Source organism: Mya arenaria, chromosome 14 (assembly GCF_026914265.1).
Source record: "Mya arenaria isolate MELC-2E11 chromosome 14, ASM2691426v1".
In the NCBI taxonomy this organism is placed as follows: domain Eukaryota; kingdom Metazoa; phylum Mollusca; class Bivalvia; order Myida; family Myidae; genus Mya; species Mya arenaria.
The window spans coordinates 17,933,301-18,005,389 of NC_069135.1; the positions used below are offsets into that span (position 1 = coordinate 17,933,301).

The following is a 72,089-nucleotide window of genomic DNA, read 5'->3' on the forward strand; positions in this document are numbered from 1 at the left end:
TATGGCCAGTAAGTATTATGACTATGTCGTGCTATCCCACATCCTGCAGCTCTATGACCTCTCTATGGCCAGTAAGTATTATGACTTGGTCGTGCTCATCCAAATCCTAGAGCGCTATGACCTCTCTATGGCCAGTAAGTATTATGACTATGTCGTGCTATCCCACATCCAGGTGCTCTATGACCTCTCTATGGCCAATATGTATTATGCCTACATAATATGATACATCATAAAGCTCATAAGCATTATTAAAACTTATTAGGTTTGCGATTTACATTGTTTTAAACACAATCACAAGATGTGTGATCGATATACGTAATGACTTAAGGGCCTTAAACATTTATTGACCTGTGTGAAACCTCTCACAACCACAAGTACCTGGACCTGGATACGAAAAGTTAACGTCTGAAAGGTTATTTCGTGTAAAGAAAAAGGCGTTCTCTTTAAGTTTCGCTTGCTTGAAAGATTAATAAAAACATCAAATATTGGAAAATAAAGATGCTGCGAAATCAAAACGATGCACGTTGGCAGAGTTGAAATGTTTTCAGAATTTTTTACAATGCAATAATTTCCGAGCCATATTTGAAAACCTTCTATCTGATAATTTAACAATAATATTAACATCTTTGGCATATAATATGCAAAAGATGATGACATAGAACAAGTTTGGAGCAGTTTAAACAAAACCGTAAAACATGTATCAGTTACAGCATTAAATAGAACACAGTGAAAATGATGTGTGTATCAGTTCAGATCAAATTGAAAATAATACTCAACAAATACAATATCATCAGGCCGTGTTAATTTATTTACTGATTTGAGAATTAAAAATGAAATAGTATTGTTATACTGAAACTAATAAAGTCGGCCTAAGAGCCATTTATGAAAATGGAGAATGAATTAACAAGATCAATGATAGTAATGAAAGTAAATCATAATTATCTAACAAAATAAGGCAAGTTAAACTAGTTGGTCTTTATCTTTACAGGTCTCGAGTTATTAAAGTTCTAACAAATTTAGATTTTTAAAATTATACTGTCGTATGAAGTTGTTATATCATGAAGATGATTACATTTTAAGTTCAAAGGTTTTGTATAATATTTAAATGTGTCCCCTTCCATATGGGTTAAAGATTATTTATAGTCCTAAACTTACATAGTAAATTACAAAGAATATACGGAACTACATCTAGATATTTTAAAACAGAGTTGTCAAAAGAACCTTGCCATTGTTCCAAAATCTAACCATTCAATCTAGTGTACACAATGTTCGGAAACTAAACAATATTACTAAGTCTTTGATTTAAGAAATATTGATATAAGTCAAGTCCATATGAGTGACTGTGAGTAACTTAACCTATGCATGAAAACGGTTGGTAAACCACAATAAGGCTACTGTAGATTACAAATAAATGATTGTTCGTCAACAATGATGGTTTATTTCCGCTTTCCATTGCACAACTCCATAAGGATTTTCTTATCTTTGCCTTTTGATATTGGACACATTTGTCTATTTAAATGTATTATTTTGTGTAAACCATATCCTAACCATTTCTTATAATATTTTCAATTTTTAACAACAGCATCACCGGACAGGTCAGGGAAAGACATGTCATGTCGTCTGTAGAATCATTGAGTAGGAGAAGTTTTAATCGGTACTTAGACCAATTCCTGGCCATTCTCAAGTGCCTGTTCTCCATAGGAGATATATAGTCACTCACCGCCTGTGTCCTTTAGAACTTGTTTTTTTTCAACTTCGTTTATTACGTGAACACATACACATACTGAGCTTTCATTTACCAACAAGTTAGTTATATCAATGGCAATGTTATATTTAAGTGAAAGGAGATTTCTTTACAATTGAATACAATAGTTTTACAATTAGTTAGGACATTTCCGATCCACGTTGGCAAGCGAAATATATAGTTTCCACTTAGCAATTAGCACTTTGCACTGGATTTCGCGTGATTCAGTTGTCATTTGATGTACATGATTTGTTCTTTTTAAAAAAATGTACCATTCACTCAGTTATTTGAATTTTCACAAATGAGGAACATTATGATTTTGTATTTGTTTTTATATAAGAAAAGGTTCCTTCTCTGAATTCATTGATTGTTCTAATGGAAATTGGCAAATGATGTAACTATATGGTTGTGTTATTTTCAAAATTCGGAAAATAATACTACAAACCAGTACTGGTTTTAGCCAATTATGTTTGTATAATTAATCAAAAAAGCAGGACTGTATACAGAAAAATATCTTTATATTAAATTTAGGTCCAAATGTTCCAGAAGGACGTTTCAGACTTAACGCAAAATCGAAAAGAAAACGTCCTTCAGAATGTTAAAACCAAGCATTAAAGCTGCACTCTCAAAGATTGACAGTTTTTCTCGGTCATTTCTCAAATGGCAGTAGTAAGCGAGGCGATTCTTTCACTAATATACATTTTTAAAGAAAATCTCAAAATCGGCTGATTTTGGCACAAATGCGTTCAATTCAGTCATAAGAGATAACTCGTTATGGGACAGATTTCAATCGTTTCGAAAACTGCCGAAAAAATATCATTTTTTTCTTAAAGCGTAAGTATCGCTTTTAGCTATAAAAGATCAATTTTCGAACTTGAATGTGAAAGACTGTGGTCTGATCTTTTGTCAGCAGTCTTATTTCACTGGTTTTTAGACCTTTGCACAAGAATTGGCTCATTTAAAGACAAAAGAAACAGTTCATCACAGTAAATGAAATAATCGATGTGAAAGTTCATTGCCATTTTTCTGTTGTATTTCGTATTTACTATTTCAAGCACTGGCATGCACTCAAAAATGCCATTTTATCTAAGATTGACCTGCAATACATGTAATACAAGTAACACAACTACAATACCAACCTGACAGGAAAACTAAGCGGAAGATGACATTGGCAGATGGAATAAAGAAGAAATTATTTTGTTCATTTCAATTTTAAAGCCTACAGTAAATGCTTGAATATGGCAATCCTTGGAAATACCATATTGTGAGTTTGGCTCTTTGAAATACAAAAAGGTGAAAAGTGGCCTAAGATTGTGGGTTCTAGCCCCTCCAGGGTCCTTTTTAATGGCCTCAGAAAAAGACACAGTACTGGTTTCTACCCAGAAAACGGCCTCGAGAGTGGTTCTATAAGCATATAGCCTCGCGTCGCAATCTAGCTAAGATGAGTTGGCATTAGCTAGAATGTTTGCTGACTTGCATACCATTTTACCACTTTTGTTGACATGTTTTGCTGTCAGAATGTTTATTAGAAGTGATGAAAATTGCGTACTAAAAACAATGTCTATTTTCTTTATAATGTTACTACAATACAAAACACGTAATATCAAATGAAATCCTATTAAGAGATTGCACCTGTAAGTGTTAGTAAATTTAAATTTATCTTTTTTCAGTTCAGAATAATCCTCTAATTAAGCTGAAGTTAAATCTAACATAACTTGACATGAAATTTTACAGATACATTTGTTACTATTAGTTAATGTTTTGTGTTTGTTTATAAAGAAAGACAATTTACTAAAATACATTTCAACTAACTGATTAAGAAAAATATATTGCGTCCGATAACTAATTTTAAACGGAGGTTATGTTTAAACTTTTGGCTACTGAGCTCGTTTCTTTAGTTTTTCATATAAATATTTATACTTACATTTCGTAGGGTAATCTTACGCGGATTGAGAAAAAAATAGTCGATACATGCATTAAATCCGATATATTATTTTATGCATGCCAACGACTATATTGAATTCAATAACTGAAATGTACATTTTTTGTGAACACTCCTTCTTAACGTGGATTGAAAACGGATTTAATCGCAGGCGGTCTCTTTACATTTTCATGTATCCTCACTATTATTTTCGAGGTCTATCTCGAAGCCCCCTAAGTGTTAACGATTGTCTTATTGGCTGCTTACTCTTTGAGAAGTTACTGTTTGTATTGTTTCTCAAATAACCCCCAGTTGATTGAGAGGGTCAATTTGATCGGAACAACGGAATGAATTGTGAATTATACTTCGAAAACACAATGTCTGCATACGACTGAAACTACCATGGACTTTGTAGTAGAAACACAAATAGAATTATTGAAATACGGTAAGAATCAAATGTGTATCTATGTATCTTAAGAAAACAAAATCAAATAAAAGAAAGACAGACTTAAAGCTATCAAATGCAACATCTCATGATATTTAACACCAAGTACAGTTATTTAATAACATGATATTTATCAATAACATAGCTGGCAAACAGGAACATGCAATTTTGAAATACATCATACGAAGTGAACTGCATGTTAAAATATCATGAGGCATTATGAGCGAACTGATAATCCCTTCCACATCACAGCACTTACGCGATGGATGATGTGTTACAAATTCCCTCTAAAATGATGCACACTTTATATATACTTATATGTAATAAACGTAATACCTAAGGTAACTAACGTAAACCACTTGCTATAATATTCAATTCAACGTGTTTCTGGATACTTTTATCAAACAAGCTAAAACAACTTTGATAAATATCTCTGTGTTCGTTCTTTTTTCATAGAGTTTCGCAACCCTAGAAGAACTGACACTCTTTATCAGGAAACAGTCAGGATCAAGAATCGTACCATTGGAAAATATCAAATCAACTGGAGCTAGTAGTGTATTCGAGGTGCATGGTGTGAGAACGGATATTTTACTTAGGAAATATGGCAGAACAGGAAGTGGAAAGTAAAGATCATCAACGGAAGGTTGCCATTGGCATTGACGAGAGTGAACATTCAGAACGAGCACTTCAGTGTAAGCTAGCACTGTATCTACATTTGTATATAAAACTTGCATTGTTGCTTTTTTATGATTTTTTTAGGTCGTTCCAGACAGTTGTTACCAATTTTATTGCTAATTATTCAGTACGTAACTTAATTCTCTATTCACAAGCTGTACAACGAGATTGTGTGTGTTCTGTGCCGTTTAGTACAAAATTTATACTTAATGTTTTGACTGGACTGGAGTGTGTATGTTTCATTGTTTTATTGTGAAAATAAAAAATAAAACTCGTCGTTTAGAGAATTACATAAAAATGGTTGTCTCAAACAGAAAACATAAAATTCTTTAAACTTTTTTTCATGTAATGGTTTATTGATTAAGTGCTGTGGTTCTCTTTTGTCGTTGGCAATTGATTACAAGTAAAAAAAGATGACTAGCATTGGCTTTGTGTGACTCTGCTTTATCATACTTAAACCAAAAGATCGTGCTGAAGCTTAGGAATGGAGTAAAATAATACAATTGGAATCTGTTCTTTATCACGATTCCACTTGCTTGCTTGTACATTTGCTTGTCGTTTTGAATCATAGTCGATAATAAAGGTAAGGTAGACAGTGATTTCTCTTCACATGTATATGTGAAGGGGCGATGAATGCAAGCATACACAAGTTGGGTATGTCTTAATTGTATTATCATTCTAAAACTAAGCTTTGTGCTAACAGTTAGTTCATGTAAACGTCTGATAAATTGATGAATGAATATGGGTCTGGCTAGCTTCTAAATTTATTTTACCTGTGTTATTGTGTTGAGAAACTCATCAAACATGAACTCATCTGAAATCATATATGTTTAAACAGGCACAATAAACAAGGTTTGACTTGGTTTTATAAAAAAGTACGTGCTAAGAACTAATACACTTAACACTGCGTTATAAATAACAGCGACATTGCAGGACAAACATCATTAATTATGTTTTGGCATACCCCTCTCGTCGGAGAATCTAATAAGGGATAAAAGATTCTAATATAAATATAGCAGCATAATATTTCCTCTTTAAAAATAATTTTAATGTATAAAGTTTCTCCTTTAAATGTGATCTGTAAATATCCCATTGTGTATACTCGAGGATGAGATGAATAAAACTGTTCACTATAACAGTGTTCATACATCTTTTAAACGATGTTATTTGAGAAATTTGATTGAACGTTGTTAACATATATTTGACACACATCGATACTTATCTCAATATATTCACATGAAGGATGGCTAACTGCAGTCTATCGTGCTATTGAGCCTGGCTGAGTCATTCAAGAGAACTATTGTTCCGGTGATTTGTATTTTCTTTGACACAAGGGCATGACAACATTCTCGATACTAATTTTAGCATATTTTCATCAGGCATAACTGTCTATTTTAAATATTTGATTAAACATCTCACTCAAGTCGAATTTATCACAGGAAGATTTTTTACAAAAAAAATCTTTAAGCAATTTAACATGTTATCAGCATGTACATTTCTCTGTTTATTTGTCAGTTTATGTTTCGGAAGTAGACATTCAGCATTAAGTCTATCTAAGGGTGATTCAAATAATGCAGACTTTCCAAACACTGCCGATATACTTTTTCATGTTTTAGGAAACTAACAATCTAATCCAACTCTACGCATACAACGAAGGCGGTAGAATATATAGATCTGACACTGAAACAAACAAATATCAATGATATTTTTTTGCTAATAATTTCAACAGTCGGACTTAAAATGACATATTTTGTAATGTTTAAAGGCCGAACATATGTTTTGTTATCATTTTAAGCTTTAGCTTTAGCTCAAAACTTTTGTAATATACCAAAAAATTCATCTGAGTCCATCTGGAGTTGAAAATGATACACGAGAGAACCAAATTTCAATACAAATTAGTTTGTGTAATAATGTTTGGTTTACAAATTATTTTTATTTCTATCCAGAAGTTAGAATGTGTAATACTTTTGAAATATTAACAGCATTAACAAACTTTTAAATACGAATATAAAAGGGAAAACTAATGACTGTTCTGACAGTGACCTCATTGGATCTGTATTGCAAAGCAATTATATAAATAACGAAGAACAGCCTATTACAGAGGAGGGAACTCAGATATCCATAACATAATTAATTGAAGGTGTTTACTCCCTTCAGAAATATAAGGTATCTTAATTGACTACATATACCCAGTAGAATTGTTAGTTAGATGGAAGAACATACATCATATAAATTACGGATCAATTTATACCTCAGATTTCGCAAACGTATAATGGTATTGATACTATAACATCTAAGTATTTAAAGTTGGGTTATTTTCCTTTGCATTGTTATGTATGTTTTTGCAAGTTGAAAATTTATCCACCCTTGCGTTTGTACGTCTTATGTTATATGTACATAGATTGATTCTTATTTTCATATAGCATTGCTACGTATTATTGGTCTAAATATGTAATTAATTTGTAATAAGCTTTGTTTGGAATAGAAACAGCATTATGTACACTAAAATGTGTTCATATTCTCTTGAAATTGGAGTTGGTATGCATAATAGAATAACAGATGGTGGTACACATGTATTGTTGAACCTGAATACCACCATCTGTTATTCTGTAAGTTTTTCAGCTCATGGAATACATCGAATCAATTTTTATTGATTAGGTATTGAAACATAAAACAGATGTCTGCCTGAAACCTATACGATGCTTAGTATATAGCAATATTTTGTCACCATTGCTGCAGTTGTTCACAGTCAAATAATTTTTTTTTTCATGTAATGAATTAATATGTGTGTGGCAAACAGTATTCGGTATTGTTAGAATCTTTGTATCTATGTATTGTATATAATAATATGTTTCAGTAATTTGCCAAAGACTTTCCGAATGCCAATATTGCCAATAAGGTTTGAAAGTAATATATAAAATGCAAATCAAATGTGATGTAGATTAAATGATGATAGGGAAGAAGATGGTGGTCTAGATCTTGGTGGTGATGATGATGGTGATGGTTGTCTCCGCCCAAGCCGTTTCACAGTTTTATAGTTCTATTTTACTCTCATCACATAGTACAAATATGTGTTTTGAGGTCATCAACATGAATAATACAAAATGTTGTATATAAACAATAATATATATTAACTAGACTGTAGAGGTACAGATATAAATAGTTTGCGTACATAAACAGTTAACATTTCAGCCATTCAGCACTGTCAGTGCTTTGATCTTTTTCTAAACTCAAAACGCTTTCAAATGATACCAGAAGGAAATGGGTTACCAGGCATCCGAAATCAACCTTTTAATAATACTTATATTGCAACTACCTTACATAAACTTGTTATTTTTGGAAATGTCAATGTCATTTTGCGATTAAACCTCGTACGAATCCCTCAAACAAACAGACTAATTGATCCTCTTTTACTAAGCGTGGAAGATTTAGCTAGTTTTTCGCATAAATATTGCCCTCGGGTTAGAACAGTTCGGCGACTATTTCTAAGCACTGCTGTTCATATGAGAAGTTATTCGTTTGACTTCTTGCATAATATTAATCAATTTATAACGTATAATAAAATCATAAAATGATTTGCATAGTTGCCAAATCAAGGAATTGAGGAAAATCTTTGAATTTAACAACCTAATATATATAAGATTTACAAGCGAATGTTCTCATACATTTAAAACAATCCACATTTACTGTACTGCTAAGGATGTACTTATCTGATCTTAATTACACTCCAGAGGTTTCGGGAATCACAATATTTACGATCTATTTATAGATAGTTTTCGGGAATTTTAAAGAGTCGTTCAATGTCAATTTATAGAATGGGACTAAGACTGTGTTAAAGATATATACATATATAATACTAATAATCAGGAAATATATTATATTAAAGGGAACGAAAGGAGTATACATTTATGTTAATAGTATTGAAAATTTGCTCTGGATTGGTGATAGGTATCTTTTATCGATTAACATGTCTAAACAACTTCTGTTCTGGCCGCCTGACATGGAATTCATTGGCGCCGCACTTAAGTGCGCGCCTATTATGGAATGGGAATTTATTTTAGTTAGTGGTAGGAGCGGTTTTTAAGTTGGTTGACAGTTGGGTTTTACTGTTATTTTATAATGATTAAAACATGCAAATGGGTGGCGATTGCATGAGTGTTAAAAATGCTTTTTGTGGTTGAATAGATAGTCTTCAATTTATTTTCAAAACATTATTTCGGAAGAACGAAAAATAAGTTTAATAACTGTTCCCGATTCGTTTACGTTTTCCGATTGGTTACCTGAAATATCTGAAATATCATGTGCCGGAAATGTAAAATGTGTGGACCGGTAATTATGTGAATGGGAATAATTATGTTTTACGTTGTTTTGTTATGTTTATTGCATTGATAAACCATGACGTAATCTTTTTTTTTAATCTAATCGATATTGGAATTAAATGTTCACCTAACTTTATTTGTTAATGTGTTGAAGGTGACATTGAAAATTGTATTACGATTGTCCCCGAGTTGTAACACATACCGGATGTTGCTATTTTTAGAACCAGAAGGTATTTCCCCGCTATTCATAGGTCAATAATGGAATTTCTACACCGTAGTAGTTGGAAACTCGGGTGATGATTTTATCATGAATATACGTTTAAAATAAGTAAACACTTAAAGTGCACACTGACAGTTGATTACGATACACCTAACAATTTGAGTCATTACAGTAAAACATGGATTATAAGTGAATTATACGCGTAAGAGAAGATTTTCTGTTGAAAAAACGAATGTCAACAATCGGCATGGAACTGGGATATTCGTATCAACGGGCTATGTATGTTAGTATCGTTGAGTAGTTTTGTACGTTGATGTGTTCAAAAATGTTTGTTTTTTAATTTATCTTTGGAATTCTTAAATCATTTTTATTTGCTTAATGTTAAGACAGCATGTTAATATTTTTACATACATGTACTATAATTATATATTATTATAAATATAAATGTAACATAGATCTACTTATGCACCAGTCAATTGTAACCACGCCCCCCCCCCTCAGGTCGGGGGTATACCGGGGGAAAAGGACCGTGTTTTTACCTTCGAGGTGTCCGGTGTGTCGGGTGAATGCGGTGGTGGGGCGTGGATACAATTGACTGGTCAATTGTAACCATACCCCCCCCCCAAGGTCAGGGGAATAGCCGGGACTTTGACTTTCGGTCCAGCCAACCCCAGGTAAAATCCTCGTCCTGCGAGGACGAACTGATGGTCAAACCCTGCCATATGCCTCCCGCACCCCAGGGAGCCTAGGGGCATATTCCCCGCTATATTTTGCTCGAAGACAAAACCACCGCGTTCACCCGGCACTGCAGGGCCACCTGAAAGGTAAAAACACAGCCCGTTTCCTCGGCTATCCCTGGCATAACCCCGGACCTGGGGGGCCATGGTTACAATTGACTGGTGCATTATGTACATGTTTCATATTTTTAAATGTACTTATGCACATTATTTATGTATATGATATGAGTATGTAATCTTTTATTTGATTGTTTTATCTTAGAAAAATATTAGACTTTAAATTTTGTTTAAAAATGATGTGTTTTGGTATGTGACCTATTTTTAACATACCATAATACATGAACATACCCATTATTTGTTTACAAACTGCATATTTTCAAAATAAACCTGTAACAAGAAAGACGTACATGGTTTCGGGCTGGAAGCCACGACAGCTTTGAAACTAGCGACATTCATTTGCTTGGTGTAGGTCTCGTTAAAACCCCGTACTGTTGTGAATCATTATCAACCATATGCACAACAACTACACATTTGTGCTTACCAACTTACTCTTGGCTAAAACGGATATTAGTGCAGAATGTATAATTGATACATGTGCTTTTGTCTTTCACAGTTGTAGTTTATGCCGGTTGATAATCAGAAGTCTAATTTCTTTCAGGTAGAAAAATGACTGAATATTACTAAGTCAACAAATTCGGGTTATGAAGAATTCCAACCTGCATTAAATACTATGTTGGATCATTGAGACAGATTTGACATCCATGTCATCCACAAGGCAGTCACATCTGATAGAGATGATGTGAGTATTTCATATAAAACATATTTGAGTTGGTGTTTGTTGTTTTATAAACTCACTGTATTCAATAATCAAGTGGTTGTGGTGGTTGTTGTTGTGGTGGTGGTGGTGGTGGTGGTGATGATGATGATGATGTTGATGATGAATTTTATATTGATAAATTTAGTAATTGTCTTTATATATATATATATATATATATATATATATATATATATATATATATATATATATATATATATATATATTATCTACATGTATGTATCAGCTAGTTTTTTTTTAAATAATGTCGAGAAATATTAAACTGTTTATATTTTATTTTGTATATGTATGGCAGTATTATTATCTATACTAATAAGTTAGAAAGGCTTTTAAAGTACATTTGTTTTTCCTTTACAGCACTAAACATTCTAGATGGGTAAAGAACCTAAAGAGGCATGAAAACCAAATCAGCATTGACTCAGCATTGAGTAATTATCATCTGTGCACACACTACAAGTACAAACGCATGGGAACAGACCAAACTTCAAATGTTGAAGAGTGAAGACTTATTGGAAAAATTCTAAATGTAAGAATACCATTGACAAAATAAAACATATAGACATTGATTACCTACAGAGACTGTTTACATGTTATAATCATAAAAAGACAAATTAATTGAGAACTTTCACTCTGACATTTTTGGAGGGGCATTACAGCCTACATGTACATAGTGTTCTTGTTTTTTTACATATTTTAATTTGAAAGTACATTCATTGTTTTTAAATCTGAATTCTGAGTTAGTATCATACGAAAATTCATTTATTTGAATGATTACATTTTATGAATAAGTCCAATAAAGCTTTATTAATTTTTACAAGAAAAGGGTTGATTTTTAATCATTTTATTAGCTATAAAAATGTATGGTTACATTACATCATGTATATTTTCTTCAAAATTGAACGGTAAACTGTCATAAATTGTCATTTAAATTGTTCATTAGACATCATAGAAAATATTTAAAATGATTTCAGCAGGTTGTCTTATTATTAATTATATTTTATGAATTTATAAAACTACTTTATATTTTCAAACATCGAAATACTGCTCTGTTCAGAAGACTCACAAGATCAATCAAAATGATTGTTTTGCATGTGTGTCAATAATGCTACATTACAGCCTACATGTACAAAGTGTTCTTGATGTTTTACATATTTTAATTTGAAAGTACATTCAATGTTTTTAAATCTGAATTCTGAGTTAGTATCATACGAAAATTCATTTATTTGAATGATTGCATTTTATGAATAAGTCCAATAAAGCTTTATCAATTTTTACAAGAAAAGGGTTGATTTTTAAGCATTTTATTAGCTATAAAAATGTATGGTTACATTACATCATGTATATTTTCTTCAAAATTGAACGGTAAACTGTCATAAATTGTCATTTAAATTGTTCATTAGACATCATAGAAAATATTTAAAATGATTTCAGCAGGTTGTCTTATTATTAATTATATTTTATGAATTTATAAAACTGCTTTATATTTTCAAACATCGAAATACTGCTCTGTTCAGAAAACTCACAAGATCAATCAAAATGATTGTTTTGCATGTGTGTCAATAATGCTGTTCGATTGAACTTATGTTTTCTGTTAACTGAAGTTTATTTCACCAGAAACTGTTGTGTTTATTTCATATAAAGCTCTGATAATGTGAAACAAAATCTAATATAGACAAAATATTTACTTGTCGCTCTTTGTAGCCCTTGGAGTTTGGGGTTGGGTGTAATGAAACTAAAATAACTTTTTTAATTCACGGTAAAATATCTTCAAAATTTGGATAAAAGTCCCATAGTGTACCTTGATAATAACTATGTTGTCAGTGAAAGCTTTTTTTAAAGTGTGTATTACTTAAATACCTTAATTAAGTTTAAATAATTATGGCCTTTAATGATTTTTGTTTTCATATAGATTTCCTGTTATATTTAGCTTTGTCAATTTTGTTGTTGTTTTGTATTATGTACTACTTCTATTTCCTTACTTAAATTTTTTGTCTTATTTGTCAAATTGAATTGGTACATATTTCATATAAAGTGAAAAAACACACACACTATTTTAAAAGATGCACTCTTACTCCCAAACAAGACTTATCACAATTAATATTATTGTTTTGATTTTTTTTTTCAAAATGGGTTGATAGATGTCAACAACAATGTTTCCAATGAAGGATTTTGAGTTCGATTTGCTAATAAGAATGAACATAAGACATGGTATTTCTGCCTTGTGATACTATAGTAGACCACAGTCAATCTTTTAGCAATCACCAATCATTTAATATTTGTCATGCTTTCTGCTATTATAAACAGGGTCACAAGCTTGTTATAAATCAGTAAACAATATTTCAGTAAATGCATTATTTAGTAAGTAGTTATTGTTTTATCAGTCAATTTGATGTGTGTTATAAATACAATTATATGCAGGGCTTCCATTAAATAAAGTTTGGAAGTATATTTCTCCTTAGAGATGGGTTAAAACTTTCAAAATTGATTTCTAGGAAGTACAAAAACTTCCCTAATTTTGAAGAAAACCACCAAAGTAGAAAGCTTGGAAGTTCAAAATATTCAAACCTTGTGTCAATATTACTTTTATGGTCACAATTTCAATCAGTCTTAAGATACAATGATTTATTATAATATAAGTCTTTGAATTTGGCAAGTTAAAGTTACAAATTACTTGATTTTCAACATTCTAATTGAAAAATAGTGGAAAAAGATATTGTATTCGTGAGATTTTAACTTCCACATTTCAGTGTAAAACTTCCAAAATTGATGGACAGGAAGTTGATACTTCTAGTTTCAAATTGTTAATGGAAGCCCTGTTATATGTATTGATTTCAAATAAGAGTTTCACTTTAAAGATGCTCATTTAAAGATAATGAACAGACACACAAAAACTAGACACATATGATACTAATTGTATGAATGATTATTGTTGAGGTGACCTCTAATTTGTTTTGGAGATATTCATAAATGGGTGTTATTCATTGTTGTCTTCAGTTTCTTATACATTTAATGATTTTTATAATTGCTTTTCTGGTATATAATAATTTAACACACTTTAAAGTAGACACATTTGATACTAATTATATAAATGATTATTGTTTACATGATTTGTTATGAAGATATTCATAAAGGGGTGTTCGTCATGTTATTATACATTTTGGACTTGATTTAGTATTGCTTTTCTGGTATATATTCATTTAATGCACAAAGAAATTATTTTAAGTGTTCAGTATCACTTTCACACATTGTTTACTATTATTTTGTGCATATTTGGCCTATTTATGCTTATATGTGCATTGTTGTATTTCAAAACCTTTGTGAAAAATAGAAACAGTATTATTTCTTTCATGCATAGTCTGATACATATTCAGTTTGTATGCATTACTTTTATCATATTTGAAAAATTTGCCATTGTCCTATAAGACACATGCTATTTTTGTGTTAATATCACTATCAACTAAAAACATCCATTTTCAACTCTTCTTTACCATGTAAATGGAGAAGTTAACATTATAACTCCATTGACCAGTTTTTTATGCAATTTGTCCAATTTCATACATTTTATTATTATTAAACAGCTAAAAACAAGGCATGTTATGTTATAAATGCATTTCATCTAGTAAACAATGTTCTCTTTTTATATAACAGTTCAATAATTGTGTTCTATTTATGTTTGTAACTTTCATACGAAATGATAATGTTTATTAAAGTACTACAAAAATTGTTATTTCATGTCACTTCTTCATGATGAATTCCCCATATAATCAGGAAACTTATTCTTCCCTTTAAGTTGTCATTCCAGCATGGTGACTTTGCCCCCTTCCCCTAAATGATTAGAACTGCAGTGTACAAGAACAATAACTCTATTTCAGCGAATTGCAAGAGTTATTCCCTTTGTTCCTTTGCCTGTCCGTAGCATAACAAGAAAACTACTTTTTGGAATTTCATTAAACATCATTCAATGGTAAAGCACAACAAGAGGAAGTGCAGTGCCCAATGACTATAGCTGTATTTCAGCTAATTACAGAATTATTGCCCTTTGCCTCTTTTTCTTGACCAGGGCATTACTTTCAAAATACTCATGGTATTGAAATAAAACTTGGTATATGGATAGGTGGCAATGACAAAAGGTACAGTGCACAAGCACCCTAATTCTGTCGTGTTCATTAATGTACCACACCCCTAATGAAATGTTCAACTTGAAACTCTTCAATTTCAATGCCTTAGCCTATGTTGTTAAGAAGACTACTACAAATATTTTGAGAATTTCATGGATGCGGTTCGATGCATTGTAATATGCTTGTTGGCCTTGACATTCCTTGTTTTTCAACATATAACAAATGCATAAACTATTAAACGGCGCCCTTTGATGCTTTGCATCAATGGTCTTTCTTGTTTGGATCTGTATTGTCATTCCAGCAAATTCTGTCTAAGCCTGGTTCCACAGCGACCAGCATTTATCGATAACCCTATCATAATGTATATGTAATATGTCAATTTCTGTATTTTGTTATTATCTCATTTTCCTAAGGGTTTCATAACCTTTTGATAGGATATTTTAATTTGGTCTTGATACACAGCAAATTGCCAGAATTAGTTGCTCAGCAAAACATCAAAGAATCTTTATTTTGTAGTTTATGTTTTCAATTAGCGTTTCTGGAGCAGCATTTGATAATAAACGCATATGAATAACAAGATTAGGATAAAGCTAGTAAATGTTATGTTTATTTTGACATCCCTTTTATTTTATAAAACATGTTTTATTTCATGGACAGAACAAGTGAAATCATCATCTAAAATTGTTATAACAGCCTGTAAACATAAGGAAATAATTATTTGGAATTAGTGTAAATAAGCTCCGTCCCAGAAACTTATTGAAATGACGCTGATGCATGATTTATGTACAAACAGAGGTATTGTTGATTTTCTTGAATACTTATATTTATCAATTAGCGCCCAAAAATATGACTTAACTCTTATTTTTATTCAAAGGCATTGTAATAATAATATTATTATCATTTGAAAACAAGAACAACAACTAAAAGACAATATGCAGTGTCCATTTCTATAATAATACATCTCTATAACGTCACACTTGGACACTCAGATTGGAGATCTGATAAGCAGCACAAGGCGATTAATATGAAGATCAATACACAGAAGTTGTGTACAATAAATGGATTTTTGGAAGGAGGGTCACTTATAGAACGGTTAAACTAGGCCTTCAACAAATGTTCTAGACAACGTAAAGACAAGAAGATTGACAATGTTTTATAACGCTTGGATAAAGAAACGAATTTATGACACGGGGAAAATATTTTGACCTAGTAACCTAGGTTTTGACCTGAAGTGATCCATATTTACAAATGTTCAAGACAACGTGTAGTCAAGTATTAACAATTTGATAAAAAAAATGAATTGATGACATGAGGAAAGTGACCTAGTTTTTGACCTGAGGTAACACATATTCACAAATCTTAAAGACAACACAAAGGCAAGTATTCGGACAAAGTATCATATCAATTGGATTAAAACTTGATGACATGAGCTAAACACATTAACGCCCGCCCGCTCTCCCGGTTTTTGCCATTCTATAACCCTTAAGAATTCGATTTACAATCTATTTAAAAACGAGACGACCAGTCGTTTCTAAAACAAGATGTTTGAATTCTTATCCTTATATTGTTAATATCGGATGTAACTGTACCAACACATAATGTAAGACGTGGTTTTGACAGTTGTGTCAGTTTTATATTGCCGTTAACGGAAAGCACGTACACCTATCTCAAATGTCACAAAATGGCTCCCATAAATCAACGAATGAGATGCCTGTCCGTCCGCCTTTCTTTGAAACATCTAGTAGATTTACTAGTTACTAGTCTATGGGTTTTTATCAATGGCACAAAAACAACAACAACTTAGAAACATATGATCGGTTAACTAACTACCAAAACAGAAACGTGAAAACCTTTTATTGCTTTTGAATGTTATTGTTAAATCCTAAAAACAACTGTGACACACACAGTAGCCTAAAATTTAACTAAGAACCTGTTTAAATGCACAAGGATGAAGGCCGATCATGAGACACACAACGTCACAATACAGCAAATATTACACAAATATCAAAACCTAGATCATTTGGGAGATTGTGAAACAATTTTATGGCATATCCGTCATTCAAACATATACTTGTTCATATTTCCATGCTGGTAATTTCTCATGTATAATTACATATATCTGTCTTGAACATTTACACAAATATTTGGCTAGTTCCTGCTTTTTGCTTTCATAAGAACAGTTTGTAAAAGTTTTGGTAACCGACTTGCAACGTTCATTAAAAATTAAGCAACACTTCGAGTAAAAGGTTATTGAGTATAACGGGGATATAAATTATACATGTCACAATGGTTTTATGATTATAACAGTTAACAATTTTGATCATGTCAATCAATAACAACAATACTATCTACTTATATAAAAGCAATCATTACTTTCTAACTAAGTTATTGCATCTTGAAATTGGCTTTCTGAAAACAGAAGCCTGTCCGAGTCATCGGTGCAGTTGCATCATCTATTGCTGTTAGATGTGTTTTCGTCATCTTAGCACATCGATTTGCCTGAGGAAGAAAGCCATTTAGAGAGAAGTTTGATTAGACCGAAATCGAACATTGTAATAGATACATTTGCTGGAAAGAGAAACATCCTATAGTGTGAAGTATCGTATTTACACATCACATAGTGAAGCAGTGGTCAATGTCATATGTATAACATATGAACTTGTTACAAAACCGAAAATAATTTATTAGCAAGGTTTAAATTGCACAGATCATAAAAAACCCCAGATATTTATGTTGCGTGTTGTCAATAACTTTTCCTGGTGAAATATTTCAACTATTAAAATATACTTAAGTAGCATGATTATACAGCGGATGAACACAATCTGAGTTATTACTTTACCTTTGAAAATACCGATATAATCGCAGTTTTGTGACCATCACTTCTTAGAAAAATTGGAAATTTTCGAATAGTTTTAAAGGCTTTCTCTTATTTAATATCTGCCCAACATAATACAAAACACATGGCAGCAAACTATCTGGAATTCATCAATGAATAATGCATGCATCTGTTGTAGTAAACTCTTGATCCCACCATTATTGACAAATGATATTGAATCATTATGTTTAGACTGACTGGTATTAATATGCCAATGTTTGATAATACTATGTTGAAACTATGATTCCCATGATTGTTTCAGGGTACTTTGACAACGTGATGCGAGCAGACGACTATCTCGTGTTGATACACACTCCAGAAATTTATGATCTCTCTATGGCCAGTAAGTGTTTTTAATATAGTGTAAGAGTGTTGTTATGGTAAATAAAGACAATTAAACCTCAAAAGAATAACCTTGTAAATTGGTATATATCAAATTCCACCACAATCTGATCTTCGAGATGTTCTTTGTGTGGCTTTATTCATTGAAGTTAAAAACAGTATAAATAGTAGTTTCTGGTTTATGATTTTATTCATGGCTTTAACGAAGAGGTCATAGTTCAATTCATGTTATATTTTATGGTTTCTAATACTTTAGGTGTTCTTTTGTTTTCTCAGGCCCGGCTGTTGTTGATCAGCTGCTAAAAGATCTAACAAAGAAAGTGACAGCTCTAGAGAACAAGTACAAAGAAATTGTACAGAAAAAGAAGGTAAGAAGTGACAAAGAATGTTTTAGATCGATTATTTAGAGATTTGGCCAAAATGCAAACACAATTTCATTTAAATGAAAATAAGAAATATTGTAACTTAAATGCAAAGACCTTTTTTCAAAATATTAAACCAAGTCTTTAAATGATACAGTTTGTATTTCATTTTAAACAGCTGACGGGCAAATTCCGGACAGGTCAGGGGAAGCCAGGAGAGGTCGTCTGCAAAATCGCAGAGGAAGAAAAGTGCAAGCTCGTGGTTACAGGCACGCGCGGACTCGGCAAAGTCCGGAGAACATTCCTCGGCTCCGTTAGCGACTACATTATCCACCATTCACACGTGCCCGTTCTCGTAGTCAGAAATGCAGCTCTTTAACACTTGTGCCCTTTTTTTCTTTGATTCCTTGTACATTTACTTGTTGACTGTACATTGGACTCAGTCATTATCTGAAATATAATAACAAACAGTCACATGAAATATCATTTTAACATCCATCATGTGTAATATCATTGAAACATAAATACAAATGAGTCAATTGTTGTATCATAAAACAAGACTTTGTTGAGCGAAACCTTATATTCATAGAAGGACTGTAGTGAGTATGTAACGGCGTGGAGATTCATTGTCTAAACAATGAGCTCTTGACCTTGCGTTTGTTATAGGAACACTCGATGATTGCAAAGTGGGTTTTAATTTCCCTTTTTTGTTATTTTTCATGTAGTAAAATTAAAACCATGTCGCGATGAAGCACAATTCATGTCTTCTAAATATACGCCCACATTTGTATAATAAGTGCAAACCGGATTGATGTACGCCCAAAACCGAGGTATATACGCTTTAAATGTAGCTGAATGGTTAGGGTAATCAGCCCATAATACCGTTTTGGCTCATTGAAGTCTGAATTGTTGCATTTTCATGTGGTATAATAATATATTTCCTCCAATATTGACTGCATATTTTTCACAAGGATAACTTCTGTGTGGATGAGCGCACACTGGTAGATAATACTTTAATCTTCCCAATTATAAAGTTTCACTTGTTTATTTGTAAATGATTCTTTAAATCATATTTGAAAGTAATAGTAAGGTAGACGGCCTATTCGGGAATGTTTATGAACTATGTGTTTATTTCATTACTTATGTGAACACTACAGAAACAAGCTCAGTAGCCAATTTCATGTCTATTTTGATTGCAATCTAGTTTTCCAGTTTTGTTTGTTTCGTGTTGTAAGTCCGTTACATTCGTCATGATCGTTTGATCTCTTATACTGTGTATACATTGACATCATTGTTATAATTCTTCATCATGAGTGTTTCACATGTATTAAGCGTAGTGGTATGCAATCTCAATAAAAAACACATGTATATTTATGAAAATAAACTTTCATGTTGTTCTCTAGAACGGTATATTAATGCAGTCGATTATTCAATATTTTAGTACTATGTTCTTTTAACAAGTACTAGAAAGTTATGTCTTTCTAGCTGTTTTCCATCGTTAATGAGATTTATATTTGATTTCTCTTCCAGCATTGCAGCACATGCTTGTTATGTCCAGATGTTATTATCATTTTAACAAATCATGGTGTTAGCAGCTATCATATTGGTACATTACGAATGCATGAATGCTACTGGTCTGTCTGGCCTCTAACGTTATAAAATGAACAATGGTTCAAATACACGTATGTGTTTTATTGCGAAATTCATCAGACTTGAAATATTCTAGAAGAATGGTCAACTAGATTAGAAACTTTGATACGGTTTGATATGTACGTGCTAAGAGCTAATTTAATGAATACTCCAATATAAATTACAGCTATATTGCAGGACAAACATCGTTAATGATCACTTTTTGTTATACCGTTTCCATAGGAGAATCTTATAAGTGAGAAAACTTAAAAATGGATAGACATGTATGAAGTGGATCGTGTTTTTCCTATTTAACTTTCAGAAAACAGCAGTTTTAAATTTCCTCAATTTATAACGTTCTCATTTTCATAATAGGCATTCTTGTTTCCCTGTGAGTGATTACGAGCATCAATTATTGTAAATAAATCCTACCCATTACAACATTTCCATACATCAACGTTTAAATGAGCCTTTTGAAAAACCGATCGAACATCGTTTAAATAATATACAACTCATATTATTGAGTGAACGTTCAGTTCTACTGATGATTAACCACTTTATGACAACTGACCACGTTTAGGGTTTCAGCTTAGTTTGATAATTAAAAAATATGATATGTAACACATAATATGAAAATAAGAAAACACGGTGCGAAATCAAAACATGGAAATCACTAACTAGAGTATATTGTGTCGTTGTTCTGGATCAGACCATTTATGATGTTTATTATTCCAAGGTTTCATCAGTAATTAGCATTACACCGAGGTTTTTCATTTGTCTTTGATGCGATAACATTATCGATGACAATCACATCATACTCATATCAGATAAAATCGGCTATTCCAATGCTTCGTTAAGCATCTCAAAATTACTAGTTTTCAAGTAGGAAGTTAAACAGATTGATGACATAACTTAAATGAAACCTTATTGTATCTTAACGTATCCGCCTTAACCTAAGTTAGCAAGATAAGCAAAAATATAACCATCTTCACTCAGTTTCATTTGCCATTCTATTTCATTAAGCATTTTGTCATTATAAATTGAACTCATTTTTCTCAACTTGTTGACAGTATTGTTTTAAAAAGTGACGTTAAGTCCTGCTTTTTGAACATGTAATTGTCAACATTGTCCTACAGATAAATTGATACTTATTTTTTTTTAAACGTGGAGGGCATAGAGGTTTTTTACCCTCGCGAATGGACTATCCCCATTCAATTTTAAGTGTATTTTAAAAAATAATATTTTTATTATGTGATGAAGTTGTTTGACTCTATTAATAATTATCAAATAAAATGAAGTAGGCAGTGCTTAAACATTGAATTTATTGAAGTGTTTTGTACTTTAATATAATTAGTTACATTCATAATCTATAGGTTCCGCGAAATAAAACAGTATTTAAAATATATTCATGGAATTTATTCTCCTTTAGAATATTAATTTCTCTAAGATTGAATGAGACTCATATATTTGAAACACAATAAGATAACATAAGAACATGAAATTAACAAAATCGAATCAAATATGATTCAAGTTGAGTTGGAGGTATAATCATTCCAACGTTAACATAGTAAACTCTTCTTTGTTTAGAATATATAAATATGCTGTACGATGAAAGATTTTCCAAATGTTATATGAGGTGGACTAATCGTTTAACTTCAAATATTCATTTCTTGTAATCTTAGCACCATGACAGACGAATAGTTGTTATTGGCAGTGCGATGATCGGTGATGCTCATATTTAAAATAGTGATTGCTCTAGATAATTAATAAGCTTTGTTAGCGAGACCTATTTTTTAAAAACATGACTGTATACACTAGTGTTTTGATTCCTGAGATTATATTGCTGAATATCTGCATAAATGTGCAGACTTTGTGGAAATGGTCAGTTATGCAGTTATTTGGCAATATAACTTTGAAAACGTAGGAAACAGTTATAACACATAACATAATACATTATTTGAATATTTCAAGCTTTTTGTTTGTATTGCTGACTACGGAAATAACGTAAATCTAAGTCAACTGTCACAAACAGGAAACACAAAAATGCTTCAACACCTCAGCGAATGTGGAAACATCAGGAAAAAGACAATGTCTGGGATCCGAAAGATAAGAGTGTTAAGGACTGTCTGGTACTTTAGATAACAATTAAATCCAACATATGTTTCACAAAAGAGAACAAAATGCGATCAAACTTAATTTGTTCACAAATTACGAAGTCGGAATTGTGTGCCGTTTGAATTTTCGGTAATAAATGTGATAAATATGAAATAGAACTCGAGTGGCGCACCAGTAACTTTAGTAAATTTAGAGGCACAAGGACGAAGCCCAAACAATCACTACACAGGAGACACATAACCCTAGAAGACAACAAAACTTTAGAACTTCAAAAATACCACCATTAGTATATGTTTGGGTAAAGGCCTTCGCAGGCATGGAAAACACTAAGTAAGACTCTCGTGGGGGGTTTGAAACAATTAAGAGGCTTTCATCTTACATGTATTTTAACGTCATTCATATCGGTAAGCTTATTGATAATGATCATAAAAGTAAACAACATTTATCATGTCAATCAATACCAGCAATTAGATGTATTTATATCAAAACAATCAATATTTTCTTTTCTAAGCTTTTGTATCTTGTTAATTCTTTTCTTTAACCAGAAACATTGTTCGATAAATTTGTAGCAGTTGGAGCAGCTATTGTTATTAGATTTTCATCGTGATTTAAGCACAACGATATTACTGAGAAGAAAAGCCATTTAGGAAGAAGTGGCCAAAATGACAAAAATACGACGTTGTAACGGATTTATATGCTAATGGATTGGAAAGTGCTTAAGATACACCATACAGTGTGATAAGAGCGAAATCTACACCACTCAGTGGGTTAGATCAGTGTCATTCCTTTCTAGCATAGCAATTTGCCGAAAGCCGAAAATTATTTCTCAACTAATATCAAATGGCTTAGATCTCAACAGCTTTTGTCTTTGTAATGTATGGTCTTTATCAGATTTTAAGAAACATATTTAAACTTTTAAAAAACAGCATCATTAATGTGCGGGGGCAGATAACATACTCTGAAATAGAACTGTACCTTAGGGAACACCTTAATGATCGCATTTTGTGACAACTGCTTGTCAATTAGATAGGAAATGTTATTACTATTATAAAAGCTATTGATTGGCATGAGGGGAGAGTGTGCATAATATTGAAGACAAACTGGAAGCAAAGAATACTCCCAACTCTCTTACATTCCTCAGGGATTTTTATTTATACATCTTCCGTAGTAAACTCCTATTCCCACTATTATTTGACGAACTGTATTGAATCCGTTATGATCACTTTCAGTTTTGCAACCGCAAACACATAAAAATGACATGTGTTGCAAAATAATTAGATATGTATATTTACAATATGTTTCCATGTGTCTCGTGATTGTATGAAGGTACTTTTAATAATGTCATGCTCAAGGTCAAGCATGTGGTGCTGATTTACACTCCAGCACTTAAATATCTCTACATAGAAAGAGGAGGGTTGGATAAATATAAATGCATTTCATATACAAGAAGATTGTGTAGGTTTTATTACGCGATGAGTCCTCTAACTTGAAAGGTCCATGATTTGGAACGTTTAAGAGAGTTTTGTGTTTTCATTTTCCAACGCGTAGTCGAAACTTTTGAACAATTTTGTGTTGAGTCTTTAAACTGGGTATGCAGAATGGTCATGGTCAATGTTTAAGGTCATGGTGACCTATACTAGGATAAAAATTGAAACCCCGACAGGAATCATATCAAATTTACATATGATTCATAAAATAGTAAATTAAATCGTTAATAAAGTCAATGTGAAGATAAGTGCAATGAAATTTTATAAAACAAGACCCTTGAAATATTCGCGAAAGACCCTATACATCGAAAGGCTATTGTGATATTTGATGTCAACCTGTCAAGCAAAATTGAAACGGAAATAATTTATTAAGGAAACAAATTGTTGAGCACTTGAATAAAGACACAGCCATTTAATAGGCATTTCCATAAAGATGAGAATTGTACAGTTACTTATTTCCCATATTGTGCGTAAATGCACTTGGCTAAGGGTATTTTTGGACATTATTAGTGATAACTTATGTCAGAGGAATCTTTAAGTCCGAGTGTTTTATTTGGTTCGCTATCTTGAAGATGATATTGATTATTATTTATATAAATACTTGACATGTCCATGTAAAATGCTCATTTACTTAGAATGACTTTGAACTGATCAACAAACTTGTAATTTGATACATATATTCAAAATGAGTAAAATTACCCATAATAAATTATGTTTGTTAGAATTTCATTTTAAAGGTAACCAGTCAATTTATAAAAAATGAATCCGTACCTGTAGACGCAAAACACTCTTATATGAAATTTCAACGAACCGGAAACAGTTTATCATATTACGTTATGGTAACGCTGGAGACGAGCCATCCCTTAATAGTTGATATGATCTTTTTATGTTGCCTCCTTGCACAATAGAAGACGAAACCGTTGTAAACAATAGCTGTTCGGTGTAATGAAATAACTATCCGATGCCATGGAGTATGATGGCATTCAATGTTAACCCTCGACACGTAAGTGTAAACATCGGCTAACGCCTCGGTTGAAATCGACGTTCTGAGGTTAACGTTGAATGCTTTCACCCGCCATCGCATCTGATATTGACATAAAAATGGAATTGTGTGTAATAGTTATTAATCAGTACTACTAAATATTGTCATATTGCATATATGTACATGTAAAAAATACATTTTCATTTTCCTTATTTTTCCCAGTCTACTGACATGGCGTGACAAGTGATATATCTGTCTTGGTCATGATTTAAATGCTTATCAAGACCTCAGCTAGCCAGGCTGAAAAACATAATGCATAATGAAATCGCTACACTTATGGGCAAAGCTTATAAACAACTATACAGCAAGGGCAATAACTCTGTCTTTAATAAGTATCCAAATTATGTCCATTCCTAACTGAAAACAAGAATAAACAAGCGTTGACGTTCGCTCGCGGATATCTTGTTCAAGTAACTGGCATTCGCCGAAAAACAAAAGCATTCCAATTAGTAAAAGCAAGTAAACATGTATAGGCCTGCTGCGTTTGATAGGTATAGTCATGTACCTGTAAAACCAATTTAAATGAACATCTAAAGACTATGCATGCTCATGATTTTTTTTATATAACATTTATGATGTTTATGTAAATACTCAATTTAATCAAAACAATATCAGTCACTTGAAATATTCATTTAATATATGGAATACCCAATTAGTTATTAAGGTTTTGAGTAATACTCAATTGTATATGAAACCTTATCTTGAAGTTTGGTTTCATGAACAATGGACTGTCACGGATAAAGCGTTTGCGAAAATCTGCTCTACACTTCAATGATGACTGAATCATATTTAATTAACTACCAGAGTATGACTACCAAAGCAAATGCACACAACAAAATGCATTGTAAATGTTAATTAAGTTCATGTTTAAGGTGTCTTTCTACAATGACGGGATCCTCGAGCTAAATTCCTCTGGATCGAATCACAAACATACTATTTATGTTTTGATGTATCTTAATATTGTGCTTAACCTATGCTATGTCACTCTTGGACAAAATGAACAGATTAACTTTGGTGGTTTTCAATTATGCATATGCAACATGCTCAAGGCTGAAATAACAGAGACAAATGCGGAATATTCAAAAAGTTTCCGTTTCGTTCGGGATAACATGACTATACTCACAAATTGAAGCAGGTTGAAAGTCTGCCAACGCTTAAAGCGCTTTTATTTTTATTTTAAACGTGTATAATATGCAAATAGTAATACATACTTACACTCTTCAACTAAAAATGTCAAGTATCAGCAGATTTAAGCTATTTTAAACATAAAAATATACGTATGAATGAGCTTCAATCACCAAAAAAAACGGGATTATAGGTAGAATAACGTATTAAATTCCATTTGAAACGTTTTGGTATAATACGTATCTTCCGCAAAATAGGCCTTTAATTGCATCTCAATACTATCCATGGTATTTTCCGGGTTTCTCCGGTATAATTTTCGGGGAATTAACCTGTCCGAATCCGATGACTCAGATTCTATTATTAACCGAAATTATCTAGTTGATCGGCTACGGCCAAAATGTAAATACAGATATAAACTTGCATTTATTTTAATTCAGTGCGCGTTTATATTGAAACTGTTTGCGTATTCCCCTTTATATATTTATTTAAGTAACTCGTAGATGCTAAAATAATTGCGTTTTCTGTGATTTTAATTGCTTCATTACGCAAAAACGCAGCTTATTTGCATTACATTAACCGCATGACTATTATGAATACAAAAAACAGAGCTACCTCTAGCAAATTACTTGACATACTTAATAGAACAGAATGGTAACTAGGTAATTTAGATGTAAATGTTAATGTAAATGATGGCGTTATCCGTCCCACATATAATATCGCTATGCGAGCATTAATTCGTCAAATGTTAAAAATGATGTGTCGAACTGCCGATGGTAAATTCCGAGATACAGTTATATAAGTATGCAGGCCTAGCGGCCTACAGCCTAATTATACGTTAGCCGCTGATTTCTTAATAACTGCCATGATATTTACACGTCTCCATAATTCAGTTTGATACTTTTTGTGCCCCCCTTTGACGGTTCACGTCACTAGTATCTTTGAAATCCATTGTGTTAGTTTGCTTATCATCATTTACACAAAACATAGAACAGAAATTATCTGGATAGATAAACGATGTGTAAAGGACAATAGATGTGCTAAGACACGTGTGCACGTATCCTAGCACTTGATAGGATATTTTCATCGATGATATGAACTGTTTCTGTGTATGGACTGGTTGATGTGAACAGTGAATATTTTAATTCAACTGACGTGCAAACTTTGCCGTCAATTTTTGACTATTTTGTCAGCTTGAAAAAAGCTAATTATTTCAATTTGTCTTAATACCTTCCTTTTCTTCAAATTAATATAATCAAGCTTTCAATTAAACTATTTCCATAAAATAACAGTAAAACTGTAAAAGTGTAAGTATAATTATTTAGTTAAACAAAATATTTAAATACAATTATATACACTACTCCCAATACAGTTCAACTTGTTTATTCAGACCATTGAATTCTTGCAAATTGGTGAATATACTATCATGTGAATTATTTTAGATATATTAATTGCTCATTTTTTATAATGAATACAATTAAATTTCTAAAACATAATTCATTTTCCACATATATGCTTCTTGTTTTTATTATCATACCCTTGATGAACTGGAATGTATATACCCATAGCTTTTGTCACACTCAACTCATAACTAAAAGCATTGAACCTTAATTTTAATTGTTATTTTTATAGCACCTTTGATTCGTATGCCCAAACAGCTGGTATATGATTATCTGGTCGTCTGTCCGTCCATCCGTCCCATCCCACGGTTTCCGATCAATATCTGAATAACGTTAAGGTCCAGCGGTCTTAAAGCAACCGTGCACCTGATGATCAATTTGCAAGAAAAAAAGAAAATTGTCGAAAACTGATATAAACTTGGTATTAATGTGTACAATGCATTGAAACTTACTAACTGAAATACCACATAGTTTACAATTTATTTCAGTTTAGCAGCTATTTCGTATGTTTCCATTAAAAAGATTACTGGGTATGTATACCTAGTAGAATTCATTCCTTATGAGTGATTGGCTAGTCGATGTTATCACGTGATATTACTCAGTTAGGTCTATTAGCTTAATTATGTCACGGGTTCGAACCCGGTCTCCGACACATATTTTTTTTTGCATTCCGGTACTTTTTTTTACAATTATGATATCAAAGCTTAACCCATTCTATTAATTAATTGTCCTGAGATTCGTTACAGAAAAAAGCGTTTTTGTGCCAATCTGGTGTACAGTCCCTTTAAAATGTGTAGGCAGGTCGGTCATGATAAGCAGATAAACCATTTAAATTTTGATTCAAGTGGGTCAAAAATCAATTCGGCTGTGATCTTAAGCTAAAAATTGTTTTCCTTTCAATATATAAAGAATGTTGTGGTTCAGTATGGTTTTATAGGCTAGATGAGCATGACAACTGAACATGCTATTTCACCGATACCAATTACAGATAAAGACCATACAAGTCTTATTAAACCCCTTCCACTCAAATTGTTATCAATCAAACAATTACGAAATACTTTATTATTATTTCAAGTCGGGTCCTTTTCTTAGGTTTTGTATCTTATATTAAGTATTTTGCGTTAGATGGAAACATGACTATTATGACGGTGAATAATGTGTACATGTTCGTAAACACATTTTGAAAAGACAACCTATACCTGCTTCATATATATATATATATATATATATATATATATATATATATATATATTATGTATGCACTGTGTTGTGTTGTTTGTGAGTTTTGTTTTTGTGTTCTATGTCATTGGCGTTTACCCAGTGCCATTAAACCGGGTTCTTGTTTAAACCTTTTGCTACTGAGCTTGTTTCTGTAGTTTTTCACATAAGAATTGATGTAAACAAAATGCTTTTTGACATAATATATACTCGACATCCTTCTTAGACCGATGGAGTAAAATCAACAAGTCAAATGTTGATGGTGGTTGCAGAGTCAATGGCAAGACTGGAGTTGACAATGACCGGTCGGAAATAAGGCGTAAATTTCCAACAATGACAATTAATTTCCCCAGTTTCATGTTGTATTGTTCTCAATATTAAAATCTTTTTTTCCATTTTCAAGGACATCAGCACCGCTAGACACAAGTTTAAATATCGAACAGTTAAATTCAGTAGTTGGAATAGTTTATGTTTAAAACGTTTTATATAAAATACTGTCGAAGTCGTGTTCATAGGTGATAACTTCATAGAAAATGATGATTTCAAGGACATGACATTAAATAAAAAATAAATAAATATTGGTTCATAAAAACAACATTACGAAACGTGTCAAGCGATGTTGATTTACGTGATATATTTTATTTTTATACCTTTAACTGTTACGAGCAGCACCCTCAATCAAAGTAACGTGGATGAAAATGAGCTGTGTATCAGGGATCAAAATGGATTGTGCATTTCTTGCAAACATGGAAGAGGAAGTCCAGAAAGAAATTGTGAGTGTAGCGTTAATTGTAAAAATGGTAACTGCACGTCTGGAGGGGATTGTCAATTTGGATGCGAAGACGGATTTTATGGAAGGCGGTGTGATAATTTGTGCGTAACCTCGGAGCCTAACAGTGAACAGTGTGCGTCGTTTAGTGCTGATGGCATTCTGAGAGAAACATATGGAAATTGTGAACGATGTAAGACAGGGATGTTTCCCGACCCCGAGAGAGCTTGGTGGTGTGCTGATTGTCCAAACTCGTGCATGGGCGGGGAATGTGACCCTGTAAACGGGTCATGTACACGTGGGTGCTTTAAAGGACATTGGTCAAGCGATTGCAAAGAAACTTGTGAAGAAGGTTGTCATTCGTGTAGACAAACAGACGGAATTTGTGAAATAAAGGACTGTACGAAAATTGGATTTGTAGAAAAAAATTGTTTGACCAACTGTTCTCGGAATTGTAAAACAATAAACGGAACAAGTATGTGTATGGTCAAAGACGGTTCTTGTTTTGACCAATGCGAGAACTCGTTTTATGGACCATATTGTAATATTTCGTGTCAATCTTCTTGTAACGGAAGTGACAGGACTTGTGATCGTCAAACTGGATACTGCCTGCATGGGTGTGACGACGGTTATTTTGGTCTAAATTGTACTCAAATGTGCAAAGAATGCTCGAACAACATTTGTGACCAAAAGACGGGAATGTGTATTGTTGGTAGGATTTTGCATAAACATCCATTCTTATTAAAACTACATCATGTTTTACACAAAATATTGTAAAGCTTTTCTTATTGCAAAAAAATGAATACATCATAAACGGGTACAACTTACGTATCGATGGCTTCAAATCATGTTGTTTTTTTCATTATTTTGAAATAATGGTTTCATAATCATGAGTTAGGTATAAAGTAATATTTTTGATCACATTTTTACAGTAAAAAACATCAGTCAAAGTGGCAATGGGCAATTAGAGGGTGTACAAGAAACTGCTGCTGGTGATGACAGATGGGACGTAAAGACTACTCTACTGTTAGCTGGCGTACCCATATCCTGTGTCGTATTCACAATGGGCATTGTGACGCTGTTGGTTTTCAAATGCATCAGGAAAAAAAGGAAAAAGTAGGAAATTGAACTTTGTGTCCCATTTAAATAATTTCATATATGTATTGATTATAAATGTTTTATTTGTTATTGTCTTTTCATATTATAGCAATACGATTGTCTAATCTCCATGTTCTTCTTTTACAAAATGTAGGGACTATTCTTCACTGTACAGAAGAAGACATTCTCCAGATGTGATTGCTATTGATGGAACAAGTAGTAACGAGTATGCAGAAATCAATGAAGGTTTTTTGTCTTATCTTGTAACTATGATCTTATCATCTTAACTACACAGACAAGCCAAGTAGCCAAAACCTACGTTTGACATAGTTTTAAGTTAGAAACGCATGAGTTTTTTTAAATAAACAATATGTAATACAAATATATATTTTTACTAAAATATAATGGAGAAATAGAAGAATCCAACGTGAGGTGGCAGCTCCAAAGAGGTCCCCAATGTATTGCTTTACATTACAATGGACATTCTATTATAATTATTTGATAACCAAAGAGATTTGGGCAAATAACTTTTATTATGTAATCCTAAAATATCTTAGTAAGGAGCGCTAATAACCATTAGTCGCAAGAAATACTTGGTTTGTCAATTACGTATCAATACTAAAGCGTAAAACTGAGTTTACCGAATAATCAGAGACACAGCTTTCTATGTTATATTAAAAGAATGCAATTCGCATAATATTGAACTCTCTATGGTCCATCATCTATATAGCGCATACACTAAATAAAGGAACTAGTTTACTAGAACCATTTTTACAAATACTAATTTAAATTCATTCTACTCAAAAATAAACAAGACATGCATCAGATAGTTCCATCAACCACAATGCTATTTTTTTGACGTTTGGGGTCCCCATCAGCTGAAATAGTATTGCATATCGTGTCGTTTTCTTTCCCTTTTATTTCGTTAAATGACCTATTGTTCATATTTCAAGTGCTTGTTTGCAATAGTAGTTTCGGTTTAATTCGTGTACTCATTATTTCTCTTCACTAAAACCCCTCTTAATTGATACTTAGTTCAATGGGGACTCCAGACAACCCAAACACGCATAATTGTATAACTTTAGACAAAAACAATGTTGTATGTAATTACCAATTTTAATTTTTCAGATGATATGTTTACATACACGTCTATAGTACGCAGGGAAACAACAAAGCCTGTGGACGTTACCCCGGTTTCAATATACATGACGGTCCCTCTTGATGAAGGCATTTCTCGCGATGTCACTTTTAACGATGGGATGACAACTGATCAAAGCTTGGACGAAGATGTTGTACCAGATGACTTAAATCGTTCCCCGATTCCAACTATAACACCTTGTGTGAATGGCGAATATTTGACCGTTGTGCACGAATTGCCAATGCCAATGAAACATAAAATTTAAAACTATCCTTTAAGTGTATGAGCTTGTCTGAAATCTAGTTGTGAAAGAGAAATGCTAACTTCCATGTTCAAGCCAACAGTTTGGGGTAAAATACAGAACGGTTGCTAGGGTGTACAAGATTTGCGAAACACTAACAAAGTGAACTATTCATTTTACTTATTTCTCTCAATGGTATTAAAATCACATTTACAATAACGAGTTCTCAATTGCTTGACAAGGGCCAGTTTATCTGACAGTGATGGTTATTGGCTAACCAATATTTATTTCAAAATAGCATTTTAAGGAAACACAATTAAAACATAATCCATAAAAGTGGTTTTCCTGAGGTAATAATTCATTGATAAATGAAAAGATGTATGTACAAAACACATTATATCGACATAATTGAGAAGCAATCTTGTGAGGTTATGCCATGCACCGCTTCTGTTATATTTTTAAGCTGCTTGTAATGGTGCAGATGTTGTTAATATTTGTAGAGTATTATAATCGTTATACTTTTTAAAAAGTGAAAGGTTAATGACAAATGGATAAGTAGTAGGTGGTAAAATGCTTTAAAAGTATGGAAGCAGCCAAAAAGAGTAAAACGGAAAAACAAAACAGAAGGACAGGGGAGGGCATGGATAGGTCAGGTCATTTGTAGAATCAAGTTTGTTCTTATTTATTTTAAGGAGATCAAAGGCTTCAAGTTTGGCGAATGTATCATTGAGTTGGTCAGGCATTTTTGTATCCAAACAGTTGAATTTGAAAGGTTTAAAAGCAGAGATTTATGGTCGATTAGGTGATGCACTTGCGCAAGACATCGGGGACAGGTAAAGAAGAAATAGTAAGTTTCCTTAATTTCACAACATTGGCATTTTGGGTGATTGATCATGCTTTAAAAGAATAAATATGTGAATTACGATTACTACAGTGCATCATCCGCAGCCCTGCATAGGTGACACTCAATATGCGTTCATCCTCATGGTAAAAATGAGGAAGTGATTGTTTTTTTATTAAGATTGTACTTGAAGGAGGTCAAGGATGGAGAGGAGCGAAATGTTTTCGAGGTGCATTTCATAGGTTTCGATATTGAAGGAGGCAGAAATGAATTCGATTACAACTGAATTACCAAAAATATTTCGTTAATTACCATTTCCGAAAATGACAAATGTTCTTTGAATGTTGGAAGTAAAACTTCGATTTTACTGGTTTATGTACATTTTATTAAAGTATTGAAATATACCTCCAGCCGTCAACTTTTTACACTTATAATGTAGATGGTAGTTTTATCGTGATATGATCAGAATTACTATTATCGTAACAGTTTTTCCATTCATAAGAATGACGTAGTTTCTGCTGAATATTTCATTCTAGATAAACCATCACAAATCCTGCTTTCACATGTATGTCATCAAAAAAGCAGTAAAATGCACTCGTCAGTGTATATGCTGTGGACCGAAGTTCTTGTAACACAAGTTAAAATACAACTAGTGTGTCATATTTTAACAGTAAACCTCAAAACAAATGAAGCTCTGAATGAGATGAAGTGGTCATTGTCAGCAAAAAAAATACATTCAATGTAAATGAATAAACATGAAATGTTTTAAAGTTGAAATAAACTGGTTGAAAATTAAAAAGGAAGACGAAGTATAAACAGACATTTGAATAAAAAATAACCAAATTGTCCCATTAAATCAGAAATAACATTTTAACGTATATTCCAATCAAAGGTTTTTCCGAGAACCCACAATACTGAACTGTTTCTATTTCGCCATTGGTATCATAAACATTGAAAAGCTATTATGAATACATCGCATCATTTCAATATAACTGATCTACCCACTAGTTCTTTGTAAGAATGCTTGTTTCATATATCTCATAATATATAAATGTATATTTGTTTTTATTATGATGTGTCTTTCCACAACAAGTTGCGATGTTTAATGATAAACTTTCACCAAATGCATTTTCTTTAAACGAGGGATGATCCAAAATGACGTTAACTTTGATTTACCAAACACCTGAATTATACATCTACTTTTTAAAAGTTTTAAATAATATTTATCAGCGGAGGACAGCCTTTCATTATAACCCAATCATCTAAATTTCATTCAAAAATTAATCGCGCTTTATACAGCATTTTTGGATTCAAACTTACTTCTTTGGCATATTCCATCAACCCGTTTGTGTGGTAATATTTATCTTAAAGACACACCGAGGGATGTGACGGAGTCAATCCAAAGTGCGGTGTGTAGGCACGGACATACTTATAAATACATACATACTGTGAATGACATTGGATACAATTAAAGTAAACCTTTATGAAGATATTCATTGTTAAGTTCAAATAAACACTGACTGACAATGGCATTTGAAGCATTAATAGTAAACCATATACCGTTAATCTGGGGAAACATTATAATATTGGTGGAAATGTTGACTATTTTCTTGTTACGGGAAAAATCCGTTTTAAGGCAGTATTTCTCACCTTGTCGTAAAAATCAGTTTTGAACTGCGAAGTTCGTTTATTTTCTCTAAAACTAATGAAGAACAGCATTCATCACGAGAGTTATGATAACACCTTCAAGGCTGCTTTTTTTCTAAATGCCGCTTTGTTGCAGTCAACCTTTAACTGTATGATATTATTCAAAGGGATCTTATCCTATACGATACTATATGCGCCACATTTTTAACAGTTTACAATGCAACCTAGCATGCGGCTTAATTGCAAGTATAACTTAATACCACATAACGCACTACATATTGTACGATTAGCTTGACAATGCGGTATAAAACAGTTACTACATATAATCTTCGTTAGTTGACATTTAGGACAAACGGCGCATTGCATCAAGGTTCAGTAAACCGGATAGTGTAACAGTACTGTTATTGTTGTCATATAGATGTTGATAATGATATATAAACACCATGTTACCATGCTCCGTCAAATATATGATGTTTATCAGTCGTCTGAAAGATGTTTTTATTTTGCTATCTTTAAATACGCACAGCTGTATATATTATCTACGGTGTCATTGTTTATTTACTGACGAAAAATGTTGTGCTATTTTATTTGTGCTTATAATCTTTTACAGTAGTTATTTATGAATCAGGACAAGTACCTACGTTTTTAAATAGTGTACTGGTTGGAGACCCCTTTTCGCCGGAAAACGTAGGTTTTTGCCATCCCACTATTGTAAAAAGAAAGCTATTTAACTGAAACCTAACAAAGTGACAGGTAAGCTCTTTGTGAAAAAACGGTGTTATTCTCATTCACTTCCGATTAAACTTCCGAAAAAAATAAATTACGTGCAAATAACCTCTAAAAAGACGCACAGTGTGAATTTGAATATTTGTCAATGAATGCGTTGCCCTTCGTGTTGATGGAGTCATTACAGAAAAGCAGCCAATTTTTGAAATTTAAAGCACTTACAGATCAGGTGCATCACCTAATTAGTTATTGAATATTGATGAACTTCTTGAATTATGTCTGGTATTTCTTATTGAAGAACGTTTTATCTAAACTTAATATTATGGCATGATAACTATTTTGATTATTTTCAAAATGTATATACTATATATTAACATATTCCCAAAAGTGCCGCTTGTTTTAAAGCGGGCTTGTTTAACTGGCACAATCCGTTGTTTAAATATGAACTATTTATACAAGCAATACTATCCTCAAACGCAATAACAATATCACGATTATCTTTTAAACCACGTATAGTAAATTCTAGGCCTTCGGATGGTATTGAATATAATAGGGTTATCTGGCATACCTCTATGAATTATGCATTTATTGTACCATGCGCATCGCATTTTCCTTTTGATTAATAAGAATGAGTCGTTTATCCGTTTGTGGAGGAATATATCCCGAGATATCTAACTGATAAACAACAATATATACATTCATAATCATAGATACGTTCATAAATACGTATGGGACATCACTAACGGGCAGGGACCCAATCGGGTAGGTTTAGCAAAATGGGCGCTTTTCGCTTTTATCTTTTAATAGCGTTCCCGCAAAGCGATACGTTTTTCTAAATATTCCCCCTTAAACGATGTCAAAATACTGGTGCCGGAAACAGTATGAGCCGTCAATGACGTCGTGGAGAAGAACTTTTTAAGATATATTTATCTTTCGTTCTAATCCTTTTCTAGATTGTAAATGTGTTTTCTGTTTGTCTTTATAATATGTGTGTATACGCTGATGAATAAAATATGTTTAAACTAAACTAATGACGTCAATATCGTGACTAAATAAATTGTTTCCTTGTTATGGATTTTGATATACAATGAATTTATTTATTTTCTGTTATTGATTCTTGTTGTATGTTTAAGGGAATACATATCACATAACAACTCATATAACAGGCCCCAATATCAAAAACATACTTGACCCATTTTTCAATTTCAATCTCAACTGATGAATATGTTGATAAAATGTGTTTGTGGTTTTCTTGAACGGTTGATAGGATGTGGAAAATCCAAACTTTTTCCATGATTTTTCAATCAATTAAGAGACAGAATTTGACAGTCATGTTTGAGTTAAAGACCTTGCTAAATATGTGTAAATTATAACTATCTTAAACTGTTCTAAGCTGTTGCTAAGTTTATAGGTTTTGTATGAGTTTTTAAACATATAGCACAGGAGTAATGATTTCAACTTCAACAAATGCCGCTGTGTTGAAGAGGGAGCCTAAAATTGAAATAAAATCTAAATGGAAACTAATTCCATATGGTACCATATTGACCACATTTTTTTAAGACTTACCAGTTAACAATGCAATATAGCGTGCGATTAAATTGCAACGATAATTTCATACAACATATCACATATTTACAATCCTTCTTAATTAACATTTAGGACAAATGCGCAATGCATTGAGGTTCAGTAACCCGAGTAGTATAACAGTATTATGATTGCTTGTCATATAGATGATGTGAATGTTCTATTTAAAAAAAGTGCCTTTATTGAAACCTGACCTTCTTCTATATACCAATGTGCCGGTTTATTAAATATAAATACACCAATGCATTGAGGCAACAAATATGGCCAGAGCTGAACGTTTTAAATTCTGACAGACGTCAAATATCGCGGACAGTACCTTAAAGTAACGACGGGGCCTTTTAAAGCAATACCGCCCGATAACAACGACCGCATAGGTAATACAAAACGGAATTGGGCACCGGACTTTATTTAGCGTTTGGGGTCCATGAGCTAGTGATAAGATACTTAACTGTCAATCTAGGGATTGCATGTTCGGTCTTCTGCCTAATCACTGATAAAAGTAACCGTATTCACCCAAAAACACATACCGTGCGTGATCAATGAAAGACGTATTTTAATGTACGATGATGGGAAACTTGAGCGCCTAATTGTGCACCACAAAAAAGTACGGGCTTACTAAAGGAACACAGATATAGGTACAATATAAGCGATGACGAGGCACATGACACCGCTAGAGGAGTAAACGACATCACGGCACAAACAACAACTTTTCACTTAGAAATAAGTCATAGTATTTTGATAACATGATTGCTGCCTATGTATTTTTGTCAATATTGAAAGGCATCACAGTTCACTGTTTAACGTTTTATTCTCAAAATGGATATTTTCGCTCAACAATACACGTTATGTTTTGTATATTTGAAATTTCATCAACAACTCGGAAGTCGATATGTATATATGTAAATACAGATACACGGACGCCGTATATCGCATGGACATTTGCCATGTACGTTTTTTGCTCATGTGCTTGTATATATGGTAAAAATCATCTTTTCGTTCAAATTGTTTTCAATAACTTTTTCATTAACTCGCTTTTTCCAAGCTTGCCAGATACTGCCGAGTTGATACGATATGTTTTCTGATCACTGACAGAACATTTATTTATCTGTCTGCAATATGGCGTAGTTATTAAGCAGCTTTTTTCGAAAAAAACATAAATGGCAGTGTGAGAACTTCAAACAAAATTATCGATAATCGCAATGTGCAGCAGATGTTTTAACTGACAAGCGTGATTTAGTGGACAACGATGACGCAGAAACTGATATCGACGAACGTTTCAGAGCATTTAAAGAATTTGGCCATGCATTACTATGATATAGACTTTAAACATGAAATGACCACGCCAGAGAACAAAACGCTTAAAGTCGATTAACAGATTGTTCACGCATGCAGTTTTGATAACACTGTTATAAATGGCCTAATCACCAGGCTTATGTCTCTTATCTAGTTGCTTCGCAACTATTCAAATGTATGAAACGTTGGTACATGGGCCATTTTATTTAATGAAGAGTGTAAATTTATTAGTTTGCAATATAGAAAACAATAAGAAAAGTGTACCTGGACTCGAACCCAAAACTACCGCAACACAAGACCGGTGCTCTACCCAATTGAGGTAACCGGTCGGCTGTTTATTACCGACACATTCTTAACTCCTTACACATGAAGCAGTAAAGTTGGAACAAAAGGCATCGAAACACATTTGATTCTCTACATCTTATTACTCATTTAGATAATCTATCAACAAAATCTATGAAAACGTGTGCACAATTCACAAACGATAAGAAATCATGATCATACATTTTACCACATACGATAATATTTACTTTATAGTATCGTATGTGGCAAATTGAGTTGAAATTGAAATTGACAAATGAGGAGGTATGTTTGTGACATTTGGGACTGCTATGTATACAACAGGGATCGAATACAGAAAGATTTTGTTTTGTACCAAAACAAAATCCCTTACAACGTAACAATTGATGAAGTTGCGATTCTGACGTAATTGACGTTGTAAACCGTTTCATGCACCGGTATTTCGACGTCGTTTTGGATCAAAATCGGCGTATTTAAACAAATCGTTTTAAACGAGGTCCCTGGCCGTTTTATGTACGTCACTTTATTTATGTATATATGGTTGTTTATCAGTAAGTTATCTAGGGATATATTCCTCCAGAAATATCAAACGGATAAACGACTCGTTCGTATAAATCAATAACGACAGGAAAAATGCGGTGCACATTGTACAATGTATGCATAATTCTGAGAAAAATGTTAAATAACCTCATTGCATTCAACATCATCCGATAGCCTGAAAATTCCCATTCCTTGCTTAAAATATAAATGTGTTCATGTAATTGCGTTTGAGGATAATAATGCTTCATGAAATATTTCATATTTAAACTGATGATGCCAGTTACACGCGCCCACTTTTGTTTTTAAAAAGCAGCTCATTTAAGAATATGTTCATATATCCATTTTTAAAGAAATCCAAATAGTTAACATGCACTACGTAATAATTTGTTTAGATTTCTTCAGTACGGAATACTAGACAAAATTCACTGCTGATTACCATGCTTTTACAATATCATGCATGCACTCAATTCTAAAATGATCTAATCAACGCTGACTCAAAGGTATCTAAGCAGAGCATCGATTTAGACAATTCGCTATTCAAATCTCATATCGGTACATCAGACTTATGCGCATGGATGTGGTGTGCCAACTATAAACGTAAATAGACTATGCAGCTGTTCTGTAAGTGCTTCAATTTTCATATACTTTTAAAAAAGCAAGGGCTATTTTTTCTGTTATGACAAGATACGTTGGCATTCGTTGTCTTAATTTCAAATAAACATTGAACGACTTTGAAAGAAAACTACAAATTGAAACTTGTTCTACAATAATAAAAGAATTACCGACATTTTTATAAACGACAATATCACAGCAATGCGAAAAAGCGAAAACGTGTGAGGAAAAAAATAGAAAAAAACAAAGGACAGCGATTGGATGAGAAGAAGTCAGCTAACGATATCCAGATAATGCAAACTATGGCTATAATGTATGAATTGGAGGTTTGTGGAGAAAGAGGAACAGATAATGATGAAAGTGATGGAACATTTTGGTGTGGATGTGGTGCGTGGTTCCATTATAGGTGATTAAGTGAGGAAGAGATGTTATGAATGTCTGATAGCCAAAGAGATGGTTTTCATTGATTATGTCGCAAGTGTAGGTGACTGATTAAATGTTCCATTCCCATTCATTGTCCCATTCATTTCCTCTCTGCTAGTTTGAATATATTAACGTTGGTATTATATTGACATTTTAGAGTTGTTATGGGTAAAACAGACATGCTAATGATTTAAGACAATTTTTGTTTTGTTTTTGTTTTAGTTCTGCGACCTGATTCACCCCCTACTCATTTACACATTTACCTTATTGCATCTTACGTTGATATTCATAAGTTGACTCTAGTTTACAAATTGAACGTTCAGTTAATCATGGGTAACGGCTGTAACGCCCTTGATGATGGTTTTAATTATATGATATGAATTTTCAGAGTTTGTCACAACTTCCTTCACAAATATGTATTATTTATAAATAATTAATCCAAATTAACGCAACAATCTTATGCATGCTTTGAATGAGTTTTAGATAATTTTATCAAAATAAGCCAGTATATGCGAAATATGTACCAATAAAAATGCCGCTAAATACTTTGGTACGGAGTGTTCATCCTTGAGTTCCTTAATGTGTCGTTTTCCTATAAAAGCCACATTATTTCACTATGATTTTGTTTTGTTTTGCACTGAATTTCGCAACCTGAAAGAACTGAGACTCGGTATCAGAAAACAGGCAGGATCAAGAATATTTTCATTGGAAAATATTAAATCAACTGGAGCTAGAAGTGTATTCGCGGTGCTTTGTGTGAGAACGGATATTTTACTTAGGAAATATGGCAGAACAGGAAGTGGGAGGTAAAGATCATCAACGGAAGGTTGCCATTGGCATTGACGAGAGTGAACATTCAGAACGAGCCATTCAGTGTAAGTGACCACTGTTTCTAAATTAATGTCAAAAACGTGCAATCGTTCCTGTCGAAAGTCTGTTGTTGGTCGTCTCAGAACATGTTACAAGTTTCATTGTTTATTTTTCAGCAGTAACTGTTTTCGCTGTGTACAAGCTATATATCGTTCGATGTTGTTTGGGTCCTAAATTTGTGCACATTTACACGGATTATATTTTTTGACTACTTGTTCGTCTCTGTAGGTTTTATTGAATATTTGTTTAAATGTATAAATACAAATATAAAGCCATACCGTTTTTCTGCATTACGCAATAATTGTTTAAACTGACACTCGCTTTTAATATCAGTACATACACACGTATAACAAACATACATTTTAAGTGATAAACATTCCAATTCTTACTAAATAAAGCATCGATGGAAAATATTAATTACTGATAACAAGATTGTTACTGTGTTTTTAATAGGTGAAATCGCAAAAATATTAAGATAAATAATGCAACTTATATTTGTATATTTATTAAAAAACAGTATGTTTATTTGTAAATGACTTTAAGATCATAGTCGAAAGTATAAAGGTATGACAGTGATCCATCTTGAGAGATATATTTAAAGTCATGAACGAAAATGATAACATACACATGTTGGTTATGCTTAAATTGTAAACTCATTCTGTTCTGAAACAAAGCGTTGCGCTAACAGCTATACCATGTGTACGTCTTATGAACTCATTTTAAAAAAAATACGGTTATTTCTGGTTTCTGAAGTGATATTCCCGGTGTTTCCTGTGGGAAAACTCATCAGACTTGAATGCATCTGGAATCTTTCGAGTTCCAACAGGCTCAATAAACCAGATCAAATGATACGTTTTTATATATTCGTGCAATGAACTAATATACGTAACACTCTTAATACTTTTACACGGTCTTATGTCTGAAAATCAACCAATTAAACGTCGTTTACATATATACGATACACATCGATAATAATCTCCGCATATTCACATGGAGAATGGCCTACATCAGCCTATCGTGCTATTGAGCTTGGCTGAGTCATTCATGAGAAGTATTATTCCGGGGAGATGTATGTTCTTTCACATAAGGGCATGATGACATGCTCGGCAAAGGATTTAGCATATTCACATTAGGCATACTAGGGTATTCCCTATCTTCATGAAAACATATCCGTACTGATTTTGGCCGGAAGTGTATATTTTATATACGTGGAAGTATTTCTGCCAAAAACACCCTCTCTATTACAGTTAGCAAGATTGTCAGCATGTACATTCTCTGTTTGTTTGTCAGTTTGTGTCTAAGAAAAAAATCCTGCCGATTGACTTCCATTAAGCTTTAGAATTCGTGCTGCATATCGAAGCAAAATGATTTTATTATATATGATAACATTCACAATTTTATCCCTTCCCATCTAAACTTCATAGATTAGTGAATACATTCATTAATTGAAATACTATATCTTGTTCCTTGAATGTGTTTTTTTTGGGAAAATGTACGTTATTTGCGGATCAGCCCTCGTACGAACAGCTTAATTGATCCTCTTTTTTCTTAGCGTCGGAGTATTAAGCTTATTCACCCAGTCTAAAGTAGATCATTTTGTTTCTCTGAAACTGCCAATTCAAAATATCTTGTAGCGTTCAGTTATGATACTTTAAATAGTTGCCAAATCATGAATTTTATAAAAATATTTTCATTAAACCTTAAAATAGTTTAAACAAGATTTATACTCGATTGTCGTTGTACTTTAAAATTCACATTAACTGTACTGCTACGAAAATACTAATTAGATCTGAATACAACTAATGTACTCCGGAGCTGTTGAGAGTGTCTTGAATGAGATCGTAATACAATCTAATTAGATCCATTCGATATCAAGATGTTCCGGGAAACATGGTATTAACGATCTTTTTTATAGATTGTTTTCGAGAACTTTAATTTATAATTCAGGGACATTGATTGAATGGGGCTAAGTATGCATAAAAAGTCAACGAAACTATAATTAAGGACAAGAAAGGTTTATATTCTAAATTATCAAATACGATATTCAATCTTGTGTAAGGGTGTTCACTATGTAAATGTAAATTATTGCCTAGGTTTCTTTCTTGTTAGCTACATGTAAGCATAATAACAAAATATTGACTGCAATTCCAAATCCAAACTTAACTTGAAACACGGTGATGGTCAGAAAGGTAGTTGTATATAAATAGTATTAACCAATTTGCTCTGGATTGTTAATGTGCATATAACATCGATATACATGATTATACAACTTATGTTCTCGCACAGGGCACCGTTAATGTTTGCTGCCGGGCCACTTGTCTGTCATTGAGAGTCTGCCAGGCATTGAACAGCGTTTCTCTAAGCAGGGTCATCGTAATTGTTTGCTGCCGGGCAATATGCCCTTATTGAGAGTCTATTAGGTATTAAACCATGTGTCTTCTTACATGAACCATCGTCATTGTTGGCTGCCGGACCACTTGTGTCTCACTAAGTGTATGTTTGAACCGTGAAAGATGAATCTCTAAACAGGGTCATCGCTATTGTTGGCAGCCTGGTCACGTGTCTCTCATTAAGAGTGTATAATACCCTTGCACAATGAATTTCGTAACATGGTTTTTGTTATTGTTGGTATCCGGGCCACGTTTCTCTCATTGAGATACTTCAAGGCATTTTACCACGTGTCTATACACAGTTTCATCTTGTGTTTGCTGTTGGGCCACGTGTATATCATTGAGAGTCAGCAAGACCTTGAACAACGTATTTAAACAGGGGTACTGTTATTGTTGGCTGCCAGACCCGTGTCTCTTACTAAGAGTCTGCCAGGCATTAAACCACGTGTCTATAAACACGGTCAACGTTATTGCTGGCAGCCGGGCTCCGTGTCTTTCACTAAAATTGTGCTAGGCCTTTAACCACTTGTCTATAAACACGTACAACGTTCTTGTTGGCTGCAGGGCCGCGTGTCTCTTACTTAAAGTCTGCTATGTCTCTAAACAGTGTCCTCTTTATTGTTGGCTATTGGGCAACGTGTATCACATTGAGCGTCTGCCAGGCCTTGAAAAAACCTTTCTTAAATCAAGGTTACTGTATTTGTTGGCTGCCGGGCTGGTCCGTTTATTATCCATTGAATATTTTTCATATTCACGACTTCCACTTGAAATCAGGGACTCACACCGACAGCTTATTGTATTATTTAAATTGTTTGGTTCGGATTTTCCCAGTCATAATCTATACATATAATCAATGCACTGAAGGTACTGCTGGGAGGTGATTTGTTAAATGAATCTTACATTTTGACTCTCGTTTTTGATGGTATTATATTTATATTACGGGACCGCTCTGATAAACTTCTAAAGTGGATGTATCCGTTTGAACATGATATATCTTCTATAAATAATGTTCTGCATCCCAAATGGGCGACTTGTCATATCCAGTTCATTTGAAAGTATCATTTCAGTAACTTTGTATTGCTATATATCGCCTTATTTTGGCAACAGTTTCCACCATATTCATTCAATCTGTAACTATTTTCCACATACGCAAAAGCTTATAGTATCTAATAATAGTGGAACGCTGTGGGTTAAACTATGGTAGATATGTGCAAGAGCATCTTAATTAATATAAAACTTCATAAATTTCGACATATACTTTGTATATTATATTTCATTTTGTAGCATGTTTAGAGCCAATCAATCTCGTACACCATAGCGAGGATGCTATGCATACCACGCTTACAATCTTAAGGGTAAGATTTATCATAATCAAACCTCTGATTCATAAGACTGTAAAAGGGTCCTTTAAAGTAGTTTTTCCGGAACACGCATTTTTACAATAAGTGATATCTTCACTTATTCAGCTTGACACAAAAACATTACTTATGACAGTTTTGAATTTAAAATATGTACTTTAAGATGTGAAGCTAGTTAGCTTACAGCTTATAAATTTGGTCCAACTCATACGGTCGTGTTTTGGATTATTGATCACTAAGAACGTCTTGTCGTATTCGAATATCACTTTTGTCAACTATACTCTTTATACATTTTAAAGGAACATCAGAGCGAGACTTTGTCAGGCAGTATGTTATAGAGGATATATCCCGGACAAAGCGTTTTACAGCATACAAACATGCTAACTACTCGGAACACGCATTGGTCCACAAATATGTACTACTTAAATACTTGCTACATAAATAACTGTAGTTATTTCATTAAGAAGAAACTCGTATTTCCTTTTAAAAGCAGATGCTTAAATACTTAATGTTATTATCGAAGGTTATTGTTCGAACACACAACGTTTGACGTACTTTTGACAGTTGTTTCCATTTTGATAATATTGTCGTCTACGGCAATTACTCAATGTCTAGAACAGGAAACACAAAATGGCTTCACCAACTCTGCAAATGTTATGCCTGTCCACCTTCCTCTGCATCATCCCGTATATTAAAAACATACCATTTCTGGTATCAAAACATATACTGTTTAATTGGGGTTTTTACTGACCGTGCAAAGGCGGGACCTAAAAAACCTTGATAACATTCCTGATTTTTATATAGTATGTATGCACTGTGTTGTTTGTGGAGTTTTGTGCTGTTGTTCCATGTTTCTGGTTTGTGATTGGTTGTTTTTGGGTTCTATGTATTTGGCGTTTATCTTGTGCCGTTAAACGTGGTTTATGTTTTAACTTTCGACTTTACTGTGCTTGTTTTTGTAGTTTTTCATATAAATATTCATAGCAATCGTGCGAACCATTAATGAAAAGAGAAAAACAAACACAGATAAACACTTTTGGTTAACAAATTGCCATGTCTTTGTTTAAATCTCCCCAGTAGCCTACACTGTATATAAACACTTGATAAGAGGCATACTGAAGGCCAAGCAAAGACTTACGTGAGAAACGCAACACACAAAGCAACAAACAGTAAACAAATATCTAAACATAGACACTTTCGGAGATTGTGAGAAAATAAGCATATCCGTCTGTTGTTTACGTATATATAAATGTTTTATTATCCAACAATTTGTAATGCATCATGCAAACCTTGAGTCACAGACGATTGAATATAACGGTGATATAAGTTATACATGTCACAATGGTTATATGATTATTACAGAGACAAACTTGTTTCATGTCATCAACAATAACAGCAATTCGATCTACTTACATAAAACCAGGCTTTATTTTCTATCTAAACTATATCAATATGTAATTGGCTGTCTGAAAACAGGAATCTCGTCAAAATCATTGGTGCAGTTGCAGCAGCTTTTGCTATTAGATTTATTATCTTTGCACATCGATCTTCTTGAGAAAAAAACTATTTTGGATAAATTGGGAAATAGCCCGAAATCGAACATTGTTATTGATACATATGCTAAGAGACTGGAAATATCTCAATGTGACAACGAATGAACACACTGAACTGTTACTTTATCTTTGGAAACATCGATATGATCGCATTTTGGGGACAAATGCTTATCAAATCGATTTGAATATTTAACCATTTCAAAAGCTTTTAACTGCTTTCAAATTATGTGCATTCTGTACCCGACACAATATACACAAACATGACAGCAAACTAGTTGGAATTCATAAAGGAGCAACGCATCAATCTGTCTTAGTAAACTATCTGAGTTATTCACAGACGCATTGTCGACGGACTGGTATTATTGTGCCAAGTCTTGATAAATATTTTGGCATTTACGCTTGCAACAGACTCGTCACTAAGATGTTAATATGAATGTCATGGTTGTTTCAGGGTTCTTTGACAACGTGATGCGACCAGACGACTTTCTCGTGTTGATACACACTCCTGAAATATATGATCTCACTATGGCAAGTAAGTGTTTGAACATAATGCAAGAGGTTTGTTCTGGAAAATTGCAAAACTTTAACATTAAAAGAAAGATCGATGTTGAAAATGTTTGGAATTGGTACACATTCAATTCCTCAACAACCTTATGACTGAATTTAGATTTCGGTCATCTTTTAATTGTGATGTTTTTTTTGTATTGAAATTGAAAGGTGTATCAAATTTTTTAACTTGTATTTATGCATTTATGCATGTAAAAGAGAAACTTATAGTTTATTTCATACTATTCTACATGGTTTTACCTTAGATTTTTTTTCTTCCAAGGCCCAGCTGTTGTTGATCAGCTGCTTAAGGACGTTACAAAGAAAGTGAAAGCTCTAGAGAAAAAGTACAAAAACATTGTAGAGAAAAAAGGGGTAAGCCAGAACAAACATGACATGAAACTGACTATTTATAGATCTAGTTGCAATACTGCAACACAATTTCATTCAAATGAAAGTAAGAATGTTTGTAACTTTAACGAACAAACCTTGTAAGTAATTGTATTTTGCAACTATTTCATTTTTTGATGATTTTCTTTTAACAATGTCATCAAATTATAACGCTCGTATTTCCGTTAAACAGCTGACGGGCAAATTCCGGACAGGTCAGGGGAAGCCAGGAGAGGTTGTCTGCAAAATCGCAAAGGAGGAAAAGTGCAATCTCGTGGTTACCGGCACGCGTGGACTCGGCAAAGTCCGAAGAACATTCCTTGGCTCCGTTAGCGATTACATCATCCACCACTCGCACGTGCCCGTTCTAGTAGTAAGAAATTCAGCACTTCAACACTAGTGCCTTTAGTGTTTTTATTCCTTGTAATTTCACTTGTGGACTGTTCATTGAAAACAGTCATCATATGAAATATCGTTTAAAACATTTCTTATCTGTTATTTCTTTAAACATCGAGTCAAATGTGATGGAATGAAATTCATGACACAATACCGTTTTGGGCTTGACCGTTTATGTTAAATAGGACTGAAGTGGGTATGAACCATTGTAGTGGTTTATTGACCTGGCTTTTGCTGTGGGAACACTCAAAGTGGATTTAAATTAACCTTTCCATTCTGAAATGTTCGGTTCCTCGTATCTCATACATGTAGTTTTTGTATTTGCACACTTAAGTTGTTTTGTCCTAATATTATACCGTTTGTAGCTTTTCGTTGTTAACATATCAGATTGTACGCATTTTTTCAATTCAATTTTAAGAACAATCTTTTCGTGATTTACAGCACTGTACACTAAATATGATTACATGTATGTTAGTTTAATTTTAGTTAGTTCAGCTTTTTTGTACACAATTTCAAACAAAGTCAATCTTTCGCCCTACATTGTTAAAATTCAATTATATTTGTTGGCTACATTAGATTGTTGATTGTGAAAAATGTTTAAAAATAATTTTGAAAGCATTTAGCATGAACATAAATTCATCGCAAATTTAGGGTAAATTTGATTATGTTAAGGAACTAAAAATTGTACCATGTTTGAACTTGTGTATTCGTTAGAATGGGCGTAACCGTTTTATAACTACCGTGTGTATAAATTACAACGATAAACACTTATACTGCTCGCTACATGTTGAACATTGACATTGTCCACGCTCCCGAGCTCGTGCATAATCTCATTAAATCGCCTTGTGAGTGCCGAAACTGTTGTTATGGTCATTAACGAATACAAGTGCGATGTACCAGTAACTTATAATGTGTATCGATTTGCATGGATCTATATGTGTACATACAGACATCGACATATTATAATAATGGGCTATTAAACATATATGAATAGGTTTTAGTTTTATTATTTATGTCATAAAATATTTACTACAAATGACGTTTATTATTGGACGAGGCTTAATAAAGGAAGCCAGTGACATTGACTATAGATTATGACTGCTACATGAAATATGAGTAGATATTTGCAGACATTTTTTAATTAAAAAGATGTTTTGAAATAAAGCCTAAATGCAACAATGAAAAACTCGTGTCTACTAAATATACACAACATGTAAAGACGCCCATTAGTATGATTGAGAAAACTGCATGATCGCTCACTAGACGTGTTCGTAGATATGTTTTAAAAACAAGTTAAAGGCCAATTTTGGTTATTCATAACGATTAAATTAGTATGTATGTAATACAACGACGGAAGCAGAACATATATCAATTCCTGATCATAAAATATAGTATTAAAACATTCAAGTCTTCCAAGCACTCATAAACAAATGCTTCATAACACTATATTGTATGATCAGGAATTGAACTGAGAGTTGGCGCAGCTTTGACGCGCGCCCCTTCCTCGCAAAACCGAAATATATTTAAGAAAGATGTAGTTTAGTGGTTTAGGTGACCAGCCCACATTAATATTTTGGCTAATTAATATATGAAATAATGCATTTTGTTGCAGTATTTTAATTGATTTTCTCCAATACTGACTTCATTTGTTCTTACTTGGTAAATGTCAGGGTGGATGCACGGCGGATGTACGAACTCCTCCCATAAACCCACTCATCCCATACATTTGCGATATACATGATGAACAAGTAATATAACATTGAAAGAGAACAATGGAAAAGCAGTTCGTTTACATGTGAAATATTTCACAATGTATATGTATGCCGCTAAATACTTTGTTTCGGTGTTGAGTATCATAAAGTCACCAGTGTGCAGGTTTTACATAGGAGTTTAAATAAGTTACCATGTATTTATGTTTGAAATCACCAGAGAGCTTATGAACTTGAAAACATTCTCTTCGATGACAGGAAATCTCAATCTGGCTGGAGCATTTACTGCTGGGATATGCTTTGAATAAAAAAGGATATTTTCACGCAGGAAATATTGCAAAACAGACGAGGAAAAGGAAAATCAATCAGGAAAACGAATATCATTCAGAACGAGCATTTCAGTGTAGGATTGCAAGGTTCTTTAAAATTTTGAAAATGTTCCGTCGAGAGTCTTTTATTTCCCATTTCCAGATAATGCAGCTGGTTTCATTATTAATACTTGCCTGGTTAACTTGATTTGCTATACACACAAGGTAGCAAATGAGTTTAGGAGGGATGTGTTTACATGGATAACAATAAACACGCCGATAAGTGCGTTGTCAAATATCCGTGTTGTAAATGGAACAATGGAGCATCTTCAACACTCCGTGTATTTTTAGGTTGAATGCTTTAATTATATCAATGGCCATTCAAATGGCTTGAATTGACTATGCTTAATCATTCTTATACGTTACATTCGTACTGACTTTTGAAAATTGAGTAAAGTATTGCAACTTTGTTCTATCCATTCATAAAGGTTTATAGTGGTTTACTTGTTTGTGTGTACATGGCTCTTTATATCATATGAATTGTTCTCTCATTTGATATGTGGGTTAATTATTTGTTTAAATAATGTATATTTGGATTTCAAGTGAAATTTTCAGTTCTTTGTTGTTCATTTTTTTGGTTTGTAAAACCGTCGCATTCACCGACATAGTTTGATCTCTAAAACATTGTATACATATTGATATCATTGTCATAATACTTCAATTTCATGATCCCCTGTATTAACTGTATTAAGCATATTGTTACGCATATCGTTCTGTATTAAACGTTCTTGTAAAACATCAGAAAGTGGTGTTAACCATTTTTCATTGTGTGATTTATATCTGCATCGCAGAACTGTGTTTAATTGAATACGAATTAAAAGTCGTGAAAGATGAATGAAAACATGTACTTGCGGGTTATCGATATTACACACAAAACAAATGATGCTTGCTTTTCTAATGAACACATGAATTCTACAGTTTTGCTCTTTGCGCTCTTGTGGCGAAAGTCATTAGACTGCAATGCATCTAAAATTATTTTAGTTCCTTTAGGTAAAACAAATAAGATACAATGATACGGTTTAATATGAACGTGCTAAGATCTAATATAGTTACCACTCCAGCAACACTGGAGGATAATCATCTTTATTAAACATTTTTATAAGAGAAATAATAAAAGCTAATAAGTGATAACCAAGATTTTTGAAGTGCTCCATGCTTGTCATATTTTACCTTAAATGTCATCTTTAAAAAGTCAGATTTCATCCATGTCAATTGGTTAAAGCTGTTCTTTGAAATCATTCAAGTACTCCAAAGAAATTATTATCCGATTAGGTCTTAGGAGTTTATTGTATGAGTTCGTAATGCAATATCGTTACTTCCAATTGCTATCAACGGGATCCGGGCAAAAACAGTATTTACGACATATTCATGGAATTTATTCTCTCAGAGAATTTTCACGATTCCACCAGGATTGAAAGTTACAAGCATGCACAAGAAAGATACATTTAATCATACATATACAGACAAGAAAGGGGTATCACTTTTAAAAATCAAATACTTGTTCGATTAAGAAAGAGTCGGAGATGTAATACTTAAGCCATACGTCATTAGGATGCAAAGGTTTATGCAGGATAAATCGATTAACCCTTTTATTCATTTTGAATGGATTACATTTTTATAACATCACATTGACAATGATTTGCAATTTTATTAATTTGTTTCTTAAATGTCATATATTAAAAAGGTATCAATGATATCATTGACATTATACCAATTTTACATTGTGCAATTTTAAATGAAACTTTACCTGTTGCATGTTTGCATTAATGATGGATGATTGGCCTTACGGAAATTTCCGTTCAACATTCAAACTTTAATTTAAAAACCGCCAATGATGTACGTAATTACATATAAATCTCGCTAACCAACCCGGAATGCAAAGTAAACGTCCGACTTCCTGAGCGTGTGAACGTCTCTTAAAAAGAAAGTAATTTAGTAAGCTTCTTCGAAGATTAAGTTGCGCTGTTTGTTCTCGGAACTATCTATACTGTTCAATACTAATTAAATAATTATTTTTTTTGCAAAATTATTGTTTAGAAAGGCACAGTTCAGTTTCAAAATATATGTTATAATTAAGCAAGAACTTCATAGCATAACAGTAGGTTAATTTAATTGCCAGCGTAATAAAAACAATAGTTACATGGTTAAATAAGCAGTAGTAAGTAAACAACACTGTGTTTGTGTCATTTCAAGTGCATGGTATTTTGAAATTCATTGAGTCAGTTTGCGTGATGAAACTGTTCAATGAAACTTTGCTCCAGTTGCAGAAGCCAGATGCGACAGTCATTTTCTCCTATGATATGTGTTATCATAATCACGAAACGACGATATTCTATCAGACGAAAACTCATTTGTAGCTAAGTTCATAAATAATATGGACAATGAACGAAATGGAAAGGACAAAAGTTGTGCTAAGGGACGTACACACACACACATCTTCGAATTTGATTTGAAATTTCACCGATGATGTTTTTTTGCCGAAGCCTTTTCACACTTTAGATTGGTGTAAGCTGTGGATATTTCAATAATTCTCCTGTTTTAGTCGACGATATGCTATCGCTACCGATATTTGCTGTGAATGGTTCGACTATTTGGTGTAGTAAGGCAAGGTTTTAGGTCAATACGTTTCTGTTGTGGTATTACCATCGGTTCCTCACCTAGATTTATCTAAGATTTTTCGGCTTTCTCTCCAATTCGTAATGTCGTTGCAAACTTATGAACGTATTTGTTCGCACTATTAAAACCACATAACACCATACATTCTATCTTGTAACCACGACATGCCAAGTTTAAAGTAGATCACACGATATTGGATTTCGATTTACAGTACTAAAGTATGTATGCATACGACCTTAAAAGTACCACCCTCATCAAAAGTGGGTCAATGGTAACGCATTGGTGCATGGTACTGAAATGTTTGCAAGAATACATGATGTGTGCTTAAGGGACACCAACTATACAGACAAGACAAGTTCTAGTACCAGGTCCTTTGTTAAAGAGTTTTACCTTTGCAATGAGGCAAAAGAGGATTCTCACGGAACGTTACCATCAAATTCGACGTCGGTGTTCGAGCGACAATCGTGCTTCTCGATGGCGTTTCATGGTATTCATTGATGAATCACGATTTATTATTTCCAACGCTGATGGAAAACTGCGTATATACAGGTGGTATCATGAACGCAACTCAGGAAACTGCGTATTTGCCTGTTTCTGTGGCGGTGGTGTGATGGTATTACATACTAGAATTATCGACATGAGTTTTGATAAAAACATTTAAAGAGGATTTAAATTTTATTGTTTTAGTTAACATATTACAAGTGGATAGATAAATCATTTAAAGTGCAGATAAACTGTGTCTAGATATGTTAAAAGTTATAAACACCGTAGGTGGCCCATTCCATACCCTTCTTCTCCATTGTAATTAAATATATTTAATAGCAACAATTGATATAAGATGTGATGTTAAATCTTGATTCTTGGCAGAATAATTATAAACAAGTTGTAGGAGCCGGATACATTAGAGAGTTAATGCATCAAAGCTAGAAGTAATAGAATCAAAGTACATTGACAACTGCTAGAAGGTGATTTGTAATATACTAAAAACAAAACAAAGAAATCACAGAATATAGATGTAAATAGGTTAAAAGAACAATTTTAGAATTTAGTGAGTCAGATCGGTCCAATGTATGGACGGCGATCGAGTGAGTTTTGTTCAGTAGAATAGCCGACTTTAACACGGCCGGCGTTTTCTTGAGATAGACAGGGAAATAAGTGTTGGCCTGAACATGTTGTATTAATATTGTTCTGATAGCATAGTGCATAAATGCTGAATAACATTGAACTATTTATTAATACTATCTATATTATTTTGTTTGTATAAATTAATGGTCTTTAAAACAAGTATTATATCGTATGTATTGTAAACTAGTGTAGTCATTTTTTTAATTATGCGTTTTGTATTCTATTCAACTGTTTTTATTAAACTTGTTGAAATGTTTATTATCTATTATATACAGTTACGTGTATCTTCTCTTGTAATAGCGGACAACAGTAGGTAGGGCTAGGACTAATGTGCTTTATGATTGCGTGTATGTGTGTGAGAACTTAAGAAAGGCAATTTTTAAAGATAACGAAATATGTCTTAGAAAATGTCACATCTAATGGGGAGGTGTCGCTCTGAATCAGGATTGTGTTAAATTGTTACATAACTTCGTTAAGCAACATGAAATAACTGAATATGTATGTATCTTTAAAACAATTTTTTATATTTTGTTTCTGCTTTTATATATGGAAATGAACATTATGTGCATTTTGTCGCTATGTAGTGGAAATTATGATATTATTTTTGCAACTTTCCTCTTAATTTAGTATAAGTCATACGATATATAACGAAGCTTACCATTCAATTGCTCTGTTGTAAGTCAATACAAGAGGTTGATAGTATAATTAGGTTGATGGATTATTTGTATTTCATTGCAGAAAAAAAACGATGTGTGTTTATTCGGGATAAATGGTGTGCGGTATTATATCGTGAAAGAAATTCGCACCCCTCAGCGTCCATCTTGTTCAAAAGGATAGTTTGTTGAAATTTGTTGTATGCTTACTTTTGAAGCTCAATATTGTTGGCCGTTCCTTGACAAAAAAAAAATGAATTACATATTCCATCAACCCTTTTGGCAACAACATTTATCTTACAGTCTTACCAAGGAATTCGACGGGGACAATCCATAGTGCGATCTGTAGGCACGGCGGACCTTTATTCAAATACTGACGCGCTGACACTGATTTAGACGCCATTATAGTAAAGCTATTCTGTGATGTCCATCGTTGCGGTCGGTTTATATTGGGAAAATAATATATAATATTATATTGGTGAGAAATTGAACTAGTTCTTGTAATGGAAAACATACTTTCAAAAGGCGTATTTCACCAAACAAAATATGCGCTTGTTAAAATGAGTGTTTAAGTCCAAAGTTTGTTCATAATTGTCCTTAAATCCAATGGATACAACATTTATCACAGTCTTGATGATAACACCTGCAATGCCGTTTGTTTCTAAATGCCACTTTGTTGCAGAGTGAGCTAAAATTGTATGAGAACATTCAAAGGGAACTATACAATATTATTTATTTATAATATTGAAATGTTTTTTTTAACACTACAATTAACTGTGAACCGTGCAATATAGCGAAGGATTAAAAAGAACGATAATTGAATAACGCATAATATTGTAGAAATTACACGGTAAGATTGACAATACGCTATAAAACAGTTACTGCGTACAATCCTCGTCATTGGCATTAATGTTAAACCACTCATTGCATATTGCTCGTTATGCATGAGTTCAATAACTTTGATTGTGTAACAGTATTATGATAATATGATACATAGATGATGTGTCCTTGCTCTTAAACTAGTTAGTTTGCTTCAGAAGTTGTACATTATACATGCTTAAAGCTTGATAAAAGTTATTCTTATAACACCTTACTGAACAAAAATAAATAAAGCTAAGGCCACTGTAAGGGAAGCGAATGCCACTTACAAACTACTGTAGAAAAAATCGAAAGCCAACAATGCGCTGCTGTAAGCTATGCGAAGGCCGCTAGCGTACAGAGGATATGGAAGCGAAGGTAACAGCATATCAAGAAAAATAAAAGGACACTAACAAAGCATGTTGATTGATGTTTCAAATCATTGGTTATTTGTGTTTCGATATTTGTTGGTTGTTGATTGTTGAAAAATGAATTGCATGCACTACTAGCTTAATATGAGCAAAATGGGAAAAGGTTTGATGATACCAGCTCATCCAAAATAAATTGTTAAATCCGTCATCCTGACATTTCAAGGAAGTAGGTGCCATTTGTTCTTCTACACGCAACCGTAATTGACTTTTATCCCATAATAAATACTAGAGCCAGTATCTTGCAAAAAAACCCTGACTTATGATTAAATTCGTTGCTGTTAGACTGGTGTAGTTGTTTATGTGTCAGCAACCAAACCAAGAGGTTGAAATAATGGTTTGAAGCATTCTTACAAGACCAAACTATTTACTTTTTAAATGAATGTGCAACTGTTTTCATTTCCGTTAACAAACCATAAATTTGTATTCGATTCATAAGATCGAAAAATAGCCTTGATAGGCAAAGCACGGGCATATGGTTGAATAAAAGATGTTTTCAAATTAGAAAGTTTGCTGTTGTGTTGGTATTTGCATTTATGTATTATCCAAGGTCAAAGTTACATATGAACAAGGAAATCGAACTAGTATGGATTGAAAGAAAACAAATACCGGTTGAATGAAAAACGGGCATTTGTTAAAATGCCATAAATGTCGATAAGTTACTACGAAGATATTTTAGAAAAGTTTTCCGAAAAATACATATCTGGATGGACAAAACCCAAAAATGGTATATTTTATGGTACGGATACTTTAAGTGAAAGAAACAGAGAAAGGAAATAAGGTTGACCTTGGGAGTTACAAAAGCGCTAATTATGAACAGTGGAGGAGGTGTAGAGGTGGTGGTAAAATAAATACCAGAGACTGGCGTGCGCTTTGCATACGCCAGAAAGAAAAAAAAAAGAATGGCTGACGCCTTCTGATTGGCCTGTAGAGTCACATGATACGGAAAGAGGGAGTTAATTGGCTCCTGGGATAAATAGAGCATATAGCTAATTCCCGAGATATTGTCTAAATACCGTGTCACGGACGTACAGAAATAAGTTAGCGTTGTTTCGTCTCATTTGCATTGTTTAACTTCGTTGATGAATAAGTGATATAATTAAAAAACAAACAGTGTTTCTATATACAAACGTTCCGCAAAATCTCCGATCTAGATATTTTATTTTATTTCTGTTAGAAATTATATTCCAGAAACAAAACGTCTTATTGTTATGTAGTTAGAAGTTGAAATCTGAACTTATAGCTAATAAAGCTGTTTTTGTTTCGTTATTTCACGCACAAAGTTAAAAATCACGCCTTGATGTGCGAACAGATTTCTTTAAAAATCAAAATTTTATATATCGATCTGAAAATATTGTTTTACCGAAGTAAAAAGTAAACATCTACTACTTACATTTATCTGCCTATTCAATGTACACCCCGTCCACGTCCTATGTCGGCATACGATAGTTTAGCCATGTAATTTGCCCGCATTCCGGCATGCAAACCCGCACGAATGCAGAATCAAACAAACAGAATGCCAATGGTTGCTTGGTTTGTTTTAACAGTGTTCAGGGTACCTTTCTATTCTAGTTCTTATGACTTGGTGGAATCTGACTTGTGATAATATGAGAGCTTTTCTCCTGGGAAAACCTTTTAACAGGATAAAATAGAAAGCGTCAGGCTATGTTTTACTCTTTGCGTGAGACAGGCGTATCACGTCAGCATTTGTCATCGGACGTTAAACTCAATCTCAATTCATGTACCAAACACGTATCCAATACAAATGTTTTTTTCGGCGCCAGAAAGAGGGCAATTCCCATGTTGAAAGACCATCCATTATCGGATCCAACTTCAAATTCAGGATACGCCGCTGCGCACGTGGACTCTAGTTTTGTTTAACTGAATTCATGGATAACGTTGAGGTCATTCGCTCCATGTCATTATGTACAGCGATAACGATGCTTTCATTCGCTCCATGTCGATATGTACCATGATAACGTTGATGTCTTACTATCAATGCCAGTATGTACATTGGCACTTTGATGTTATTCGATCTATAAAACACACAACCGTTTCCTGTACGTGTTAATATCCAGTCTGAATGAATATATACTGTTTACATTCGTCAAGTATACATGTATTGCATAGAGAACAATTAACTACTATTAGTTTATGGAAACGGTTGTTGTCGGTTACCATCTTCTTTACGATACATATTCAGATAAACGTAATGAATTCATATTTAAGATGTAAAAATTAGAATTAATTGCTTCGTTTCATGTGTTAATACTGTATGAACGCACGAGGGCACGCTTGCAAATTTCCACTAATGAAATTTGTTCGCGTGCACTCCTGCGATAAATCCTTAATTAAAATTCAGTCAATTCATTGAATTCTGCCTCTGTGTAAATGTGACACTAAACAAATACTGGTATATATATGCAACACAGGATCACACGCAACGTAGAATTGACGGGTTGTGTTTTGTTTTGACATCTTACATTCTTATACAAGTTTAAGTCATATTAAGTTTGGGATTCATATCTGTGATTCATATCTCCGATTCAATTACACATGCATGGCCCGAAATTTCCTTATAACAGGATCCATAGAATTTTGGTAAAATAGAATACATTTTTCAATTTAAAGCGTTCCGAGACCTTAAAGGGGTATTCGTTTTGCCTATTATTCTGACTACGATTTATGATAAAAATTGTTGTTTATTTTCATAATTTTGTTACATTTACTATGACGTAAACTGCTTAACTTGGACATATATCACAGAAGTGATACAAAATTAGTTTCGTATAGTATAGTATTGATTTAAGTGTATTTGTATGATGTACATGTACCAGCAAATACCGCTTAGGGCAGCACAATTCGCACAAATTTTTGAGTCATCGAAATGTTGAGGTCCTTAATTTTTAAGGGCATATAATTGGAATGCTATATGGAATATTGTCATACAATTTAAGTTTGTGGACTTGTAAATAAAGACAGATACCCTTAGTTTTTAATCAGTTCACAATCAAGCATTCACTCTACGCAGTGTTTTTAGACAAAGAAAGGTGTATTCGTAATCACATTAGCACTTACTTGAATAGCTTGAGCTTCATTGTCACGAAATCATATGACATTTCAACCAAACGGAGAAATGTTGCCAATTTCTACCGATGTCCTTCACCAATGCCCATATATCTTCTGTAAATATATATATGAACATATAGGTATTGCATCAAGAATATAGTCTGTCAGAAAATATATAATTAGCTCACATGTGTGTTTTATTTTTTTTTTAAATCAAAATGAATCTTTTCTTATATAAATTTATCTTATGAAAACTGAATTCCAAATCAATCTAGGTGTACTACCAGCTGTGCACTTACATCATCTACACGTCTGACCACGGAAAATACCTGGGCCAGTTTGGTGTCGCCAAGGGGATGGCTCTCCCGTATGACTTTGATATCCCTTTACCGCTGCATATCAGAGACCCGGGCATTCTCAGGGACACATGTAGTAGTTAATTTTATAGAATACTTTTGGATGTATTAACAGTTGAACAGCAATTTGAATTAAATGTTGTCAAAAATTAAATTGTGTTTTGTTATCTCTCAAATGAGACAATTGTCAATCTTATATTCATTGAAAAAATGTTCTCATTATGATAATTATTTTTTTGATATTATAGCGGATATATTTGTATATATTATCTTAGACATGATTACTTCTGGTAATCGCAATATCATTTCTGAGATTGAATATGAACTCATTTCAATATGCTGCCACGTCTTCTTGGATTCTTTATATATTAAAACAAAATCACACGTCCGAAAATAATTTAGAAAATATGCATGTTGATGCATTCGCGAAATGTCAAATCATGTCATCTACAATCAAAAGTTTCCTCATTTATACCTATTTATTCTGTTAATGATGGTTTAACATTTATTCGTTTAAAATCAAGTATATTTTAGTTTTTGTTTCATTAATGATAGACTCATTTCTGTCATCACGATTCACAATTATTAATTACAACGCACTTAAAATATAATCCAATAAAGTACCAGCAAACGTAGGACTCAAATACAGTTTGTTAAATAGCAAGTTTTGCATCTTCTCGATTTGTTTTCTCGTATATTGAAAGGTATAAACTATTAATTAAGACGTCTTGCGTAAGTGGCAAACGCAAACACTTTAAAAATTGATAACGGAAACCAATTATATAAATAAATTAGTAAACACCTAAATTGTACCAATTAACTGTATCTATATAACTTGGTCCATATATGTTAGATGCTTAAACGCTTGTGCTTGGTGCTGCAATACCGGATGTATAGCTTTGGGAAAATATATGGCGGGAGGCGAATTAAGGCATCGAGGTGTCTGTATTATTGGCTCAAGGCCTGCCCTTTGATCAGTTGTTGTATCGTCATAATGAAAAATGTGTATGGTGTAAGGAGATATTTCAAAGTATATGCACATTATTCATTGGATAACTGACTGCATTTATGGTATTACTTTGCTTTAATTATGTCATAGGGTTCAAGTTAATATAGAATAAAAATATGAAAGTATTAATTAAAAAAGGCTTTATCTAGTTTTAAATGTACAGATTGATCATTAATTAATTTAAATGTATTTCTTCAAGGATCTAGTCACATATAGTCCTGATAACTATGATATGATGAATTTGTTATTATGTCGATTGGTGTTTTGAAAAGTTGATGAGATGTTCTTTTTGTACTTCAAAAAATGCTTGTGACGTTTGCTGTTAATTGCGATCATTTTTAAAGACATGTAAGTTCATTATTGTAGAAAACCGCTGTAATTGGTCCAGATATTTAAATTTAATCCAATTTTCAACTGAAACTGGACGTAAATGACTTAGCTTGCATTCTTCGAATGTTCCTGGTTATTGACATAACTCATTCATACACAAAGGAACACGTCGCTTTGGAAATACTAAATCTGTATGCGAGATGACAAGTCTAAGCACGTTGTTTATGTATGTCAACGATCCTGACAGTCGTAATACTAAGTAATGAATACGAGGATAAAATATATGCAAATTAGCTATGTATTTATTTCCTGAAAAATGGAGAGCATTGTACAAATTCGGTACATGTTACATCTATTTCGGATGTTTTGAGGTTATAGATTACAGTATATTTGGGTTGGCATCTCAGTTTCATCAATGACAATGTATCATATAATATTCTTTCGTCTCAGACGATGTTTAACAGATTTTGCGAAGACAAGTTTATTGAAATGTTCTTAAACTAGAAACAGTAAAATGACTTCTAAAGTGCAAAAGGGGGGAGGGAATGCCAAAAATAAAAATGTTTCAAAAATTCATGTTTTATTTAGTTTTGCGTAATACTTTTTTAGAAGTGAAATATATATCCTTTGCAATATGATTTAGGGTATTCTAATGCTTTTTATGGAAAATTTGATAAAATCATACTTTGTAAAATTTGCTTGAGTCTGTTCTTCACATAAAAATGTTGCAACGGACAAACGTATTATACATGCTTAATATTAAACATCAAAACAAAAAAAATCAAATATTGTTTTCTTCATTTTATCTATTGTCCATTCAACTTTTGCACTGTGAAAGGCCTTTAAGCCAAACAAAATACAATCATATACTGTAACAAGACTGCTCGCAGATGGGGCTTCGAATTGGTTTTTATATTTTATCGATCCTTCTGTAGACGTTTTCCGTTGATCATTTTCTTATAAATCATCAATATGTTTCACGCCTGATATACCAAAGTAATTGGTGAAGGATATAAGCATTAGGAAAATAAGTGACCAAATTTGAAAGTATAATGAGGCATCCATAAAACATAATTGTGTTTTAGATACGTTATTGCTTCAAACCCATAAATGACATGTTTTGTGTTATTATAAAAAAGATGATAATTATGTTCACATAGACGTCTATTGAAAACAGTGCTACGTAAAATCAAATCATATGGTTCACGCCAGTAAATACACATGGCGGTACCATGTGATAAAGGGTTTTATTTCTTTATATTTCTTTTAACGATAACCGACTTGAGTCGCACTAATATTTCAACAGTTTAAATCTTGTATGAAAAGAGGATATTCGACTGAATAACACGATTTGCCAACGGAAAATGAAAATAGCCTTTAAAGAAAGAGATGAAACATCTAGTAATATATCAGTAAAGTTTATGTTTGGTGTGATGGAAGGAAAAACAGCTTTTAAAAAGCAAGAATGCCAATCTTTCAAGTCAAACATGAGGCGGTGACATTTTTACCATGCATTGTTAGGCTTGTTAGGTTATCTCTTGCAGAAACAAAATGCTTTGTAAAATACCTTATCCAAAGTGAAAACTATCATGAAAACTGAAGGTGTGTTTGTCCGGTGCAACTCGTTTAGTATCTTTGACAAAATTTTATGTTGAAACTGGAATCGAACCACTCAAAGAAAGGCGACGTAAACGTAAACTTATCCTATGTTTCACTCTCTTGCACCAGCTTATCTAACTACTCTGATTCCAACAAGAGTTGGCGATACTACTTCGTATATCCTTCGAAATGCAGCTAACCTTCGAAACATTTCATACAAATCACAGTTGATGACAAGTTCATTTTTGCCTTCAACTATATCCGCATGGAGCGCACTCCCGGAAGAAATTCGTTCCTCGCCATCCGTGCCCTCTTTCAAATTCAAACTTAATAAGAACATAAAACAAGTGTCTGCCTTTACTACGAAGGTGACAGCAAATTTTGTATCAATCACGCGAGGTCGCATATGCACTGTAGCAACCTTAATGAGCATCTATTCTCAAAAAAATATTGTCAACAGTCCTTATTGTCAATGCGGTGAAATTGAGGACACCTTCCACTATTTCTTCACCTGTCCATTATATAACGTCCAAAGAAATCATCTCATTGGTAAGTTAGCCAATGTTGGCCATTTGTCTTTTCCACTATTACTTTTTGGGTCGAAGGAAGCTTCATATAAAACGAACAAACTTATCTTTGACCAAGTCCAGAACTATATACGCCAATCTTAACATGTTTGAGTACAAATTCCAACAAACCTTATCCCGATCCCAATCTGACCTGTACCACCTTCCTTATAGCACCTTCCTTTTCTTCTACCTTTATCCTTTCTTCCTTCTAACTCATTGATTACAAACTGAAACAACTTATTTTTACATAACATAATTTAAACCATACGACTATCATATTATATTTATTCGAGTCACTGCAACTTGCGCACCAGCCTAGCAGCGTGAATGACCTACAGAAGAGAGACATAGTATAAGCCTCAAGGCTTTTTTCTCGATTCTGTGTACACTATTGGTTTGTGCATAATTTACATGTTGTTGTTTTTTTTTGTTTCAATGCATTACGTATTTGGTCTTTGTTTATTTTGATTATGCTCAAACTTGTAGAACAAAACTAATTGTAAATAATATATCGAAAAAAATATTGTTTAAAACAAAAATGGCACAATTTTGTATTCATTAAAAAGCTAAACAACTTATCCATTTTCAGCGCAAATCATACCCTACCGCGTTAACACTACTCAACAGATCCATTACAAGAACAACAGCGCCACAACTGTTATAAATGCTGTTACTTTTGAAAAAGAGCTTAAAAGGTTTCTTGTGTGCCGGCCTGAGTTCTATTCATAGTAGTTTTCATGACCATGAATGTCCATACGCCATTCTCCGCACCGAGGAGTAGTTGAAATGCTAGCAGATATCAAAATATTCAAACGTCCGAATTTTGAGAAAAACTCCTGGAGCCACAATTGCAAAGTAGTTTAACAAAATAGTATAAAGACAAAGTGTTCTTACACTGTACCATTTGTCCAATAAATAAAAACTCAGATAAAATGTAAGTCATACTTACGCTTGTTCAAATAAACAAACGGCACATCTGCACCATGGACGTGTTGACAGCTCATTTTATTTACACTATCGATCAGTGGAGGAGCTGAAACGTTGAAATGTTTTTTCCATTCTTTGGATATTCATGTCTCAGGGCTTACCGGTGCGTTTAAAAGTGCACAACAAATATAATGCTTTGGTTATGGTTGTTGATAGTTGGTATCCAATACAGTTACAATATTTAATTATTGAAAAATGCACTCTGCATATAACAATACCTTGAAATATACATTGCTGTACTTTTTGGAACAGTCATAATGCTGTTAATAATTTGATTAATGACATACAACAGCGATAAAAACATTGTTTACAAAATATCGTCACGCTTTAGTTAACAGATCATCAGTTTCAATGTATTTATTTTCTATGTTTTGCACGGTATTGTTTGTTATGAAGTATTCCGAACTTACGATACACGGAGTCGATAAAACATTAACATTTCAGATAGCAGACATTGTTCTGTTCATAATTTACCAGGGAAATGCGCACATAAATCTGAATTATTGAAGCCTTTTTGTGCTTCTAAGTCAAGACAGTTGACATAGTAGCGCAAATGACATTTAAAAATAAAATAGAAACTAACACAACTGTCAGAAATATGGTTTGCGTTTTCAGTGGGATCAATCCTTTTTGATTGAAATACAAGTATTTCCCATCATTTGAGAACATAATTTTGAAACAACAATGAAATATCACAGATTATAAGGGTTTATGTTTTCAATATGTCGTGTAGATAGTTCACAAGCTTGAACCTGCGTTACAACATTCAAAGTGCACTCGAAACCCGTTGGCTCCAACTCGCTTGGCTTGAGTTCTTCTTTGACTCAAACTGGATTTGACCGATTTCATTAAACTGAAAGTAAGCCTTCCCGTTTGGTTCGAATTTTCGAGCCCTGATGTATTTTCGCCGATCCCTGGGATTTCGAGCCAATAAGGTTCAATTGTATATTAAGTATATTAAGAGCACGATGTTTTGTCCATTATCAATTACATGATAGTTCTATCGATAAAATGGAAGCCAACACGATCAGTACAGACGTGTTTAGTAAATATTAGCATTATAATGCTAAATATGCGAAAATCTACAGTAGCAAAAATGAGTTATGTAATATAACTTAATATGTATTGGTGAATATAAAGCATTACTAGAATAATTACGAGTTTATGATATTAGTGAATATTTTTTATATACAGTACAGTACCATTTATCAATAGTGAAATCCTAAACTTAATGTACTTACATTTTTTAATCTACATGCACTGCTATTTTCTTCTATAAAAGCATGACATACAAAGTTTCACCAGGATTGGCACTTTGGCACTTTGGTCAATGGAAAATCAGTATCATAATTATTCTTTCACAACAATCCCTAAAGTAGAATATTACAAAGTCAAAAAGGCTTACCTAACAAACCATGAGCATTATATTTTCAAAAGTATCCACTAAAGTGGTAGCCTTATTGTTGTTGTCAGTGATATATATATATATATATATATATATATATATATATATATATATATTGTTGTTGTCAGTGATATATATATATATATACAATAATATATATATATATATATATATATATATATATATATATATATATATATATATATATATATATATATATATATATATATATATATATATATATATATATATATATATATATATATATATATATATTATAACAAGAACCTTGACCGAAACTCAATAACTGTTGAAATGACTAAAATACAACTTTGTATACTTGTTGCCAGAGTAAGTATTAAGTTGTGTAGCAACTACTGTAACTCTTGTAGTATTGAATTATAACATCAGATGAAGAAAGTCAAATGCTGAGATGATAGGTGAAGTAGCTGCAACTGTGTCCAGTTAATCAAGCAGTGGCCATGACATTCCCCAACTTGTAGCTGAAGCCGAGTTCTTCCATTGTTAACTCTATTTTCAGCAGTTTTTTAAGACAATGACAGATTTCTCCATAAATATGTTTTTAGGCATCTTTTCATAAGCATTTAATATTTATTATATTTCACCTTTTCTACAATGTTTAAAAAATATATTCTGTTTCAACTCGTCAAGTGATTCCCCAAAGTGTCAAAACCCTTGCATAATATCATGTTCTTTTTATAAGCTGTTGTTTTTTGGTGTGTGTTTTTAGTGTTTAAATACACTAGTTTGCATGTTTGTCGCTATGGCAATATTTTCATTTATTTGTTTTGTTTATTGTTATAATACGATGTTTCTTTAACTTTTTTGATATTAAATTGTATATAATGAGCATAGCTACAAACTGCATTAACACAAGAAAACACCTGTTAATTGTGGTACTCATTTGAATATTTCAATAATTAAAGAGTTCTTTTTGTGTACAACACTGATCCACTTTGGACTTAAATCACCATAGCGACGAGGACTTATTTTCAATCATATATTTGTTAAGTAACTGCCAATTCTTAGGCAATGTGTAATGTGTATTGTGGTTGTCAAGGAGACATTTTATTTGTCATTAGTCTATTATAATGATTTTACTTGAATAAAGTCACCAAAGATATATATAAAGACATGTAAAAACATTTTTCGTTGTATTACTTTCTTTGAAATTTTCTGCCGTTTATTTCACCGAAAAATTTATCTACCCAAGGGCTTCTTAAAATCGGCATTACAACGAAAATAATTAAGGTTTTAGCCTAAAATATTCGCCATAATGCTATCGCAGTACTCTTTGAATAAATCTGAAAATGTCATGTTTCCACCTTTGTATTCCATTTTAATAATGCAAATTATATTTCTGCATCTATCCCCATTCAAAAGCATTGTTCTAAATGAATATATAATTTAAAAAACAAACGACTGTTCGAAATATAACAAAGTTTTGACTGTTTTTTTACAAACATTTTTTTTAACTAAGTTTGATATAATGTTTTCATCTAAAACTGTATCTGTATTAGCACGACCGGTTATTGTAGTACATGACAACCAAATACCGTATTATTTATGTTCTCTTTAACATACAAGTGTTCAGTCATGGTGCTTATTGTTTCAATAAAGCGTCATAGAAATTGTGTTGAATATTATCTGCCGGTAATCGAATCCTGATATAAGCCTAATAACCCCATCGACGTCACACACACACACACACACACAAACGCGCGCGCACGCGCACGCGCACGCACGCACGCGCGCACACACACGCACACGCACACGCACACACACACACACACAAGCGCGCGCGCACACACACACACATTCACACAAGCACGCACACGCGCTCACACACACACGCACACGCACACACACAAGAATATACGGATGTTTTTTCTTAAAGCCCCGATGCCCTTTAATCGATATTATATAACCGATTCTCGTTTTTCGATATTCGTTTAATTTTACCAACTAGATTGCAATGTAAGTATCGATGTGTATTTTTTATAAACTGTACATTAACTATCAACTTCCTCACAGTTGGCAATTTAAGATAAAATTTGTTAACGCTTTAGATTAATGAAGACATTTCGTTCGAAACATCAAAGCCGGGACAAGTTACTTTTTAATGCTGGATAACGATAAGAATGTGACATAACCATCGGACTGAAATGAAAAGTAACCAGGGAATTTTACACTGACCACCAAAATGTCTCGACAAAATCTTTTCATTCCCATCTCCCTAGTCATACTCTCAGTTTACAAAACTGATATTGATTGAGAAAAATCGTCAACTCATTTCGTGACGAAAACTCATCTGCCAATTTATTCATCGATGTGATGACTCATTCAATTAATGCATGTTTGATGAGCTGAGCTGTTGAAGGGCATGGAATTCTTTCAATAGAAATGCATAGTGTTAAATTAGTCATCAATGCAAAGTTATTGACAAATGGCTTTTATATGAACAATGCAAAACAATGGTTAGAGATTAAGGTTCCGGTTTACTGTAACATGTAAAATATCAAATTATTGCTGTATTGTGTTTTCTTCACAAGAAGTGATCCTACACTGAAACAGTGGTAAGCAAATTAAACTGGTTTTTTTTTTGAAAACATTTATAACATAAACATTGCTTGATAAGTACTTAAATCTAACGTATCTCAAAAAAAAAAAAAAAAAAAAACCCACATTTTGATCATTCTTTGACGTAAATACGAGGATGAAACCACATTGAAACTAAATCCAGTTTTATATAAATAAGACTTAAAGTTTCAGTATAAATAGCTGACGGTGGAATTACAAACGTCATAGCGTGCGGGTCTGGACAGCCGACTTGTCTATAAGGAAGTCGGCCATACCATTCATAGCCGTTCGTAGATGCCACTTTGTGGTACCTCTAAGCTATATTAAATTACGAATTTTAATCAGTTTGGATCAGTTAATCATTATTCCAGCTGATGACGCAAATTGATGTTACAATTTAAACTCAGACTGTTGACAAGTCGGAATTAAAACATATTGTTAATTAAAAACAAAGCCCTTTATTTACATACATAGGTGGATCATTTCTTTTTCCAACAAATAAAGGTGTTAACATAGTTGCACTATATAATTCATTGACATACAGTTAAGATATTATCATGGCACAAAAAAAGATAGAAAATCATATGCATGACATAAATTTCAGGATAAAAACAATACAAATAATGGGACATAAATAACATATCCCGACACTAAACTTAGTAATACATTTGTTTTCACAATATTTAGAATTTCTTACTCGTGATTTTAATGGTATACTTAATTTTTCAAGCTTTCCGAATCGTATGCATTTGCATCAAAGCCTAAGCAATAGCATAAAACATATGCAGTCATGGCATTTTGTCGTAGAAAAACTGAAAAACGTCCTTTTCTTCACAATACTGAATGATAAAAACCCACTGAGCTCTTCATTCATTTTCTCATTTATTGAAAACAGTAAATCGGATTTCAATATCAAAGCTGACCATCAGGCTACATGTGTTACAATCAATCACATACTGTGATCTTGAGATGAACATCCATGTTAAGTTCAATAGAGAGCAGCACAGTTTATGGGAAAGTGGAAGATATCAGACTACGAACTTCAGCGGCGAACTCTTACACACTGTCACTTTAACACAAGGTCCTTTATTAACCAGTCTATTGGTATTTTGCTATTTTCGAAAAGACTGGATTTAACTTTAAGCCGTAAATGAACCACTGATGTTACAAATAGAATGTCTCAAAAGCAGTTGAATTAAAAAATTAAGGCTAATAAGATAATGTCCATCTTTGATTGCTTGCCATTCTCAAACTATGACTTATAACTATTACACTTTAAATTACACTCTTGATCTGTGACAACAAACTTGAAAACGTGAAGGAACAGAAAAAACATACAGGTTTCCCCTTCAAGGAATTTGGATTGCCTTTAAAGTAGAAAACAATGCAAAACTTAGGCATGTTATCACTAAGACTAACAATGATCTGAGATGCAGATATCAATATGTACAATGTTAAGGTAACTAAAATAAAGAAATAATATATAACATAGAATAAGTTAACAACAATTCAATTGCAAATAATATCCAAACTTATATGAAGTATGTCACAGTAGATTTAGAAATGTAATTGTCATGAATTGTATGTGTATAACATTACGCGCGAACTTACGTAACGTGACGTCGCGGCGTTAGGACTTAACGTATATGACAGTTAAGTTAAAGGATCGAACCTGACACGACGTGTTGTTTACTTACTCAGTCTTAAAAAGACATTTTGGTGCCGTGACCAGGACGTTGGCGACGTTGTCCAGGTCCATAGCGAGACACCGAGGTCCTCATGAAACTAGCAGTTGTGGAGGAAACCATTACCGGAAACGATGGGTTGGTTCGTGTAGCGCGGATTCGGACACAAAATGGACATCACACTACCCGCCCTATCGTAAAACTGTATCCCCTAGAAGTGCTGTGTGACGCCGTCAATGCAAGAGACTAATAGCATTCGCCGCCCCGGAGTGTCATGAATTGTATTTGTATAACATTACGCGCGAACTTACAAACGTGACGTCGCGGCGTTAGGACTTAACGTCGTCGTCACTTCCGTTGTTTTAAGTATATGACAGTTGAGTAAAATGATCGAACCTGACACGACGTGTTGGTTACTTACTCAATCTTACAAAGACAGTAATTAAATAACAAAATGGTGCTTAGCACAAGATAGGTACAGTCTTGCAACGGGTATTCTTCATGGTAGTGTAACTTAATTGCCTCAGCAATACTGTTGTTTTTTTTTTTCGAAAAAAAACACTTACTAATGCAATACATGAATATCGAAAAAATGAAGCGTGTTTAACTATTAGGGCATTTTTTAAGATAAACACGTTTACGATTTTTGGACTTCATCTTGAATACTTAGTTTTAAACACTACAAGACAGATCTCAGACAAGATAAGCGCCATTAGATCATTACCATGTCACTACTAAATCCTAATACTTATGTGAAAAAACTACAGAAACAAGCTCATTAGCAAAATATTTAAACATTAACCCCTGTTAATGTCACTGGGTAAACGCCAAAGACATAGAACACAAAAACATACAAGAAACAACAGCACAAGACTCCACAAACAGCACAGTACATATATACTATATATAAAAAACTAGGTATGTTTATCAAGGATTGTTAGGTACCGCCTTTAAACGGTCAGTAAAATGTAAATTTACTGAAGCTGGCTTTGTCTTCTGAAAATTATTTATTTTATCTGCATGTGTTTAGAAGAAACATACATGATTCGTGATGAAAATGAATATGTTCTAAAATGGAAAAGAATCTTTCAATTGTTGTGGTTATTAAAATTTGAAAATTGACCTAACAAACGTTTTATAATGTCGTCAAAATATTGTTTTAATGTTGTTTACACAATTGCTTACACGTGTAAATGGCGGCGTGTCATTTTTTCGGCCGTCAACGTTTACCAATTTGCAGAATGTCTAACTGAAACGGTCACATGATTAAAAAGAGTGCAAAAATATTCCTAGTATTCTCCGTGTCCCGTGTGTAAAGCGATGAAGGATTTGCCAGGCAAACATTTCACTGAACTTCCTGAATATGTCTGCAAAACATTTAAAAGTTGATTATTCCAGTGTTTGAAGATTCACATTTAGTTACGAAATTAATTGGAGAGGAAATATATAGCTATAAGTGAAGTTCACTTATATTGTTTAAATAATCATTTAAAGCAAAATAATTTTAGCAACAGTAATGGTTTATATACAGTCATTAATAATTCTGTTTTATAAAATGTTGATTAACGATTATTTGCATTGTACCTGAAGAAATTCAAGTTAAAGAGTGAGCACGAAAATTCTAAATAAATATGTTTTCTTATGTTTAACATAAACTCCCTTGAGATTGATAAAATACAGGTTAACAGCGACTTCAATTATGAAACGGACTTTTTATAGATACAGACAAGAATACTAGCGGACGGAATTATCCATACACCTTGTACAATTAATCAATGAAACATGTAGATATGTACTGTATACGTGCGTGCAGGCAATATTTAATTACTACGACGTTTAACAAGCGGCATCGTTTCGTTTATTTCGTCCCGATTGCACGCTCACAAAAATCTGTTAACGTGGGGATCTTATATCTATGACAAGCAAAGGTTCAGCACCTGTCGAACTTAACTACATTCCTGACGAGCACTTACCCTTTTATGATGGGTTCAGGTTCTGTTGGCCACTCGTGAACTACGGTCAAATATTCCCCGTTCACAGTGGAAATCTGAGAACGATTTAAATCATCTTGCACTATATTCTCACTGAAATTGTGATACGATGTCATTGAGTCGTCAAAAGTGACATTGCAAGAAATGCCTTCATCAAGAGGTACCGTCATGTACACTGAAACCGGGTTGTTGTCCATGGGCTTTGTTCGGTCTCTGTTTTCTAAAAACGTGTATGGGCACATATCATCTGTAAAATTCAAAATGATATCCATTTAAAAAATTGCACATTTAAGGTGATAAAATTATACAAGTTCTTAATGTCTGATGACACATAAGAGAGGTTTATTTGTAGGGAAAAAATGCATACAAGCATTTATGGTCTTGAATACTTTCACAAGAAGTCATTTAACGAAATATAAAGGTAAAATAAAAACAACACTATCAGTATATTCACTGTATTTTGGTCGAGTATTTAACTTCACGAATAACTTAAATTTATACCAATGTATAGGTTTGTCCCTGTATTTTCAAGTATAAGAGAATTGTTAAAATGTAAGACAGAAAACCTTCAATGATTTCTGCGTAAGCGTCACTATTTGTTCCACCAACGAAAAAAAACGTCCGCAGAATGTCTTGTTCCGTACAACGAAGGAGAGTTCCTGTATTGTGTCAGAAGAGAATATGGAGATTAGAAAAGCATTCCGAGCATTTGTACAGTAAAAAAGTACAAATATTATAATACTATACACAAAGATTCCATTATCAAAGTAAAGACTACTCTAATTAAATTAAACAGAAAAAAATCAACTTCATACTGTTTCCTCTTTTTCTTTATATAGCTGAAAACCAACGGCGTAACAATGCCCAATATGACACAGGCTATAGGTACCCCAGCAACCAGTAGGTAGGTTTTTACGCCCCACTTGTCACTTTGACTGTTGTTTTGTACTGTAACCATGTGATCAAATGTAAAACTTCTTACCAAGCCTATGATTATGAAACCATAAATTCATAATATCTAATACTCATCATGATTTTAACTTTCGATAGGAAAGATTTATACTTTTATTTTACATTCAAGATTATTTACGCGTCATATTACATGATGAACTATTTAAATGAAAAAAGGATGATAATCTTACAAACAAAACACATTCCCGTCTCTTGTTCACAAATGTTGTGCGAACATCCATGGCATATATGTATCCGCTTTGATGATCACAAATGTTGTCTCTTCCAACACAATAAGATTGACACGAAATGTTACAATATGGTCCATAAAACGATTTCTCGCATTGGTCAAAACAAGTACCGTCTTTGACCATGCACATGCTTGTCCCGTTTATTTTTTTGCAATTCTTATTACAGTTTGTCAAACAACGGTCTTCTACAAATCCCGGTTTCGTACAG

General features: G+C 33.0%; 3 protein-coding genes across 4 annotated transcripts; all 3 read left to right on the forward strand.

The window, feature by feature from the left end:
* The first annotated feature begins 4,690 nt into the window (after nt 1–4,690).
* Nucleotides 4,691–19,122, forward strand: LOC128216487 (universal stress protein in QAH/OAS sulfhydrylase 3'region-like). 2 transcript variants are annotated; one of them, XM_052923064.1, is made up of 4 exons: nt 4,691–4,802; nt 18,152–18,232; nt 18,508–18,599; nt 18,772–19,122. In XM_052923064.1, the coding sequence occupies exons 1-4, from the start codon at nt 4,712–4,714 to the stop codon at nt 18,970–18,972; spliced, it is 465 nt and encodes a 154-aa protein (XP_052779024.1). In that variant the 5' UTR covers nt 4,691–4,711; the 3' UTR covers nt 18,973–19,122. The 2 variants fall into 2 exon arrangements, with proteins under 2 accessions (XP_052779024.1, XP_052779025.1); XM_052923065.1 differs by lacking the exon at nt 4,691–4,802 and adding an exon at nt 8,787–8,852.
* Nucleotides 19,123–29,028: 9,906 nt separating this feature from the next.
* Nucleotides 29,029–31,903, forward strand: LOC128218394 (multiple epidermal growth factor-like domains protein 10). The gene is made up of 4 exons (XM_052926060.1): nt 29,029–30,087; nt 30,308–30,491; nt 30,628–30,719; nt 31,602–31,903. The coding sequence occupies exons 1-4, from the start codon at nt 29,223–29,225 to the stop codon at nt 31,874–31,876; spliced, it is 1,416 nt and encodes a 471-aa protein (XP_052782020.1). The 5' UTR covers nt 29,029–29,222; the 3' UTR covers nt 31,877–31,903.
* Nucleotides 31,904–40,484: 8,581 nt separating this feature from the next.
* Nucleotides 40,485–48,317, forward strand: LOC128218159 (universal stress protein in QAH/OAS sulfhydrylase 3'region-like). The gene is made up of 4 exons (XM_052925731.1): nt 40,485–40,693; nt 46,441–46,521; nt 46,819–46,910; nt 47,119–48,317. Exons 1-4 carry the CDS (start codon nt 40,603–40,605, stop codon nt 47,323–47,325), a joined length of 471 nt encoding a protein of 156 aa, XP_052781691.1. The 5' UTR covers nt 40,485–40,602; the 3' UTR covers nt 47,326–48,317.
* The last annotated feature ends 23,772 nt before the right edge of the window (nt 48,318–72,089 follow it).

What these genes read in the sequence shown, in the direction of transcription:
- LOC128216487 (XM_052923064.1), top strand. Translation starts at nt 4,712, where the DNA reads ATGGCAGAACAGGAAGTGGAAAGTAAAGATCATCAACGGAAGGTTGCC. An exon ending in TTATGATCTCTCTATGGCCA is followed by an intron (nt 18,233 to 18,507) that starts GTAAGTGTTTTT and finishes TTGTTTTCTCAG; the next exon opens with GCCCGGCTGTTGTTGATCAG. An exon ending in AAATTGTACAGAAAAAGAAG is followed by an intron (nt 18,600 to 18,771) that starts GTAAGAAGTGAC and finishes CATTTTAAACAG; the next exon opens with CTGACGGGCAAATTCCGGAC.
- LOC128218394 (XM_052926060.1), top strand. Translation starts at nt 29,223, where the DNA reads ATGTTGATTTACGTGATATATTTTATTTTTATACCTTTAACTGTTACG. An exon ending in GACGGGAATGTGTATTGTTG is followed by an intron (nt 30,088 to 30,307) that starts GTAGGATTTTGC and finishes ACATTTTTACAG; the next exon opens with TAAAAAACATCAGTCAAAGT. An exon ending in ATCAGGAAAAAAAGGAAAAA is followed by an intron (nt 30,492 to 30,627) that starts GTAGGAAATTGA and finishes TACAAAATGTAG; the next exon opens with GGACTATTCTTCACTGTACA.
- LOC128218159 (XM_052925731.1), top strand. Translation starts at nt 40,603, where the DNA reads ATGGCAGAACAGGAAGTGGGAGGTAAAGATCATCAACGGAAGGTTGCC. An exon ending in TTCAGAACGAGCCATTCAGT is followed by an intron (nt 40,694 to 46,440) that starts GTAAGTGACCAC and finishes TGGTTGTTTCAG; the next exon opens with GGTTCTTTGACAACGTGATG. An exon ending in ATATGATCTCACTATGGCAA is followed by an intron (nt 46,522 to 46,818) that starts GTAAGTGTTTGA and finishes TTTTCTTCCAAG; the next exon opens with GCCCAGCTGTTGTTGATCAG.